The sequence below is a fragment of the Heteronotia binoei genome, chromosome 11 (genome assembly GCF_032191835.1).
Source record: "Heteronotia binoei isolate CCM8104 ecotype False Entrance Well chromosome 11, APGP_CSIRO_Hbin_v1, whole genome shotgun sequence".
NCBI classification, from domain to species: domain Eukaryota; kingdom Metazoa; phylum Chordata; class Lepidosauria; order Squamata; family Gekkonidae; genus Heteronotia; species Heteronotia binoei.
In genome coordinates, this window is record NC_083233.1 from 73,385,506 (window position 1) to 73,457,594 (window position 72,089).

Here is a 72,089-nt window from a genome sequence, read left to right on the forward strand (position 1 = left end):
ACAAAAATATTATAATGGATTTCATAAGAACATAAGAGAAGCCATGTTAGATCAGGCCAATGGCCCATCCAGTCCAACACTCTGTGTCACACAGTGGCAAATTTATATATATACACACACACACACTGTGGCTAATAGAAGGGAGAAAAGTACTTCTTTCTCTACTTTCTCCATCCCATGCATTATCTTGTAAACCTCTATCATGTCACCCCGCAGTCGACGTTTCTCCAAGCTAAAGAGTCCCAAGCGTTTCAACCTTTCTTCATAGGGAAAGTGTTCCAACCCTTTAATCATTCTAGTTGCCCTTCTCTGGACTTTCTCCAATGCTATAATATCCTTTTTGAGGTGCGGTGACCAGAACTACACAGTACTCCAAATGAGACTGCACCATCGATTTATACAGGGGCATTATGATACTGGCTGATTTGTTTTCAATTCCCTTCCTAATAATTCCCAGCATGGCGTTAGCCTTTTTTATTGCAAACACACACTGTCTTGACATTTTCATTGAGTTATCTACCACGACCCCAAGATCTCTCTCTTGGTCAGTTTCTGTCAGTTCACACCCCATCAAGTTGTATTTGTAGCTGGGATTCTTGGCCCCAATGTGCATTACTTTGCACTTGGCCACATTGAACCGCATCTGCCACGTTGACGCCCACTCACCCAGCCTCAACAGATCCCTTTGGAGTTCCTCACAATCCTCTCTGGTTCTCACCATCCTGAACAATTTAGTGTCATCCGCAAACTTGGCCACTTCACTGCTCACTCCCAACTCTAAATCATTTATGAACAAGTTAAAGAGCATGGGACCTAGTACCGAGCCCTGCGGCACCCCACTGCTTACCGTCCTCCACTGCGAAGACTGCCCATTTATACTCACTCTCTGCTTCCTATTACTCAGCCAGTTTTTGATCCACAAGAGGACCTGTCCTTTTACTCCATGACTCTCAAGCTTTCTAAGGAGCCTTTGATGAGGAACTTTATCAAAAGCTTTCTGGAAGTCAAGGTAAACAACATCTATCGGGTCTCCTTTGTCCACATGTTTGTTCACCCCCTCAAAGAAATGTAACAGGTTAGTGAGGCAAGATCTTCCCTTACAGAACCCATGCTGAGTCTTCCTCAATAACCCGTGTTCATCAATGTGCCTACTCATTCTGTCCTTGATAATGCTTTCTACCAACTTTCCCGGTATTGAAGTCAGACTGACTGGCCTGTAATTTCCCGGATCTCCTCTGGAACCCTTTTTAAAGATGGGTGTGACATTTGCTACCTTCCAGTCCTCAGGAACGGAGGCAGATTTCAATGAAAGATTACAGATTTTTGTTAGAAGATCCACAAGTTCAACTTTGAGTTCTTTCAGAACTCTCGGATGTATGCCATCCGGACCCCGTGACTTATTAGTTTTTAATTTGTCTATCAGTTGTAGGATCTCCTTTTTTGTCACCTCAATCTGACTCAGGTCTTTCAACACCCCTTCCAAAATTAGTGGTTCTGGGGCGGGCAAAAAGTTCTCATCTTCCACAGTGAAGATGGAGGCAAAAAATTCATTCAGCTTCTCAGCCATTTCCCTATCCTCCTTCAGTAATCCTTTTACCCCATGGTCATCCAAGGGCCCCACTGCCTCCCTGGCTGGTTTCCTACTTCTAATATATTTGAAGAAATTTTTATTTTTTTTCAGTTAGGTTTCTTCTAACAAATCCAGGACCAGGAGAGAGAAGGAAGAGGGGCTTGGCTCAGTAGCTCTGTTGTGCGATTTAGAGAGCCTGGAAAAACAAGCTTGCTGTCCCCTCTTCCTCTCCAAGGGAGGAGCCTCGGCCAATGGAGAAAATAGAGGCTTTGCTCTGTAGCTCCTGTGCGATTGAGCAAGCCTTGCAAAGCAAGCTGTGATGCAGAAGGAAGCAAGAGATAAGGAGAAGGAAGCAGATGACAGTTTCGGGGGCCTAATAGGAGCTCTCCAGGGGCCTGATTCGGCCCTCAGGCCGCATGTTTGACCCCCCTGCTCCAGAGTGTCAATGTTAAGGCAGCTGCAGAAATAACCAATGTAGAAATATCCAATGATGGTAGATTGCAATTATAGTCAGTTTGGGACCAAATATCTTCAGCTTTTGACATTCAGTTCAGCAAAACAACAACAAAAACAAAAGATGGCAAAATAACCCCTTGATATATGTATTGCTTCAGTATTAGTAATGTCACTAAAATTCATAAGGACTTGTTTCAGAATCCTCATTTAAGGTAAAGGTAAAGGTAGTCCCCTGTGCAAGCACCAGTCGATTCTGACTCTGGGGTGACGTTGCTTTCACAACGTTTACACGGCAAACGTTTTACAGGGTGGTTTGCCATTGCCTTCCCCAGTCATCTACGCTTTCCCCCCAGCAAGCTGGGTCTCATTTTACCGACCTCGGAAGGATGGAAGGCTGAGTCAACCTGGAGCCGGCTACCTGAACCAACTTCCACTGGGATCGAACTCAGGTCGTGAGCAGAGGGCTCCAACTGCAGTGCTGCAGCTTTACCACTCTGCACCACAGGGCTCTCATTTACCTAGCTCTTAATGCACAAATGTCCTCTGAACCAAACTTCATTGCAAATGAGTCCCATGGCAGGTTGCCATGTTCATAAAATCCTCTGGATGTGAACGCAACGTACTGTCAATTAAAATCTATATTTTGCTCAAGCTCTGGTCATAAAATACAGCTCAGGCAGTGTTCTGAATACCCCCCACCAACCTCATAGGCAATTTTAAGGTTCCTGGAAACTGGAGAAAGCTTTAAGGAAGCCTTTGAGTGTGAAGAAAAAGAAGCTTTTCAATCATTGTTTTACCCAAAGAGTTGTTGTTCAGTCGTACAGTCGAGTCCGACTCTTTGTGACCAAAGTCACGCCAGGCCTTCCTGTCTTCCACCATCCTCTGAAGTCTGCTCAAATTCATGTTCGTTACATCAGTGACACTGTCCGGCCATGTCATCTTTTGCTGTCCCCTTCTTCTTTTGCCTTCTGTCTTTCCCAGCATCAGGATATTCTCCAATGAGTGCTCCCTTCTCATTTGGTAGCCAAAGGATATGAGCTTCAGGTTCAGCATTTTCAGCTTCAGCACCCAAAGAGATAGTCTCCTATTTAATTGGGAGAAATTAATTTTAAAGAAGACAAAGTGAGAGGGGATAACAGGGATTCTCCACCCACATATGCGGGCAGGGCTTTTTTTGTAGCGGGAACTCCTTTGCATATTAAGCCGTGCACCCCTGATGTAGCCAATCCTCCAAGAGCTTACAGGGCTCTTCTTACAGGGCCTACTGTAAGCTCCAGGAGGATTGGCTACATCAAAGGTGTGCGGCCTAATATGCAAAGGTGTTCCTCTACAAAAAAAAAAAAAAACCTCTATGCAGGGATCTTTCCCTTACAGAGTTCAGATGTTCAACTGGAAAGGGTTTTGTTGAAATAGGAATAAGAGGGCAAAACACACACACACACAAACACACAGAAAACAGACAAGCTAACTAAGAGGCAATGAGGGAGGCGATGAGAGAAAGCATTTTCAGGGAAGCAATAGTGACCAGTCTCGAAGAGCAAGGTCCACAGAAGACAGCAGCGAAATGACCAGAGTTTCATGGAAAAGAGAAGAAGTCCCACACAGAACTAGGGGTGTGAGCAGTGGCAGCCTGAGGGCGCATAACACTCTAGGCAGGCTTCCTGTTCACGGCCCCCCACCGCCACTGCCCCCCACCAACCCTTGCAGTGCTGCAACACGGTGCCGTGCTCTGTCGCTCCCTGTGCAATGAGGCTCGGCTCCCCACACCCCCTGCTGCGGCCTCCCTGCCGTCACCCGCCTTCCCTCCCTCCCTGGCACTGCAATGCAGCTGTGCTCCATTGCCCCCTCATCAGAGCATGCCGAGTCATGCCAAGGCTGGGCCCAACTGGCTTCAATGCAGCCAGAGCTCCATCCCGCTTTGAAGCCCGTGCAGGAGAAGGCTTCGCTCCCCCTCCTTCCTGGAACCGGAAGTGAAGGAAAGCGAAGCTTTCTCCCACACAGGCAATGTATCAGACAGCACGCCAGCCACATCGAAGCCGATAGGGCCCAGCCTCAGCATGGCTTGGCACGCTCTGATGGGGGGGGGGCGATGGAGCACGGCTGCATTGCAGCGCCAGGGAGGGAGGAAAGGTGGGCAGCAGCGGGGGGCCACGGGGGGGGGGGAGAGGCAGGCAGGCAAACTAGGCGGTTGTTGTGGGCACTGGGAGGAGGGAAGCCCAGTTTGGCGCCCCCTCCTCCCGGCGCCCTAGGCAACCGCCTAGTTTGCCTAGTGGGCGAGCCGGCCCTGGGTGTGAGGTATGACATCTAGAACACAGACACTGATCTGGAGGTTCAACAAGAAGGCATAGAGGCTGAGGCTGTCCCCTAATGTTGCCTCCTGGCGCTGGGATTTCTGAGGCTAATTGCCTCTGGATGTGGATGTTCCCGTTAGTCAGTAAGGCTAGTAGCCACTGATTAGAACTGTCCTCTGTAAATCTGTCAAATCCCCTTTTAAAGCCGTCTATGCCTGCGGCCAGCACTACGGCCTCCAGAAGCCAATCTCACCTTTTAATCCCTCTCTGTGTAAAGAAGTGTTTCCTTTGAGTTACCCGAATGGCCTGTCTCCATTTAGATGGGGGGGGGGATTAGTGGGGAGACAGAGCTGGCAAAATGATGGAACAGGTGGGTTCTACACCTGTTCACACCCGGGTCAGTCTCAAAGAGAAAAACTCTTGAAATGATTGGGACCAAGTGAGAAGGAATATATATATTTTTTGAAAACTAGTTAAATGCAGAGCTTTTTTTTTTTTGTAGCAGGAACTCCTTTGCGTATTAGGCCACACACACACACACACACACACACACCCGATGCAGCCAATCCGTCAAGAGCTTACAGGAGGCCCTATACTAAAAGCCCTGTAAGCTCTTGGAGGATTGGCTACATCAAGGGGGTATGACCTAATATGCAAAGGAGTTCAGGCTACAAAAAAAAGCCCTGGTTAAATGTAAAAACCTACACACCAAACAATTAAAGAACACACACAAACCGGGCTACAGATGATGCACCTGAAAAGCATCATCCCTGCTGGGGCCTCCAGAAAAATAAGGTGAGTCAGTGTCCTGTTGGATTAGATCAGTGGTCTATCTAGTCCAGATCCTGCCTCACACAGTGGCCAAACAATTACTTTGGAGGGCCAGCAACAGGGCAGAGAGGCTGAGGCCTTCCCCTGATAAGAATGTAAGAGCCATGCTGGTCCAGATAAGTGGTCCACACCATCCCCAGACCATCTAGTCCACACCATCCCCAGAAAGGGGCAAGCAATGACCCTCAGTTTGCAAGACCTGAGGAAGGCTCTTCATGATAGGATGTATTGGAGATCATTAATTCATAGCGTTAACATAACTTGCAGCTGCTGGAATGGCCTTGGGTCAACCGGAGCTCTCGCAGGAGTCGTCCTTGAAAAGATAGCTTCTGGGAGAGCTCTCTCAGCCCCACCCACCTCACAGGGTGTCTGTTTTGGAGGAAGAAGATAAAGGAGATAGGAAGTCACTCCGAGATTCTAATTCAGAGAGAAGGGTGGGGTATAAATCTATGGTCTTCTTCTTCTTCACCGTCCATATATTCTACGTTTCTTGATAGAGGGTTGATTTTAATGGAGATAAATATTAAATCATTTTAATTTTTAAAGATTATTTATTGTATCTTTGTATTGTTATTGTTGGGTATATTTTATATGCTGTTAGCCACCCCGAGTCCTATTTGGGGGAGAGGGAACGGGATATATATTTGATAAATAAATAAATACAAATACACAGCATTCTCAGATCCTTTTCTGAAACTTTAGCCACTACACATATACAAGTAGGATTGCCAAATCCAATTCAAGAAATATCTGGGGACTTTGGGGGTGGAGTCAGGGGACTTTGGGTGTGGAGTCAGGAGACATTGGGGGTGGAGCCAGAAGCAAAGGTGCGATAAACATAAATGAACTCCAAATGGAGTTCTGACCATCACATTGAAAGGGACCGCACACGTTTTAAATGCCCCCCTTCTATAGGAAATAATGAAGGATAGGGGGAACCTTCTTTTGGGGCTCATAGAATTGAACCCCTTGGTCCAATCATTATGAAACTTGGAGGGTGTTTTAAGGGGTGGCACCGGATGTTATGCTGAAAATTTGGTGCCTCTACCTCAAAAAAACAGCCCCCCAGAGCCCCAGATATCCATGGATCGATTCTCCATTATTTACTATGATAATAAGTCTCCATAGGGAATAACAGAGTTCCCAGCAGACATTTCCCTCCCCTCCCGCCCGCTGTCCCCCCTGAAGGAGTTCTGGCAATCACATTTAAAGGGACTGTGCTCCTTTTTAATGCCTTCCTTCCATAGGAAATAATGGCGGATAGGAGCACCTTCTCTGGGGGCTCATAGAATTAGACTCCCTGGCCCAATCTTTTTGAAACTTGGGGGGGGGTGGTATTTTGAGGTGAGGAACTGGATGCTATGCTGAAAATTTGGTGCCTCTGTCTCAAAAAGCAGCCCCTCTGGAGCCCCAGGTACCCATGGATCAATTCTCCATTATACCCTATGGGAATCGGTCTCCATAGGGAATAATGGCATGCCAAGCAGCAATCCCCACCCCCCTTTCTGATGTTGGGGCAGGGCCTCTAAACTGGGGGATCCCCTGCCCCCACCTGGGGATTGGCAACCCTGTATACAAGTCATGCCCTGGGTCTTAGTATTGTCTGTACTGACAAACAGCATGCCATGTAATCAAGGAACTCTCCTATTGGCTGCTCCTTTCCTCTGGAGATAGCGGGGACTGAATTTGTCTCTTTCTACAGCCAAAGCAGATGGGCCATCCATGGCTCACGGTCCCTGCCCTTCCTTGTTCTCAGAGTCTGCGACTCTGTATATGCTGCCATTTAATCCTGTAAGATGTGGAAACTTGCTTTAGTACATGACATCATCTGGTCAAAGGATCAGGACATTAAAAAAAAAAAAAGGTCCAAGTCAACCGTGCAAAGGTAAAACATATATTTTACTACTCAGTTAAAATTCCCTAAATTCCCTGCACGTCTCTCCAACAGGCTTCGTCAGAGGAATCTGAAATAGATCATCTGCAATTACATTACTGAGTTGTCGTAAATAACGGCTTCGTTAAAATTATATAAATAAATAAGGCACTGTATTAAAAGTCAAAATCCAGGTTGGGCGATAAAATATCGACCATGTACAAAACCGCTAGAGCTTATTCTGTCCTTGAGGTTGCATGAAGGGAAAAGAAACGCCCCATGAGTCAGAGAGATAAAATTGCATTGCACAACTTGAATTTTGACTTTTAAGAGAGTGTCTTATTTATTCAGATGCTGAAGCTGAAGCTCAAATACTTTGGCCACCAAATGAGAAGGGAGCACTCACTAGAGAAGATCTTGATGCTGAGAAAGGCAAAAGAAGAAGGGGATGGCAAAGGATGAGATGGCTGGACAGCATTACTGATATAACTAACATGAATTTGAGCAGACTTTGGAGGATGGTGGAAGACAGGAGAGCCTGGCATGACTTGGTCCATGGGGTCGCAAAGAGTCGGACTCAACTGTGCGACTGAAAAGCTACAACTTATTCATATAATTTTCACTAAACCATCTCTGTTTGGTCTCTCTCCATTTGGAACTGTTTCTTCTAACCCATTGTTTCCAGCAGATTCAAGTTCCTGAAGGATTCACCATTTCCAATTCGGCTGTCAGATTTACTATTGCTCTTCCCAAAGAGTGCAATCGCTCTGCTCTGTAATCTCGGCAATTACAGCACGGGTCTCTCATTCCGGCAATTACAAACAGAGAAGCCACAAGTATCCTTCAAGGTGGAATCTCTTGACAAACATTCAAGAGCTTCTCTGCTACCTTTGCACACTGGCGGCCTCGTCGAGGGGACCTCCTCTGTTGTATATCAAATGGGCAAATGGTCGACAAACGATTCATTCTGGAAGTGTGCCGAGGTCAACCGAGATAGCAAAGGGATGCGTTTCACCATAAGGGGTTTAATTCTGTTCATTATGCAGCACAATTTGCTGATACCTCTCTTCCGTAATTATACAACTCTCCCCAACAGTTGAACGAGCATCGTTGAAACTGTCTCTGGAACTGCTCTAAACCCTTAGCTATAATTATCTTGTTATTCAAAGTACTTGTTTTCCCATTATCATAAGAGCGGTGTCTGAACCACTAGGAAATGTTCATTGAGCAGTTCTGCCACCCCACACTTTATTTTTAAACGCCTTCCCTCAGCGGTTCACACGTGCAGGTTCAGCCAGCTCTTGCTGACTGAGAATGACTATTCCAGCACCGTGGCAGGCAGACACCCCCCCTGCCCGAGACCCAGCCAACACATTTTTGCAAGCATCATTGTCAAACGCTCGAAAACACTCAGAAGGCATTTGTCAGCATTTAAAGGGAATGCCGTATAGTCAAAGCAATTGTATCCCCAGTAGTAATGTATGGCTGTGAGAGCTGGACCATAAGGAAGGCTGAGTGCTTTCAAGCTGTGGTGCTGGAGAAGAATTTTGAGAGTCCCTTGGACTGCAAGAAGATCAAACCCAAAGGGTGATTAACATGTGGAATTCACTGCCACAGGAGGTGGTGGCAGCTACAAGCGTCGCCAGCTTCAAGAGGGGATTGGATAAAAATATGGAGCAGAGGTCCATCAGTGGCTATTAGCCACAGCAAATTATTGGAACTGTCTGGGGCAGTGATGCTCTGTATTCTTGGGGGGTGGGGCAAAGTGGGAGGGCTTCTAGCCACACTTGTGAACCTCCTGATGGCACTTGGGCTTTTTTTGGCCACTGTGTGACACAGAGTTTTGGACCAGATGGGCCATTGGCCTGATCCAACATGGCTTCTCTTATGTTCTTATGTTAAATCAGTCAGTCCTAAGGGAAATCAACCCTGACTGTTCCCTGGAAGGTCAGATGCTGAAGCTGAAGCTCAAATACTTTGGCCACTTTGGCCACCACTTTGGCCATGAGAAGGGAGCACTCACTGGTGAAGATTCTGATGCTTGGGAAAGACAGAAGGCAAAAGAAGAAGGGGATGGCAAAACATGAGATGGCTGGACAGCATTACTGATGTCACTAACATGAATTTGAGCAGATTTCAGAGGATGGTAGAAGACAGGAGGGCCTGGTGTGACTTGGTCCACGGGGTCGCAAAGAGTTGGACTCGACTGTGCAACTGAACAACAAAAAGGGAATGCGTGTACCTATATCCACACACACAGGTGCCTTCTTTGTGCCATTTTCCTACTGGACAAGACTCAAACAGGTGGTTTGCCGTTGCCTTTGTGTAGTAACCCTAGACTTCCCCAGTGTCACTGACCTTTCTCTGCCTGAGATTCTGGAGAGCTGCTTCTAGTAAAAGAGGACAAAACCCAGTTCTCCCAAATAAGAGCCTGCGCACTTAGCCACTACACCAAACTGGCTCTCTAGGTCTAAGGTGAAATTATCACTGAGGCAAAAGCTCCCAAAGGGCTTAAAGAGATGAGGGCTTCTACATTACCAAAAGTCAGGAAATGGGCTAACAGTTTTGAGAACTAATAAGAGAAGGCTGGAGAGCCAAGGGCAGTTCAAGTTTGGCAACATAGCAGATTTGATCCTGATAGGGGGCCATACCTATGCCCTTTGCCCCAAAGAGTACTCTGTCTATTGCTGACCAGGCAGCTCTACAGCGGGAGGGCAAACTAGCAATAGAGAGAAGCTCTGAAGTTCACATATTGATTTGAACTAGGGTTGAAAGCTCAGGGTTAGAAAATACCTGGAGATTTGGGAAGTGAGCCTGAGGAGAGCACGGTTTGAGGAGAGGAGGGACATCACCGTGGCCTAATGTCATAGGGTGCTATCACACTGGGAAATTGACACGATATTATCATGTTGTCAACAAAAACCCGCTTGAATTTGGTTCATTTCAGAGAGTTAAAGAGAGAGATCTTGGGGTCGTGGTAGATAACTCACTGAAAATGTCAAGACAGTGTGGTGATTGCAATAAAAAAGGCCAACGCCACGCTGGGAATTATTAGGAAGGGAACTGAAAACAAATCAGCCAGTATCATAATGCCCCTGTATAAATCGATGGTGCGGTCTCATTTGGAATACTGTGTGCAATTCTGGTCACCGCACCTCAAAAAAAATATTATAGCATTGGAAAAAGTCCAGAAAAGGGCAACTAGAATGATTAAAGGTTTGGAACCCTTTCCCTATGAAGAAAGGTTAAAACGCTTGGGGCTCTTTAGCTTGGAGAAACGTCGACTGCAAGGTGACAGGATAGAGGTTTACAAGATTATGCACGGGATGGAGAAAGTTGAGAAAGAAGTCCTTTTCTCCCTTTCTCACAAGAACTCGTGGGCATTCAATGAAACTGCTAAGCAGTCAGGTTAAAACGGATAAAAGGAAGTACTTCTTCACCCAAAGGGTGAGTAACACATGGAATTCACTGCCACAGGAGGTGGTGGCGGCTACAAGCATAGCCAGCTTCAAGAGGGGTTTGGATAAACATATGGAGCAGAGGTCCATCAGTGGCTATTAGCCATAGTATACACACACACACACACACACACACACATATATATTGGCCACTGTGTGACACAGAGTGTTGGACAGGATGGGCCATTGGCCTGATCCAACATGGCTTCTCTTATGTTCTTATGATCAGACAGTGGCCGTTGAAGTGGCAGGATCCCAGTAGCGGTCGGTGGTTGCCCTTCAGACTCCTAGTGCACCTCAACCACGGACCTGTTGCCGAAAGGGCTGTTCGTTTGTTTTTAAAGTCCCCCAGTGCAGGGGTGGGATTCTCACAGGAGTTGCTTTGCATATTAGGCCACACACCCCCTGTTGTAGCCAATCCTCCAAGAGCTTACAAAAAAGAGCCTTGTAAGCTCTTGGAGGATTGGCTACATCAGGGGTGTGTGGCCTAATATGCAAAGGAGCTTCTGCTAGAGTTCCACCCCCACCCCAGTGTATGCGCCGCTCAAGTTCACAAGTGCTCCTTGGAGCGGGGTAGGGGGGAAACCCCCCCCTCCCAATGCGCCAGAAATGGTTTGGCATGATCACACTGCTCTTCTGTTTATGAGTCGCACCCAGGCATTCAGACAGACAGCGAATATGCAGCAGAAATGCGATTCAGGGGCAAACTACTGGGAAGATCCAGGTGGTGTTTTAATCCAGATAGGAGGCGTCTGGAGAGGGGTGAGAACGGGTGCGGCTTAGAGGGCAGATGTGCTTGTGTGATCAAGCGCATTTAAACTGAATGGAAGGCATGGCTAGGTCAGGCCAAATCTCTTGTGTGAAAGCACATATAGGCTGATAACAGACAGGCATTTGGAGGTGGTTGGGAGGAATCCCGAATCGGTTCCCCACAAGCCGTCCCCACAAGCCGTCCCCCCGCAAGCCGTCCCCATGATGATGATGATGATCCCGTCCATGGGACGACATGGGCATGTTCAGATGGCCATTGCACACCATCCCCATACATTTTCAGTAGTCACGTGCATGCATGTGCATAAGTGTGCATGTGTTCGCATGTGTACAGATGAGCTCATGCACACTGAACAGTTTTAATTTTAAAAACTGGATGTCACTTGGGGCGGCTTGGCAGTTTCACCCTGCCAAGGCACCTCACTTGCTTCCAGATGCCAAGGAGGCAACTGGCGTGCGGCTCAAAAATTTGCTACCACTTTGGAAGTGGTAGCTTTTTCAGTCGCACTGTGGAGGCTGGAGGATGGGGTGAGGACGGGATGAGGACGGGAGGCAGATGTTTGTGTGTGGAAGTATTTTTGGGGTCAATTTCAGGGGTGTCTCTGAGTTGGGCCAAACTGCCAGTCTGTAATCACCCACAGAGTCCACCTTCCAAAGTGGCTCTTTTCTCCAGATGAACCACTGTCTGTCTCCTAGAGCTCAGTTGTAATCTCTGGAGATTTCCAGCTGCCACCTGGAGGGTGGCAACCCTCTAAATTGGCCAGTTCCTCAGCAACGCCGTTTTCACTCCATCCTTGATTCCTCTTTTTCTTTTCTTTTTTTGGAGAGTGGAAATAAATGGCCTCCTCTGCCGAGCATTTCCTTTACAAGAGGGCTCTCCGCTTTACCTCCATCGGCCAGTCATTTACATAAGCAGAGCTTTTAGCCTGTCATTGCTCTTCTTTGGACCACTCATCCATGGTGAAGATTGTTCCCTGATGGAAGAGGACATCAATGCGAAGCCAACCATCAGCGCTGTGTTAAGTTCCTGAATTCTGCACTCTCTAACCTGTTATGTCTCCCCCCCCACCCCGTTTTTTTCCTCCTGGACTCAACTGCGCACTGCTGGATCTATTTTTCCCCTGCTAGTGCTGAAGCATAATCTGTTTACAGCTGGTGCCCTTTGCGCAAATCAGGAGACCAATTATAGATGTCTGGAATCTTGATTTGGTCCAAAACTCATTAGTTCTGGGGTGGCGTCCCCTCCCCTTATCCTTTGTAGAAATTAAGTCGTTCTAGAGAGGGAACTATTTACCAGAAGTCTCGCAAATACACAAAATGGGAATGGAAATTTCCCCCTGTCCCGGGCCTTTGTTCTTCTGTCATTTTACCCTGGCCGGTGTTGTCCCAGTCCTCAAATTTTGGTTCAAAGAGGGTTTGTTTGTTTTTGCCATCAAGTTGCAGTCAGTTTAGAGTGACCCAGGGCCTAGAGGGGTTTTCAAGGCAAGGGACCTTCAGAGGGGGAAGAAGATAAAGGAGACTGTAAACCACTCTGAGACTCTGATTTAGAGAGAAGGGCAGGGTATAAATCTATGGTCTTCTTCTCCTCTTCCTCCCCCCTCCCCCTCCCCCTCCTTCTTCTCCTCCTTTTCCTCATAAGAACATAAGAGAAGCCATGTTGGATCAGGCCAATGTCCCATCCAGTCCAAAACTCTGTGTCACACAGTGGCCAAAAAAGAAAGGAGGGTCACAAGTGGGGCTAGAAGCCCTTCCACTATGCCCCCCCCAAGCACCAAGAATACAGAGCATCACTGCCCCAAACAGTTTCCAATAATATGCTGTGACTAATAGCCACTGATGGACCTCTGCTCCATATATTTATCCAAACCCCTCTTGAAGCTGGCTATGCTTGTAGCCGCCCCCACCTCTTGGGCAGTGAATTGCACATGTTAATCACCCTTTGAGTGAAGAAGTGCTTCCTTTTATCCGTTCTAACCCTACTGCTCAGCAATTTCATCGAATGCCCACGAGTTCTCGTATTGCGAGAAAGGGAGAAAAGGACTTCTTTCTCTACTTTCTCCATCCCATCCATAATCTTGCAAACCTCTATCATGTCACCCCCCAGTCGACGTTTCTCCAAGCAAAAAAGCCCCAAGCGTTTTAACCTTTCTTCATAGGGTCTTATGAAGACCTGTTTGTGCCTTTCCTAACTTGTGGTATATATTTTATCTGAGATTTTAGGATTGTAGTTTTAAATAGCCCCCAAGCTTCCCCAAGGGTTTTGACTGCATTTACCTTTCCTCCTCCTTCTCCTCCTCCTCCATTGCCAGCCTCTGCACAGCAATCCTCAACTTCCTTGGTGGTCTCCCATCCAAGTGGTGACCATAGTTGACCCTACATAGCTTCCATGATCTGCCAAGATCATGCTAGCCAGGGCAAAAGTGCCATGAAGTCGTGGCTGACTTGTAGCAGCCTTGAAGGATTTCCAAGACAGGAGGCATTCAGCAATGGTTTGCCCTTGCCTGCCTCTGCATAGCAACCTTGGACTTCAGTGGTGATCTCCATTCCCAGTGCTCTTCAGGGCTGACCCTGGTTCGTTTCTGAGATCTGACACCATTGGGCCAGCCTGGGCTCTTCCGGCCAGGGCTCAACTAGAATAGCATCTAAATTTAATGTCAGAACTAGAGTATGTGCAGTGAGGCACAGGTCCTGTTTCGTTCCATTTGTTTGCATCGTTCCTCCTCTGACTTCTGTGCTATCAATGAGCCGTTGTGCAAACACTGCGAGAAAGGACTCTGGATGTGCAGCCATGCCATCTCATGCTCTGTAAGTCAAAGGCGGCCGTGGCTCAGGACCTACCCTGGACATGTGGCCTAAGAAGGAGAAGACCGTAGATTTATTCCCCCACTCTTCTCTCTGAGTCAGAGTCTCAGAGCGGCTTGCAAACGCCTTTATCTTCTTCCCCCACAACAGAGGAGGGTGGGGCTGAGAGAGCTTTTACAGCAGCTGCCCTTTCAAGGAGAGCTCTTGCAAGAGCTATGGCTAACCCAAAGCCATTCCAGCAGTTGCAAGTGGAGAAGTGGGGAATCAAACCCGGCTCTCCCAGATAAGAGAGCTCTGGCTGACCCAAGGCCATTCCAGCAGTTGCAAGTGGAGGAGTGGGGAATCAAACCCGGTTCTCCCAGATAAGAGAGCTATGGCTGACCCAAGGCCATTCCAGCAGTTGCAAGTGGAGGAGTGGGGAATCAAACCCGGTTCTCCCAGATAAGAGCGCTCTGGCTGACCCAAGGCCATTCCAGCAGCTGCAAAGTGGAGGAGGGGGGAATCGAAGCAGGTTCTCCCAGACAAGAGAGCTATGGCTGACCCAAGGCCATGCCAGCAGGTGCAAGTGGAGGAGTGGGGAATCAAACCCGGCTCTCCCAGATAAGAGTCCGCACACTTAACCACTACACCAAACTGGCTGCTACACTTACACCTACTGGGTACTCAAGCTGTATTCACTCCAAATGCTTACTTGAGCATTGGCCAAGGGATCATAATAGCAAGTCCGCTGGGGGGGTGTGGGGGGGTTGTCCTTGGAGCGTGGTGCTGGCAATGCTCAGTGCCCTGTCTGGAAGATGATGGAACAATAGCATTGCCATCCTCCAGGTGGGGCCTGGAGATCTCCTGCTTTTAGAACTAATCTCCAGCTGACAGAGATCAACTCCCTTAGAGAAAATTGTTGCTTCGAAGAATGGACTCTGTGTTATTGCACCATGCCAAGGCCCAAGGCTTTTTCTGGGTAGAAAAAGCCCAGCAGGAACTCATTTGCATATTAGGCCACACTGTAACGCTCTCTACATGGGGCTACCCTTGACGCTAACCCGGAGACTACAGCTAATGCAGAACGCTGCGGCGCGGCTTTTAATGAGACTCCCTCGATGGGAGCACATTCAGCCGGTGCTGAAAGAGCTGCACTGGCTTCCTGTTGTGTTCCGAGTTCGTTTCAAGGTGTTGGTGATGACCTTTAAAGCCCTTTATGGTCAGGGACCTGTCTATCTGCGGGACTGCCTTTCTCCGCATATTCCCCAGAGAGCACTGCGTTCAGGGACGAAAAATCTATTGTCCATCCCTGGACCAAAAGAAGCCAGGTTGCGTACAACACGAGCCAGGGCCTTCTCGGTGGCAGCGCCAGAACTCTGGAACGCTCTCCCGGAGGCCATAAGGGCCCTGCTGGATTTGTCTACATTCCGCAGGGCCTGTAAGACCGAATTGTTCTGACAGGCCTTCGACATTTAGCCAAGAGAGAGCTGCCACTGGACATTATACAGAGCTCCATGCAGAGTACCAATGGTCACCATCGAATTTTCAGAACCGCTATACTGTACTGTATTAATACAGCACCATGAAATGTTTTAAATAATTTAAATATGTAATTATGTTTTATATGTTTTATTGGTTTTTAATGGAATTAATGTGATGTTGTGAGCCGCCCTGAGTCCGCTTGCGGAGAGGGCGGGATATAAGCTTAACGTAATAAATAAATAAATAACACCCTTGATCTCACCATTGTTTCACACAGGGATTTTCTTTGTAGAAAAAGCTCAGTAGGAACTCATTCGCATATTAGGCCACACCCTTGATATCACCATTGTTTCACATGGGGTTTTTTGTTTAAAAAGCCCCACAGGAACTCATTTGCATATTAGACCACACCCCTGATATCACCATTGTTTTACATAGGGTTTTTTTGTAAAAAAGCCCAGCAGGAACTCATTTGCATATTAGACCACACTCCTGATATCACCATTGTTTCACATAGGTTTTTTTGTTAAAAAAAAGCCCAGCAGGAACTCATTTGTATATTAGGCCACACCTCTGATCTCACCATTATTTCACACAGGGATTTTGTTTTGTAGAAAAAGCCCAGTAGGAACTAATTTGCATATTAGGCCACACCCCTGCCACCAAGCCAGCCGGAACTGCGTTCCTGTGCATTCATGCTAAAAAAAGGCCGGGTTGAGGCCCCTCCCCTCCCTAAACCCCGCCCTCTCCTGGATCCACTCTCAAAGTCTCCAGGTATTTCCCAACACAGACCTGGCAACTCAGTGGCCTCCCTGCCACAAGCTCTTTTGCCCTTGTGATGGATGGCTGAGTTTCAAGGATGGAAGGGTCGTCTACTTCAGCTTGGGAAATTCCTGGTGTTTCAGGAGCAGAGCCTGAAGTGGGTGTGAAATTCAGTGTGGAAATTATGCCATAGATGCCAGCCTTCAAAGCTGCCATTTCTTCCAGGGGAACTGATCTCAGTTGTCATTCCAGGAGACCTCCAGGCCTCACTTGGAAGTTGGCTGGTAGTCCTCAAGGACTGCCAATGAGGCCTAGATCAGACATGGTTGAGCATCACTGGAGTTCCGGGTGGTGCATCATTATTCCCTGATCGCCGGCAACTAAATGCGTAGGCCGACTGCACCAAAAAGCACTCGGAGGTTTTGTGAGAGTTCTGTCTCTGCCCTTATATACAAAACAGCCCATTCATGCCCATGGGTCATTGCTTGAGGTTGCGGCCACAAAAATGCATCTGCGAGCCAGGCTTAAAACACCATCTGGATGCTGTTTAATTGGTCACGGTGGAATTTGGCCTGTGCATCAAAGTCTCGTTTGTTGAGGCTACAGTATCCAAATAGAAACATTGTTTGTTTCCCCAAGCCCAAGAGATGGGCCATAACTCAGTGGTGGAGCATTTTCTTAGTATGTTGAAGGTCTTCCGTTCCATCACCACCATCGCCCACCACATCTCCACTTTGAGGATCTCAGGGAGGAAGCCTGGGGAATCGTCTCCGCGAAACTTCAGAGAGCATTTGCTAATCAATGTAGGCAATGTCGGGCTACAGGGACCAATGGATCAGTTCGAAATAAGACAAGTTCATAAGGTCTAGAGTGCTTTGAAATGCAGACAATCAATTCCTTCCCGCTGAGTTACTATGATTGGGTGTCAGACGGTTACTATGGTAGAGAACTACAAAACTGCAATACTTCAGATCACCTTCAAGAACAAATACATCTGTCTCGTGCCCTTTCAACAGTATCTTGTTGAACTGAGAGCAGTTATGCAACCCGCCGATTAGGGGATCGGCTGTAAATGTGCCCAGAGCTCTGTTTTCTATTGACAAGCAAAGCTGTCATTTCTAAGTAAGTGAGTCAATTTCCTGGGATTATCGGAAGGATTTAGAAAAACTGATTTCATGGAGGAGGTCTCGAGGTTGCCGAGGCCACTGTGATGCTATTGCAGCAAAAGGTTCTTCGCTACACGTGGAAAGCTCAAAAAGAGAGATTTATGCTACTGACCAAGAGCATCCCAGATTGATTGATGCAAAGCCTGAGATAGGAATGGCAACTGAGATGCAGCCATATCAGAAACTCATGTGCCTCAGCCAGATGATCAGCTGACCAACCGGGAACCTTGAATAACTTGGCCGGCTGATACAAAGAAGTACTGTGCAAGTAGGCTTTGGTTATAGTTGGAGTAGAGTGGGACTTCTACCTACCTACCTACCTATCTATCGAACTATCATCTATCCATTCATCCATCCATCATCTGTCGACCAACTATCCATTCATTCATTCATTCATTCATCTATCTATCTATCTATCTATCTATCTATCTATCTATCTATCTATCTATCTATCTATCCATTCATTCATCTATCCATCCATCCATCATCTATCTATCATCTATCCCAGGGGTGGCCAATGGTAGGTCTCCAGATGTTTTTTGCCTACAATTCCCATCACCCCCAGCCATTGGCCATGCTGGCTGGGGCTGATGGGAGTTGTAGGCAAAAAACATCTGGAGAGCTACCATTGGCCAGCCCTGATCTTTCCTTCCTTCCTTCCTTCCTTCCTTCCTTCCTTCCTTCCTTCCTTCCTTCCTTCCTTCCTTCCTTCCTTCCTTCCTTCCTTCCTTCCTTCCATCCATCCATCCATCTATCCATCCATCCATCCATCCATCCATCCATCCATCCATCCATCTATCTATCTATCTATCTATCTATCTATCTATCTATCTATCTATCTATCTATCTATCTATCTATCTATCTATCTATCTATCTATCTATCTAGTAGTGGTTAGACAGTCAGACTAGGATCTGAGAGACGCAGAGTAGAATCTCCATAGACACTGAAGTTTGCTTGGGCCTCAAGCAGGGCCTCAGAGTGACTTATCTTCTTCTCCTCTCTTCAATTTTATCCTATGAGATAAGATGCAGGGGGAAATGTCAGAGATACAACAGTGCAATATACAAGCAGCCATGAGAGAGGAGAAAAGAAGCATGCAGAAAAGGGGGGGAAAGAAGCAACAGGGACACATAAGTGATGAAAATAAGAGCGCAGAAGAGCCCTCTGAGAGAACATATGAAACACAGTTGTAGTGTGTGGGACATTGCTACTAGTGCTTAAATAAAGGGGAAGTGATTTCCACACAGTTAAAGAATAGTGATATTTGGGGATCTTTGGCATCCTTGTAGCTTGGCTCACATGTTTGAGCCAGCTGCTCTCAGAATGCCATGGTTCTCTTTTATTCTTGGTCCAGCTAGCTTTGTACCACCTAAGCTTCTAGCTACAGGCCATTCTTATATATATATATAAAGCAGCTTACAATCTTCTTTATCTTCTTCCCCCACAACAGACACCCTGTGAAGCGGGTGGGGCTAAGAGAGCTCTCCCAGCAGCTGCCCTTTCAAGGACAACTCCTACGAGAGCTCTGGCTGACCCAAGGCCATCTCAGCAGGTGCAAGTGGAGGAGTGGGGAATCAAACCCAGTTCTCCCAGTTAAGAGTCCACGCACTTAACCACTACACCAAACTGGCTGCTTGGAAGGGAGACCCCCACAGAAGACTCTGCAGAGGAAGGCAGCGGCAAACCACCTTCATGTAATCACATGGAGTCAATATTGACAGAGGAAATTGTTGAGGGTCCCAAAACAAGGGGTTCAAATGGAGACAATGGACTTCAGCAGAAAATGATTTTCTAAAATAGTTCCAACTACAGAGGAATTCTTAATGCTGGAGAAATGGACCAAAAACAACTCCATTTTCTGAGTTGTTTTTTGGTTCCTTTCTCCATCAACATGTAATTTGAACATATGAAGCTGCCTTCTACTGAATCAGACTCTCTTTGGTCCATCAGTCAGTATTGTCTACTCAGACTGGCAGTGGCTCTCCAGAGTCTCAAGCTGAGGTTTTTTCACACCTACTTGCCTGGACCCTTTTTAGTTGGAGATGCCAGGGATTGAAACCGAGACCTTCTGCTTACCCAGCAGATGCTCCACCACTGAGCCACCGTCCCTCCCCTTAGGCCTATGAACATATATGAACCTATGAAGCTGCCTTCTACTGAATCAGACCCTCGGTCCATCAAAGTCAGTCTTGTCTACTCAGACTGGCAAGTGGGTCTCCAGGGTCTCAAGCTGAGGTTTTTCACGCCTACTTGACTGGACCCTTTTTAGTTGGAGATGCCAGGGATTGAACCTGGGACCTTCTGCTTACCAAGCAGATGCTCTACCACTGAGCCAGCATCACTCCCCTTTAGTAGTTCTCCAGGGTCTCAAGCTGAGGTTTTTCACGCCTACTTGCCTGGACCCTTTTTAGTTGGAGATGCTGGGGATTGAACCTGGGACCTTCTCGCTTAACAAGCAGATGCTATAACACTGAGCCACCGCCCCCTCCCCAACTTGAAAGCACTTTACACACATGCACATCTGAAGAAGGGAGCAGTGTTTTGCAGAAGCTCCTCCCTTGCCACAAATCCTGTTAGTCTTTCAGGTGCTACCGGGTTTTTGCTGTTTTCTGCTGCACTTTTGATCTGTGCCCATCAGCACCATCTCTGGCCAGAAGTGGGAATGCAGACCAGACCAGCTCAATCAACCATTCAACAACAATAGGCCAAAACGCATCAGGTGACAGCAGCTAACCTGTATAAAAACTTCCAGGGCAGCTTTGCATCCTGGTTTGAACAACTGAAGGCTTTGCCGTTGTATGGGCCGCCTCTCCTCTTCTACTCATTGCTTCATTTCTCCCTCTCTTTGCTCTACCTCCGAGTTAACGGAAGCATTATTAGGCAGGGAGGCAATGGCTGACCATTTTCTTCATTTAATTGACTTATTTAAAAGGCTATGACTCTGTCTCTCATCCTTGAGATGGCAAGGACCCAAAGTTTGACATGACATGTCAAACTCTCTGGTAGTAGGTCTAGTAGGGTTGTCCAGGCCGACTCAAGAAATATCTGAGGATTTTGGAGGTGGAGCCAGGAGCAAGGGTGTGACAAGCACGATGGAACTCCAAAAGGAGTTCTGGCAATCACATTTAAAGGGACTGCGCCCCTTTTAAATGCCTTCCTTCCATAGCAAATAATGGAGGACAGGAGCACCTTCTCTGGGGGCTCATAGAATTGGACTCCCTGGTCCAGTCTTCTTGAAACTTTGCGGGGGGGGGAGTATTTTGAGGTGAGGAACTTGGTGCTATGCTGAAAATTTGGTGCCTCTATCTCAAAAAGCAGCCCCTCTGGAGCCCCAGGTACCCATGGATCAATTCTCTATTATATCCTATGGGAATTGGTCTCCATAGGGAATAATGGCGTGCCCAGCAGCAATTCCCCCTCCCCCCCCCCCCCGCTTTCTGATGACTTTGAAGTTGGGGCAGGGCCTCTAAACCGGGGAATTTCCTGCCCCTACCTGGGGATTGGCAACCCTAAGATCCAGGAATGAGTTCTCCCTGAGACCATGAAGATATCCTTCTAAGTTAGGTTAGTATGGCTGCAGTCCTTTCCTGGGAGTAATCCTCATGCAATCTACTTCTGAGTTGACCTGATTCGGGTTGCTCCCTAAACTACTTAAATCATTGGGTTGACCAGGCAGTTCTGGTATCCCATTTAGTCAATGTTTCATTCTACTGAAGCAGCAGTTAGACATTCGGACTTGGGAAGGAGCCCAGCTTCAAGTCCACATTGAGCCATGAGACTCACAGGGTGATCTTGGTTTGGCCCCTGTATATCAGCCTAGCCTGCCTTGCAGGGTTCTTGTGAGAATAAAATGTATGGGAAGGGAAGGAAATGCAATTGTAAGCTACTTGTGGATGCCTTAAGGTAGATAAAAGAAGGGTATACTCTTCTTCTTCTTCTTCTTCTTCTTCTTCTTCTTCTTCTTCTTCTTCTTCTTCTTCTTCTTCTTCTTCTTCTTCTTCTTCTTCTTCTTCTTCTTCTTTCTTCTTCCACACATCCTACTGTGCTTGATAGAGGATAGATTTTAATGAGAATAAATTTTAAATCATTTGATATTTTAACAATTACTTGTTGTATTTTTGTACTGTTATTATTGGGTGTATTTTATGTGCTATTAGCCACCCTGAGTCCTATTTGAGAGAGAAGTACACAGCATTCTCCGACCCAGAGAGAACTTCCAATTTCTTGGGTTACATCTCTGAGGATGCCAGTCACAGTTGCTGGCGAAACGTCAGGTCTCACAATGCCAAGTCCATGGGCACACAGCCCGGAAAATCTAAAACAGCCAAATTCTCATATCCTTTTCCGAAACTTTAACCACTACACCTATACATGTCATGCCCTGACTCTTAGTATTGTCTCTACTGACCAACAGCATGCCCTGTAAGGAAGGAACTCTCCTATTGGCTGCTCCTTTCATTTGGAGATAGTGGGGACTGAATTTGTCTTCTTCTACAGGCAAAGCAGATAGGCCATCCATGACTCACAGTCCCTGCCCTTCTTTGTTCTCAGGGTCTGTGGCTCTGTATCTGAAGAAGAAGAAAAATTGCAGATTTATACCCTGCCCTTCTCTCTGAATCAGAGACTCAGAGCAGTTTACAGTCCCCCATATCTTCTCCCCCCACAACAGACACCTTGGGAGGTGAGTGGGGCTGAGAGGGCTCTCACAGCAGCTGCCCTTTCCAGGACAACCTCTGCCAGAGCTCCGGCTAACCCAAGGCCATTCCAGCAGCTGCAAGTGGAGGAGGGGGGAATCAAACCCAGTTCTCCCAGATAAGAGTCCACACACTTAACTACACCAAACTGGCTCTCTGCTGCCGTTTGTTTGTTTGTTTGTTTGTTTATTTATTCTATAACTTATATCCCGCCCTTCCCACAAAGTGGCTCAGGGCGGCTCACAGCAAACGACAAAACAATAAACAAGGTACAAAGTTAATACATTTAAAAGTCAAAACATTTAAAAAACCTAAAAACCTTAAAATCTTAACATTAAAACTATACAGTATATTTCACTAAAATCTGATAAGCTACATTTATCTAGTCGGCGTAGGCTAACTGGAAGAGGGTTGTCTTACAGGCCCTGCGGAACTGAACAAGGTCCCGCAGGGCCCTCACCTCTTCCGGCAGCTGGTTCCACCATGTGGGGGCCATTGTAGAAAAGGCCCTGTCTCTGGTTGTCTTGAGACGGACTTCCTTGGGCCCGGGGATGGTGAGAAGGTTTTGAGTCCCAGACCTCAGTACTCTCTGGGGAACATGTGGGGAGAGATGGTCCTTCAGGTAGGCAGGTCCCAGGCCATATAGGACTTTAAAGGTAATGACCAGCACCTTGTACCGGACTTGATATGTTATTGGAAGCCAGTGCAGAGCCCGAAGACCCGGCCGAATGTGCCCCCACCTTGGGAGGCCCAATAACAGCCGGGCCGCGGCATTCTGCACCAGCTGCAATTTCCGGGTCCGGCACAGGGGCAGCCCCATGTAGAGGGCATTGCAGTAATCCAACCTCGAGGTGACCGTAGCATGGATCACTGTTGCTAGGTCGTCGCGGTCCAGGAAGGGGGCCAACTGCCTTGCCCGTCTAAGATGAAAGAATGCGGACTTGGCAGTGGTTGCTATTTGAGCCTCCATCTTTAGGGACGGCTCCAACAGCACCCCCAGGCTCTTGACCCTGTCCGCCGCCGTCAGCGGCGCACCGTCAAAAGTCGGCAGGGGGATTTCCCCCCCCGGTCCACAATGGCCCAAACAGAGGACCTCTGTCTTCGCAGGATTCAGTCTCAGTCCACTCAGTCTGAGCCACTCAGCCACGGCCTGCAATGCCCGATCTAGATTTTCTGGGGCGCAGACCGGTCGGCCGTCCATGAGTAGATAGAGCTGGGTGTCATCAGCATACTGGTGACACCCCAGCCCATACCTTCGGGCAATCTGGGCAAGAGGTCGCATATAGATGTTAAATAACATCGGGGAGAGAACCGCTCCCTGGGGCACTCCACAATTAAGTGTGTGCCTCCGGGATAGCTCCCCCCCAATCGCGACCCTTTGTCCCCGACCTTCAAGGAAAGAGGAAAGCCACTGCAAGGCCAGCCCCTGAATCCCCGCGTCGGCGAGGCGGCAAGTCAGTAACCGATGGACGACTGTATCGAACGCCGCCGATAGGTCCAACAGCATCAGCACTGCCGAGCCACCCCGATCCAGATGCCGTTGAAGGTCATCTACCAGGGCAACCAACACCGTCTCCGTCCCGTGACCTGGGCGGAAGCCGGACTGGAGTGGGTCTTTCTTCTTTAATCCTGAAAGATGTGGAAATGTATGTGCTTGAGTCCATGATATCATCGGGTCAAAGGATCAAAGCCATAAAAAAAAATCCAGTTGCCAATTCCCAGTTGATGGCAGGGGATCCCTTGTTTTGGAGGTCCTTTCCCTGCTTCAGAGTCATCAGAAAGCAGGGGGGGGGATGTCTGTTGGGCACTCCATTATACCCTATGGAGACTGATTCCTATTGGGCAGCGGTGGCCAAACTTGCTTAACATAAGAGCCGCAAAAAAGAAACATCAGATGTTCAAGAGCCGCAGGACATAAACATCGGAAGGAAGGAAGGAAGGAAGGAAGGAAGGAAGGAAGGAAGGAAGGAAGGAAGGAAGGAAGGAAGGAAGGAAGGAAGGAAGGAAGGAAGGAAGGAAATTAGATGTGGAGGTGGAAAGCAAGCAAATTTAACTTTAAATGCATTCTCCAAGCTGCTGGCTGGCTTGGCTTGGAGAAGTGATTTAAAGAAAGAAATGCCATCTCCAAGTTGGCTGATGGAATGGTGGAGGCTTAAAGAGCTACACAATGTGGGTGAAAGAGCCAGTTTGGTCACCCTCACTATAGTATAAAATGGAGAATTGATTCGTGGATATCTGGGGCTCTGGGGGGGGGCTCTTTTTAGAGATAAAGGCACCAATTTTTTGGCATAGCATCTGGCGTCTCTCCCCAAAATACCCTCCAAGTTTCAAAAAGATTGGACCAGGGGGTCCAATTCTGTGAGCCCCAAAGGAACATGCCCTTATCTTTCACTATTCCAAAGAGAGGAAAGGCATTTTAAAGGAGTGTGGTCCCTTTATATGTGATTGTCAGAACTCCCTTCACAGTTCAGTCGTGTGTGTCACATCCTGGCTCCCAGCTTCACCCCCAAAGTCCCCAGATATTTCTTGAGTTGGACCGGGCAACCCTAGCCTAAACAGGAATTGTCTGAAACAAAACTAACACACTTGGTAAAAACATCTTGATCACAGGTATTCTCCCCACAAGTGAAAATGTAACTTTTGTCCCATCTCAACAAATCTTTTAAAAATTTCATTCAACACCATTATTTGGAAATAACATACTATTCATATTTGTCAAAGTAATACTCAAATATTTTAACATTTTTTTCAATTTTAAATCTTGCTTTGTTTGTCAAATTTGTTTGGTCTGGTATTTTAATATTCTTTGCTAAAGTTTTAGTCTTCTGTTTATTGACCTTAAAGCCTGCTATTGCACCACATTCTTTCATAAGAACATAAGAACATAAGAGAAGCCATGTTGGATCAGGCCAACGGCCCATCAAGTCCAACACTCTGTGTCACACAGTGGCAAAAAATGTTATATACACACATACACTGTGGCTAATAGCCACTGGTGGACCTGTGCTCCATACACTGTGGCTAATAGCCACTGATGGACCTGTGCTCCATATTTTTATCTAAACCCCTCTTGAAGGTGGCTATACTTGTGGCCGCCACCACCTCCTGTGGCAGTGAATTCCACATGTTAATCACCCTTTGGGTGAAGAAGTACTTCCTTTTATCCGTCTTAACCTGTCTGCTCAGCAATTTCATCGAATGCCCACGAGTTCTTGTATTGTGAGAAAGGGAGAAAAGTACTTCTTTCTCTACTTTCTCCATTCCATGCATTATCTTGTAAACCTCTATCATGTCACCCCGCAGTCGACGTTTCTCCAAGCTAAAGAGTCCCAAGCGTTTCAACCTTTCTTCATAGGGAAAGTGCTCCAGCCCTTTAATCATTCTAGTTGCCCTTCTCTGCACCTTCTCTAAAGCTATAATATCCTTTCTGAGGTGCGGCGACCAGAACTGCACACAGTACTCCAAATGAGACCGCACCATCGATTTATACAGGGGCATTATGATACTGGCTGATTTGTTTTCAATTCCCTTCCTAATAATTCCCAGCATGGCATTGGCCTTTTTTATTGCAAACGCACACTGTCTTGACACTTTCAGTGAGTTATCTATCATGACCCCAAGATCTCTCTCTTGATCAGTCTCTGCCAGTTCACACCCCATCAACTTGTATTTGTAGCTGGGATTCTTAGCCCCAATGTGCATTACTTTGCACTTGGCCACATTGAACCGCATCTGCCACGTTGACGCCCACTCACCCAGCCTCAACAGATCCCTTTGGAGTTCCTCACAATCCTCTCTGGTTCTCACCACCCTGAACAATTTAGTGTCATCCGCAAACTTGGCCACTTCACTGCTCACTCCGAACTCTAAATCATTTATGAACAAGTTAAAAAGCATGGGACCCAGTACCGAGCCCTGCGGCACTCCACTGCTTACCGTCCTCCACTGCGAAGACTGCCCATTTATACTCACTCTCTGCTTCCTATTACTCAGCCAGTTTTTGATCCACAAGAGGACCTGTCCTTTTACTCCATGATTCTCAAGCTTTCTAAGGAGCCTTTGATGAGGAACTTTATCAAAAGCTTTCTGGAAGTCAAGGTAAACAACATCTATCGGGTCTCCTTTGTCCACATGTTTGTTCACCCCCTCAAAGAAATGCAACAGGTTAGTGAGGCAAGATCTTCCCTTGCAGAACCCATGCTGAGTCTTCCTCAATAACCCGTGTTCATCAATGTGCCTACTCATTCTGTCCTTGATAATGGTTTCTACCAACTTTCCCGGTATTGAAGTCAGACTGACCATTAAAGTTTAAATTCCCTTTAGCTGGTCTTTTTTTTTGTAGCAGGAACTCCTTTGCATATTAGGCTACAACCTCCTGAGATAGCCAGTCCTCTGAGAGCTTACAGTAGAGGTAGAAGAAGCAGAAGAAGATATTGGATTTATATCCCGCCCTCCACTCCGAAGAGTCTCAGAGCGGCTCACAATCTCCTTTACCTTCCCCCCCACAACAGACACCCTGTGAGGTAGATGAAGATATTGGATTTATATCCCGCCCTCCACTCCGAAGAGTCTCAGAGCGGCTCACAATCTCCTTTACCTTCCTCCCCCACAACAGACACCCTGTGAGGTAGATGAAGATATTGGATTTATATCCCGCCCTCCACTCTGAAGAGTCTCAGAGCGGCTCACAATCTCCTTTACCTTCCTCCCCCACAACAGATACCCTGTGAGGTAGATGAAGATATTGGATTTATATCCCGCCCTCCACTCCGAAGAGTCTCAAAGCGGCTCCCAATCTCCTTTACCTTCCTCCCCCACAACAGACACCCTGTGAGGTAGATGAAGATATTGGATTTATATCCCGCCCTCCACTCCGAAGAGTCTCAGAGCGGCTCACAATCTCCTTTCCCTTCCTCCCCCACAACAGACACCCTGTGAGGTGGGTGGGGCTGAGAGGGCTCTCACAGCAGCTGCCCTTTCAAGGACAACCTCTGCCAGAGCTGTGGCTGACCCAAGGCCATTCTAGCAGGTGCAAGTGGAGGAATGGGGAATCAAACCCGGTTCTCCCAGATAAGAGTCCGCACACATCACCACTACACCAAAGTGACTCTCTATAGTAGGCCCTGTAAGAAGAGCCCTATAATATAGTGGGTTCAATGCATGGAAGAGGCAAGGTGGTAGGGATTCTCAGCTCTTTATTAAGTACAGCATAAGGTAGCCTGCATTCCAAGACTAGGAAAAGGGCCAACAGGGCCAACTCTATATGCACATCAGGGTTCACGCTATTGGACCATTCAAACCAGCAGGGGGGCCGTGATTGGAGCAGGGCAGCAGGGATTTGGAACCTGCTGCCCATTGTTCCCCAGTCTCCAGCTCCGTTGTAGGGCTCCAATGAGCCAGGCAGGAACACCCAATTCAGTTCTCACTTGAGTCCACATACACAACAAGCCCTGTAAGCTCTTGGAGGATCGGCTACACCAGGGGTGTGTGGCCTAATATGCAAAGAAGTTTCTGCTAAAAAAAAAAGCCCTGCGAGGATCTTCCAAGACCAGCACCCAATCCTCTGCAAAGGTCCTTAACTTATAAGGCAAAGGTAGTCCCCTGTGCAAGTACCAGTCGTTTCTGACTCTGGGGTGACATTGCTTTCATGTTTTCACGGCAGACTTTTTTCAGGGTGGTTTGCCATTGCCTTCCCCAGTCATCTACACTTCCCATCCCCCCAGCAAGCTGGGTACTCATTTTATGGACCTCGGAAGGATGGAAGGCTGAGTCAACCTGGAGCTGGCTACCTGAACCCAGCTTCCGCTGGGATCGAACTCAGGTCGTGAGCAGAGGTCTCTGACTGCAGTTCTGCAGCTTTACCACTCTGCGCCACAAGGCTCTTCCTTAATTTATAAGTCTCCTTTACAACATATTTTAATCTTTACACTTTTAAAAACCTTTGCATTGTCCATGGATTGTCCATGTGTTTGCTATGACGTGACAAGGGCTAAAATGTCATGTTGAACGCAAGGGGGGGGGGGCGTGTGGCCACATGGCACAGAGCGACAGCAGAGAAGGCAAATTGTGACAACAATTATTTTAGCATGATTGTGTTGTTGCTGTCGCCCGGTTGGCAAACGATAATCCCTTATGCAAAATGCATGGGATTAATAAAAGATGAGCATTTTTAATTCCGCCGTCTTTGCCCTTCAAAATCTGACATATATCTCCTTTTTTTTTTTTTAAGGCCTGCCAATTGTTATGACTGTTGTGTTCGTAAATCCGACTGCCGGGTCACCACTGCGTTTATTCGCTCCCCTCCCCCCCCCCCAATATCATTTTTAAAAGTTTGCCACCCTTTTTGGGGAGAGAGCACCAAAGTGAGACTGTTTCAATTAATTAAAGATGTGTGGTTATTTCTCCAATTTGTCACCGCCTTGTGTTGTTTAACCTCGCTTCCCTCCCCCTGTCTCTCTTGTTTGAAAACCGAGAGCTCTTCCTGCAACCTCACAAAAAGAAGAAGCGGAGAAGAAGATGGAGAGAGTCACCTCGCTGACATTAAAGACAAAATAACTTCTTTGCCTCTCACTTTCAAGGGGACTGATTTGAAAACTCGCTGGAGTCAAGCAAAGGTCTCTGTCTGCTCACAAAAGACTTAAGTTGCAATTTCCTGGCAAGGGAAAAACAAACACCCTGGGAAACAAATAAAATAAGAACACACAAGCTCCAGTTTGGTGGGGTTGGGGGGGGGGAGAACAGCTGAATCTGAAATGCACAACCAGAAGAAGAAAAAGAAGAGTTGGTTTTATGGGAAAGGAAAGGTCCCCTGTGCAAGCACCAGTTGTTTCCGACTATGGGGTGACGTTGCTTTCACAACATTTTCACGGCAGACTTTTTACGGGGTGGTTTGCCATTGCCTTCCCCAGTCATCTACGCTTTCCCCCAAACAAGCTGGGTACTCATTTGACCGACCTCAGAAGGATGGAAGGCTGAGTTAACTTCAAGTCGGCTACCTGAAAACCCAGCTTCCTACCGGGAATCGAACTCAGGTCGTGAGCAGAGCTTAGGACTGCAGTACTGCAGCTTTAACACTCTGCGCCATGGGGCTCTTGGTTTTATATCCCACCCCTTACTACCCAAAGGAGTCTCAGAGCAGCTTACGATCACCTTCCCTTCCTCTCCCCATAACAGACACCTTGTGAGGGAGGCGGGGCTGAGAGAGTTTTGAGAGAGCTGTGACTGACTCATGCTCTCCCAAGCCAGCTGGCTTTATGTGGAGGAGTAGATACCACTCTAATGGCAGAAAGTGAGGAGGACCTAAAGAACCTCTTGTTGAGGGTGAAAGAGCACAGCACAAAAGTAGGCTTGAAACTCAGCATAAAAAAAAAAACTAAGATCATGACATCCGGCCCCATCACACCTTGGCAAACAGAAGGGGAAGACGTGAAAGTAGTGACAGACTTCACATTTCTGGGATCCAAGATCACTGCAGATGGTGACTGTAGCCATGAAATTAAAAGATGTTTGCTCCTTGGGAGGACAGCTATGGAGAACCTGGGCAGTATAATAAAAAGTAGAGACATCAGCCTGCCAACAAAAGTCCGTATAGTTAAAGCGATGGTATTCCCTGTAGTAATGTATGGCTGCAAGAGGTGGATCATAAGGAAGGCTGAGCGCAGAAGAATAGATGCTTTTGAGATGTGGTGCTGGAGAAGACTCTTGAGAGTCCCTTGGACTGCAAGAAGATCCAATCAATCAGTCCTAAGGGAAATCAACCCAGACTGTTCCCTGGAAGGTCAGATGCTGAAGCTGAAGCTCAAATACATTGGCCACCAAATGGGAAGGGAGCACTCCCTGGAGAAGATCCTGATGCGGCGAAAGACAGACGGCAAAAGATGAGATAGCTGGACAACGTTACTGATGTAACAAACATGAATTTGAGCAGACTTCAGAGGATGGTGGAAGTCAAGAGGGTCTGGCATGACTTTGTCCATGGGGTCGCAAAGAGTCGGACTCGACTGTACGACTGAACAACAAAAAGGGAACCAAACCAGGTTCTCCAGCTTAGAGTCTGCCACTCTTTAACCACTGCACCACAGCTAATACGATGAAGATTTCTTCTATTTATTTCTCTGTTTAAAATATCTGCACCATTTTTTTTCCAGCACATGTTCAAATTGTCTCAGAGAGTGGTTAGCTCCAGGTTGGGAAATACCTGGAAAATTTGGGAGGTGAAGCCTGAGAAATGCAGGGTTTGGGGAGGGGAGAAAATTCAGCCAGGTACAATGGCTTAGAGTCCCCCCCTGTAAAGCATCCCATTTTCTCCAGGGGAACTGGTCTCTGTAGTCTGGAGCTCAATTGGATTAGCAGGAGGTCTCCAGGTGTTACCTCAGTAGAAGAAGATGATATTGGATTTATATCCCACCCTCCACTCCGAAGAGTCTCAGAGCGGCTCACAATCTCCTTTCCCTTCCTCCCCCACAACAGACACCCTGTGAGGTGGGTGGGGCTGAGAGGACTCTCACAGCAGCTGCCCTTTCAAGGACAACCTCTGCCAGAGCTATGGCTGACCCAAGGCCATGCTAGCAGATGCAAGTGGAGGAGTGGGGAATCAAACCCGGTTCTCCCAGATAAGAGTCCGCACACTTAACCACTACATCAAACTGGCTCTCAGTAAATTCTAAGAGGTTTTGAATTCAGGATAGGCACAGTACTGGCGTGTTTGAAACCATACACTTGTTTTGAGCTAAAATTGCTGCAAAAAGAAGGGCCTGCTCAACATTTAAATTAATTTTAAAGAAAATAAGAGCAAATGGCCATCTAAAGAACAGCTTGCTGAATATATTCATAGAGGGCTATAGGCTAGCAAACTCCAGAAGGCTTGAGCATCTGGTTAAATGAATCAGTTTGAACTGGCTTTAGCTCCTATGTGAAAAATGTACACACTTAAGTGTTGTCTTGGAGTGATTGAGAGAAAAGATGTGGTAAGAAGAATCATGAACATTGGTCAGTACTAGTGGCTGTTACACCTGGGAAAAACATAGAGTGTTTTTGCACTTACCTTAAGCTGGAGCGACATCCCTCTTCACCGCGCAGCGTCTGCACGGTTTTCGCACTAATTGCTCCACAGCACCTGGAAGAGCTGCAAAGTCCCGCGGCTTTTGCGTCGCAAATGTAAACCACCAAAAACCAGTTTACATTTGCGACGCAAAAGCCGCGGGACTTTGCGGCTCTTCCAGGTGCTGCGTTGCAATTAGTGCGAAAACCGTGCAGACGCTGCACGGTGAAGAGGGACGTCGCTCCGGCTTAAGGTAAGTGCGAAAACGCCCATAGAAAGGCATTACTCCTGAGCAAGTCTACTGATGAAATGGGCCTATATCCGGGTGCTCATAGACTTTTTTTTTTGCAATATGGAAATGTTAATATTGGACCTCTATTACAACATGAAGTATGCAAAATTTACAATATGAAATATATGAATGGATATTTCAATTGGATTTTTATTATAACATGAAGTATGTAAAATTTAAAATGTGGAGCATTAAAATATATGAAGGTTTTTAAATGGTTACTATAAACTTTGTTTATCATCGCAGTAGTTGTTTAACTTTCATTGGAGGTTGGCAATCCTGCAATGGAGGCTGGCAATCCTGCAAAACCCTGCAAAACTGAGCGTTGACGTCAATGTCATACTATTCTGAACCTTTTTTTACTTGGCTACACTAAAGTGTAACCAGATTGTGGAATTGGATTTTTGAAACTAGCTCGGGGTGTATGTGTGTGCACGCGCATGTGTTTGAGAGAGAGAGAGAGAGAGAGCACTAGGGCTGCCAACTTCCATGTGGGACCTGGATAGCTCCCGGAAAATAACTAGGGTCAGGTCCTCCTTGGCAATGGTTGGGGGACTCTTCTCACCAGGGCAGCTCGTCCACTAGGCAAACGAGGCGGTTGCCCAGGGCACCAGGAGCAAGAGGGTGCTGAAATGAGCTCCCCCCTCCCGGTGCCCAAGACAACTGCCTAATTTGCCTCCCACCAGCTCCCTCCTGCCCCTGAAGCTCGCCCTGCCCTGCCGCTGCCAGTTCCCACCCGCTCACCCCCGAAGCTCGCCCTGCCCTGCTGCTGCCAGCTCCCGCCCGCTCGCCCCCGAAGCTCGCCCTACCCTGCTGCTGCCGCCACCAGCTCCCACCTGCCCGCCAAAGCTCGCCCTGCTCCCGTCGGCCCTGCTCCTGAAGCTTACCTTGCTACCGCCACAGCCAGCTCCCTCCCTCCCTCCCATCCCCCCGAAGTTCACCCTGCCACCGTCCACCACTGAAGTTTGCCCTGCCGCTGCCAGCTCCCCATCGCCCTCCCCTCCTGAAGCTCGGCCTTGCCACTGCCCTTTGAGCCAGCAGGGAAGGGGCTACTCATGAGTAGCCCCCCCCCCCCGTGCCTGCCACATACTAGTGAGTAGCGTCACGCCTATTCACGAGTAGGTGGCAGGCATGGGGACTCGGAGTGGGTGGAGCTGTACTGCCTAGGGCACCAGAAGGGCTCGGGCCGGTCCTGCTTCTCATTCATGTGTCGCATGTGTGACGCGATGACATCACTCGGAATTGATGTTCTCACACCAGGCAGGCTGCTGCAGGAACGCTTTATTATAGAGGTGATAGAGCGTCCCTAAGTGATAGCGCGTCCCTCCAGCAATGTGCCTGGCATGATAACATCACTTCCAGGTGACACCATCATGCCCGGCACACTGTGGCGCACCAGTGCTCTTCGAAGGTGGGGCTGCCCCCAGGAACCCGTTGGGTGGCAGCAGGCTGGGGCCCCCATTCGAGCTGTTTCAGCCCCTGAAATCTCCCTTTAGCTTTTGTGACTCCTTCTGGTAAATCAAGGGAGGAGATAATGATTTTTGAGCCATTGCCTTGGTTTTTGCACTGTATGGTTCCTGCATAACATACACCTTTTCCCGCGCTATTTTTGGTCATGAAACCAGTGTTATTAATTATATGTAGATTAAATATATAAACAGTATGCATGATACATTATGTATTTCATTTTATTGATTGATAGACAGGCTTCCTTTATAGCTTACCTTTCTTTCCAATAAGGACCCCAAAGCACCTTTCCTTGTTCTCTCCTCCTCCTCCTCCATTTTACCCTCACATCAACCCTGTGAGGTAGGCAAGGACTTCTTCTTGGTTGCTCTTATGTTCTTATCAGTTTCAAGAGGGGATTGCATAAACATATGGAGCAGAGGTCCATCAGTGGCCATTAGCCACAGGGTATTGATGGAATTCTGTGTCTGGGGCAGTGATGCTCTGTATTCTCGGTGCTTGAGGGGGGTGCAAGAGTGGGAGGGCTTCTAGTGTCCTGGCCCCACTGGTGGACCTCCTGATAGTGCTTGGTTTTTTGGCCACTATGTGACACAGAGTGTTGGAATGGATGGGCCATTGGCCTGATACAACATGGCTTCTCTTATGCTCTTGTGTCCTGGCCTCACTGGTGGACCTCCTGATGGCACCTGGTTTTTTGGCCACTGTGTGACACAGAGTGTTGGACTGGATGGGCCATTGGCCTGATCCAACATGGCTTCTCTTATGTTCTTAAGGTCACGAGTGTATGACTGACTCAGGGTCTAGCCCAGGACACCACGCTGGCAGATAAGAGCTCCCAAGGAACAAAAACGCCAGCGAAAACACAGCCGTCTCTTGCCCGAAAGATAAGCAGCTATCAAAGGGAAACAAAAAGGGAACATATGCTTGTCCTAATCCCTTCGCATTACTTTCTCCAATTTGATTTCTACTAACGATTGGGTCGATATTGTGTCTCTCTCCTCCACCCCCCTTTGGATTCTTTGTATACTGTTTCCTTTGTAAGAAGCTGAAACGCAAATCCTCTGAATGTGATTTTCAAACCATGGCTGCACCCCTGCTAACTTCCTCACGCTGCACAGTTTGAATCTTCTGCGGTCCAATAATAATAAGGAAAGTAATTAATTACCAGTGGAGCTAACAGACAACACGAGTGTTTTAGCAATCAGAGTAAATTATGGTGGTGGCAAATTCTAAGTGTAATGAATTCTGACAGCCATGTGAGTTACATGTAGAAGAGAAAAAGTTACTTTTGAAAGGTTTCCTGCTTACACCTCGGCACCATCTGCTGCCAAGGTGGGCCAAAACTGCACGATATCCATTAAACAAATGCTTCGCTAGCTAGAGACTAAGCTTACCAACTATGGGTTGGGAAATTCCTGGAGATTTGGGGGTGGATCCTGGAGAAGGTGGGTTTTGTGGAAGGGAGGGACTTCAGTAGGGTGTGTTGCCATAGAGCAGAGGTGGCCAAACTGTGGCTCGGGAGCCATGTGTGGCTCTTTCACACATATTGTGTGGCTCTTGAAGCCTCCGCTGCCTTGGAGAAGGCATTTTGTCTCCTTAAATCACTTCTCCAAGCCAAGCCAACCAGCAGCCTGGAGAATGCATTTAAAGTTGTTTTCTTTCCATCTCCCCCTCACCTATTTGCCTTCCTTGTTTTAAGTAAACAAATTGGTTATTTGGCTAGTCTAGAGATCAGCTCTAATTCTGGGAGCGCTCTATCCGCACCAGTGCCGGATTAAACCCTGTGGAGGCCCCAAGGCAGTCAAACCCTCAGGGGCTCCATCGAAAATTATCTCTGGGCTGTCATATTATAGAGGATGGTGTGGAATTGTTTTCTGTGGCCCCAGAAAGTAGGACCGGAACCAATGTGTTGAAATTAAATTAGAAGAGTTTTCGGCTCAACATTAGGAAGAACTTCCTGACTGTTAGAGCAGTTCCTCAGTGGAACAGGCTTCCTCGGGAGGTGGTTGGCTCTCCTTCCTTCGAGGTTTTTAAACAGACGCTAGAGGGCCATCTGACAGCAATGAAGATCCTGTGAATTTAGGGGGAGGTATTTGTGAGTTTCCTGCATTGTGCAGGGGGTTGGACTAGATGACCCTGGAGATCCCTTCCAACTCTATGATTCTATAATTCTAGGGTTGGTCCTGGTCAGTATCTGGATTGGAGACCACCAAGAAACACCAGGGTCACAACAGAGAGGCAGCCAATGGCAAACCATCCTGAATGTCTCTTGCCTTGAAAACTCCATGTAGTCACCATCAATCAGCTGTGACTTGACGGTCAACGTGTGTGTGTAACTGTGAATGATAAAACTTGTGTTCTTACTCTTCTAAAAGTAAATGTGACTTTAAGGAAGAAATGTAGATGGTCTAGTGGTATGGAATCTCCACCCTGAGAAAATGCACAGCTTTGTGTGTCCTTGTAAACAACAAAATGACCCTGACCTTTACTGTTAAAAGGCAACAAATGATGCCTTTTCCCATTCTCCTCTTCATTGCTTTCCCTTTTTGTCATCACGGGATATTTATTCACCCTTTCAGGGATCTAGTGAAGTTTAAGGCCAAATCTCAACACTGAACTTTGTATCCATAATGTTCATTTGTTCAGAACGTCCTCAGTTTGCACCAGACTCTCCAGCTGACTTTCTTTCCATTTTCTATCTCGGTTGGTAACATGGATTTACACATTAATCTGGGTCAAGATTCATCCCTGCTCGATAGAGCAGGCAATATTTTTTCGGTGTCTTTTTTTGTTCAAGAACCCTTCTTCTCAAGCAGAAAAAGGAAGCCCTAGAAACTGCTGTACCGCCTGTAACAAATGGGAGATGAAAGGACATTATTGCAGGGGATGTCAGAGAAAGGGGAAGAGAATAGCTTTGTGCGATCAGGCCAAAAGGTCTACCCTCTCTAACATTTAGAGTGGACGCACACTCCCATGGAGCTTACAAGCAGGGCATAGATGTGACGGCTGCCTGTGGTTGTTTTGTCCTGAATTTTGAAATCGTGTGAATACTTCATGAATATGGTGGCTGCATTTTGGATTGTCATGGCTGTTGATTGATCTTTCCTCTATGAAGTGAACATGATTGAACAAAGGCTAGAGATCAGGGGTCTGTGCTGAAGGGAAAAAAATGTTTCGGTTTTGGATCCGAGCATCAGGGGGATAGTTTTCGCTGCAGTTGCTTCTTTTCAGGTAGGGCATTAACATTTCGGGTTAGAAATCTGTGTAGTGTTTCAGGGTTCCGGATTTTCAGGATGGTTGAACATATGAAACTGTCTTCTACTGAATCAGACCCTCGGTCCATCAAAGTCAGTATTTACTCAGACTGGCAGCAGCTCTCCAGGGTCTCAAGCTGAGGTTTTTCACGCCTACTTGCCTGGACCCTTTTTAGTTGGAGATGCTGGGGATTGAACCTGGGACCTTCTGCTTACCAAGCAGATGCTCTACCACTGAGCCACCGTCCCTCCCTAAAAAGAACCGACCGTTCTTTTCAATGGACAGGCAATTCGAGGGTCTGGGGCACTAGTAATTGAAGGGAACATTTGACCGGTGCCTCATTAGCCTTTGTCTTGGTCTCATTCTCGGCTCTCGAGTTTACACTGGGCAGGGAGCAAGCAGGGGACACACAGCCCCACTCCACAGGTACCAGTTCAGAATCTGGGGAAAAGAGAAGCCTCGCACAGAAGAGAGAAGTGCTAAATGCAGAATCAGTCCTCACCAAGTTCCATGTGAACACAGTCTTCTCTCTTCTCTCAAGACCCCCTAATTTTCAAGCACGTTGGACAATGGGGCTCCATTCTACTGGATCTGGAGTAGACTAATTTCTGCACATGCACACTGCAGATACAGTAAACACCGAGCCACTGCATCCACCAAAAAATTCTCTCTCTGCAGCTTGTCTGCAAAGGTGATTGGCTGGAAACACCCTGTGCTCCTCCCTTGCAAGAATGCACTTGTAAGGAAGGATGCCATTGCCCAGGAAACCAGTGAAATCAAAGAAGAACATGATCAATACCTGCTGCAAGCTTCTTAAACATCCAAACTCAAAAAACATGGGTTTTTTTTTCAAGGATGGTTATTTTGTTTCACTAAAAATAGAAGATTGCAAATATCATTAGAGCCAGTGTGGTGTAGTGATTAAAAGTGGTGGACTCTAATCTGGAGACCCAGGTTTGATTCCCCACTCCCCCTCCACATGAAGCCTGCTGGGTAACCTTGGACCAGTCACCATTCTCTCAGGGCTCTCTCAGCCCCACCTACCTCCCAGGGTGCCTATTGTGGGGAGGGGAAAGACAAAGCAATTATAAATTGCTTGGAAGATTTCTTAAAGTCAGTTTGTATTACTCCAGTTCTTTGGCAGCTACACTGGCTACCAGTTAGTCTCTAGATCCAATTCAAGGTGTTGGTGTTAACCTTCAAAGCTTAATGGCCTGGGACCTTCGTACCTACAGCGGAGGAAAGGGATGCTAGCAGAGGATCTGTCAATCAATCAATTTATTATGGCACCAAGCCAGCAAGTCCATAACTACATAATACATAACCAGTATAGAAGAATTTGTTAAAATATAAAAACCAAGGTCTAGAAGAAATTTAAAAATTTAAAATGATCATTTCTTTTCAGATGCAGTAACAAGAATTTAGCTAAGTGTATAGTAATAGTCTGATTTTCATCTGATAACAGGTAATTTACATAATCAGAATCTGTTAGCCCAGGCTTTACTTTTGCCCGGGGTAAGACATATCTATCTTGAACTGATTTGTACCCTGGGCAACTGAGGAACATCTGTTCAATAGTTTCAACTTCCCCCAAATCACATAGGCAGAGTCTCTGATCATATCTTCCTGTACCTTCCCTTACACAAAAGCCCATGGTGCACAGTGGTAAGCTGCAGTACTGCAGTCCGAGCTCTGCTCATGATCTGAGTTCAATCCCGGTGGAAGCTGGGTTCAGGTAGCCAGCTCATGGTTGACTCAGGCTTCCATCCTTCTGAGGTCGGTAAAATGAGTCCCCAGCTTGCTGGGGGGGAATGTGTAAATGCCTGGGAAAGCAAGGGCAAACCACCCCGTAAATAGAGGTCTACAAGATTATGCATGGGATAGAGAAGGTAGAGAAAGAAGTACTTTTCTCCATTTTTCACAATACAAGAACTCATGGGCACTCAATGAAATTGCTGAGCAGTCGGGTTAGTGTGGACAAAAGAAAGTCATTCTTCACCCAAAGGGTGATTAACACATGGAATTCACTGCCACAGGAGGTGGTGGCAGCTACAAGCATAGCCAGCTTCAACAGGGGATTGGATAAACATATGGAGCAGAGGTCCATCAGTGGCTATTAGCCACAGCGTATTGTTGGAACTCTCTGTCCGGGGCAAGTGATGCTCTGTATTCTTGGTGCTTGGGAGGGACAACAGTGGGAGGACTTCTAGTGTCCTGGCCCCACTGATGGACCTCCTGATGGCACCTGGGTTTTTTGGCCACGGTGTGACACAGAGTGTTGGACTGGATGGGCCATTGGCATGATCCAACGTGGCTCCTCTTACGTTCTTATGTTCTTAGAATACCATAGTATGAAAGTATAATATTTTCTCGATCTGTGTAAAGGTGTCACCAAAATTACAAGCAATGCACCTGCACCTTTTCTGTCCCAGAGCAACTGGACTGCATATATTATGTATAGCAGAAGGTGGGGAAGACACCTCATGGGAGGGAAGGTGTGTGAGGCTGAAGTCCTTACTCTCATTAGAACTTCTAGCATCAGTCACCAGAAACTCTATGAGGTAGTCATGGCGGAATGATTACACTTCTGGTGACATCAGGGGGTGTGGCATAATATGCAAATGAGTTCCTGCTGGGACTTTTCCACACACAAAAAAGGCCCTGATTTACACCAGACTGGATCTTGGAAGAAACTTGGTGGTGTAGGAACTTTGCTGTAGAGCACAGCCCTTGTTTTATCATGTTCATGACATGACAATAACCAAGCTATAAAGGTAAAGGTAGTCCCCCTGTGCAAGCACTGGTCATTTCCGACTCTAGGGTGATGTCGCATCACGATGTTTTTACAGCAGACTTTAACACGGTGGTTTGCCATGGCCTTCCCCAGTCATCTCCACTTTCCCCCCAGCAAGCTGGGTACTCATTTGACCGACCTCGGAAGGATGGAAGGCTGAGTCAACCTTGAGCCAGCTACCTGAACCAAGCTTCCGCCGGGATCAAACTCAGGTCGTGAGCAGAGCTTAAGACTGCAGAACGAGCGATAAAGTTCCACAAATGCCGACTTTTCTCGTTGTTCCATTTAACACTTTCTGCATCCTCATTTAAAGTCCTCTCCTGATTGGTAGTCAGATAAAGTCCTCCTGCACACCACTAATCTCTCTGCGAGGACGACAGAGCGAATACCAAGTTTTTCTATCACCCGATCATCTTTCAACGTTTTGCTCCCTTAATGAATGGAAATTGAATCAATCTCTTCAGGGATTTCTCCCCGAGCCTCAACTTCAAAGCGGAGCATTTAGTTACTGACTCGACGGCAACGTACCAAATGCAGGGTCCTGGCCCAGGAATAGCTGTTAAAGATTTGTAGCTTGTCCCTCCTCTCTGTGAAGGAACTCATTAGCAGGTCCAACTTGTGGCTCGGAGGCGAATGAGGGGAAACGAGCTTTTTCTGGGAAAGTGAAACGTTGGCTTCAGTCATTGGGCCTGACAGCGAGCATCCGGTTCTCCGATGGCTTTTCCTTGTAACCATCAGTCAACTTCAGAGTTTTAATTATGGATGTATTGCAATTCTGGGTGGCTGTTGGCAAGGCTCTTGGAACACTGAAGCTCATCTGTCAAGTCTAGAGGCCAAGAAATCCCATGTATGGATACCATGGGAAATTCCATATTTATTTAATCTATATGGCCTGGAACCTGCCTATCTCTGGGATCGTCTTTCCCCATACGTACCCCAGAGAGCACTACGTTCAGGGTCTCAAAATCTCCTTAAGATCCCTGGACTGAAAGAAGCTCGACTGACCAGCGCTAGAGCCAGAGCGTTCTCGGTAATAGCCCCCGCTCTGCGGAATGCCCTCCCCGAAAACATCAGGGCCCTGCGGGACCTGCCACAGTTCCGCAGGGCCTGTAAGACCGAACTTTTCAAACTCACCTTTAATGGTTAGGGGGAGGTGGCTATTACCTTCAGCCTCGACAATCTCACTGAATTAATATAATGGAAAACAGAAGTTTGCCATCTCGGATTTTTAATATCTATGGGAATGTTTTGATAGATCTAATTTTAAGACGTTTGTAAACTGCTCATGTTTTAAAACTGTTGTTAGCCGCCCTGAGCCTGTCGGAGGAGGGCGGGATATAAATCTGATAAATAAATGAAGATGAAGAAGGTGAAGATATTGGATTTATATCCCGCCCTCCACTCCGAAGAGTCTCAGAGCGGCTCACAATCTCCTTTACCTTCCTCCCCCACAACAGACACCCTGTGAGGTGGGTGGGGCTGGAGAGGGCTCTCACAGCAGCTGCCCTTTCAAGGACAACCCCTGCCAGAGCTATGTATAACCCAAGGCCATGCCAGCAGGTGCAAGTGGAGGAGTGGGGAATCAAACCCGGTTCTCCCAGATAAGAGACCGCACACTTAACCACTACACCAAACTGGCTCTCCATAAATAAATGAAATAAATCTTAGGGCTGTGCTGATTACTTTTTTTTGCATTGATGGTTACTTTAAAGAGGAGCTCATTTCACTTGGCCAGGTCACCAGTCAACCAATCAGTCCTTTTCATTTGCTTAAAGCCAAAGGTCATCAATGTATTCAATATGGCTGCAACAGACAGAGAGCAGCGGAAGTGTGGAGAAAGGAACTGTAGGGATGATGTGCTGGTGGTCATGCAGGGGCCTATGGAGCAGAACACGGCAACCCTACCTCTTTCGTTGGAGGAAGAGCCATTTAATTTGGAGGAAAGTTTCTTAAGCAAGAGGAACGCTACTTAGATGGTGCTTGAATTCACCACGATGTGTCTTCTGCTGAGGCTGGGTCCAAGAAGGAGCTATAGTGTAAGAAAAAGACTGCAGATTTATACCCCGCCCTTCTCTCTGAATCAGAGTCTCAGAGCAGCTTAGCATCACCTTTATCTTCTCCTCCCACAACAGACACCCTGTGAGGTGGGTGGGGTTGAGAGAGCTCTCACAGAAGTTGCCCTTTCAAGGACAACTCTGCAAGAGCTCTGGCTGACCCAAGGCCATTCCAGCAGGTGGAAGTGGAGGAGTGGGGAATCAAACCCGGTTCTTTCAGATAAGAGTCCACACACTTAACCACTACACAAAACTGGCTCTTTAGCAGTAGCATGTGTGGTTTTGCATGCAAAAAAATCCCAGATCTAATTTCAAGATATCTCCAGTTGGAGAAGGAGGACATTGGATTTATTCCCTGCTCTATACTCAGGAGTAGCTTACAATCTCCTTCCCTTCCTCTCCCCACAACAGACACCCCGTGAAGCAGGTGGGGCTGAGAGAGCTCTTGAGAGAACAGCTCTGAGAGACCTGTGACCGACCCAAGGTCACTCCAGCTATTGCCTGTGGAGGAGTGGGGAATAAACCTGGTTCTCCCAGATGAGAGTCCACGCACTTAACCCCTACACCAACCTGGCTGTCTGATTGCTGGCCAATCCGATGCTCAATGGGAAGGATATGAGGTAACTCGACTAAGAAGGATTTGTGTCTGAGGTTTTCGAGAACTGTCGCCTGCCAGAGTCGTTGCCAGCTCTTCTTGATTGTCAACACATTACAGAATTGCCTGCGCTCATCAGCTTTCATGGTACAAAAGCCATAATGCATCTATTTGATCAAGCACCCCTCTGCGTCGGTCAATAAACACCCCCTTAAGTATCCGCTAAGTTGCAGCGCAAGCCAGAATCTGATACGTAGTGCTCAACTTGGCATGACTGGCTCCATCTTGGTTGCAAGGTCACCTGCAGAGAGATGATGACTGGCATGCTGGGCTGGTTGTCGTTGCCAAAGCTTGCACAGATGAGACCAGAAATGGAAGCACGTGCAAAACAGTTGCCTGATAGGAGCCACGTTTTCTTTTTTTTGGCCTTCTCTCGATCCACAAGATTCATCCTTCCTTGGCCTGGCAGGGTCAAGGGGAAAGACAGCAAGCGTTCGCGTGCCAATGCAGGTGGTGGGCCATCTGTACCTGTCTCTCCAAATATTTCCATAGGCATGTTGATGCATCAGAACGCTGCTGAGGCTGTGCAGGTGTTTAACTGCATCAGGAAATGTAGAGTGAGAGAGAGAAAACACCACATGTATCATGTGAACTTAGCTCGGTGTCGAGCATCGGATTGGCCAGCGCAGGAATCCGAAGGGACCTCTAGGGTCATCTAGTCCAGGCCCCTGCGCAATGCAGGAAATTTACAAATACTTCCCCTCACACACCCCCCCAGTGACCCCTGCTTCATGCCCACAAGATGGAAAATGACCCTCCAGGATGCCTGGCCAAACTGGCCTGGAGAAAATTGCCTCCTCAGATGATGAATATGCAACTTCTCTCCGGAGATCCCTCAAAGGAGCCCCCTCCGGGACTCCCTTTCAGCCAAGGTAAGTCTCCTCAAAGTATCTGTGCATATCTTGGACAATTCTCTAGCTGAGAAAAGTAGGCAGTAGGCATTAATTTGCCTTTTACTACCCCGAACAGAAGTGCCAGCCTGCCCCCGTTAAGGAAAGCAGCTCAGCTCGCCATTTTCCGATCCCGGAAGTCCTTGAGAAAATTGCCTCCTTACCAAAAAGTGGTGACTGACAGGCACAAGAACGAAGCACTCATGCAACCCTTCCTGCCATCCCTCCCTTAATCTGTCTAAGTTCACAGAATCAGCATCGCTGTCAGAAGTCCCTCTAGCCTCTGTTTGAAAACCTTCGAGGAAGGAGAGCCCCCCCCACCTCCCCAGGAAACCTGTTCCACTGAGGAACCGCTCTGACGGTCAGGAAGTTCTTCCTAAAGTTTAGCTGAAAGCTCTTTTGATTTCATTCCAACCCGTTCTGGTCTGACCTTCCGGGGCAAGGGAAAACTACTCCACGCCATCCTCTAAATCAGGGGTGGCCAACGGTAGCTCTCCAGATGTTTTTTTTGCCTACAACTCCCATCAGCCCCAGCCATTGGCTATGCTGGCTGGGGCTGATGGGAGTTGTAGGCAAAAAGACATCTGGAGAGCTACCGTTAGCCACCCCTGCTCTAAATGACAGCTCTTCAAGTACATTGAAGTGATGGTTAACAGGACAGCACAAGAAAATCCCTGCTAAAATTCCCGTGGGTCTATGCTACTGTGTATAGTTTGCTTTAAGTTAGAACCTACCGTGTAATCTTCCATCATGATATGGGTCTTGTTAACACTTATGCCTTGCTTCAATTCTGTTTTGTTGTTTGGATTTCTGGTTTAATTCTACAGCTAGGGTTGCCAGGTTGTGACAAGCATGATTGGACTCCAATGGGAGTTCTGGCCATCACATTTAAAGGGACCGCACACCTTTTAAATCCCTCCATTGGGAATCATGAAGGATAGGGGCACCTTCTTTTGGAGCTCATAGCATTGGACCCCTTGGCCCAATCCTTTTGAAACTCGGAGGTAGTTTTGAGGAGGGGCATTGGATGCTATGCTACAAACTTGGTGCCTCTACCTCAAAAACAGCCCGCCCCCCCACAAGCCCCAGTTACTTGCAGATCAATTCTCCATTATACCCTAAGGAAATCGGTCTCCATAGGGAATAATAAAGTGCTCAGCAGACATCCCCCCCCCTGCTTTCTGATGACCCTGAAGTGGGGGCAGGGCCTCCAAACTGGAGGATCCCCTCCACCTACCTGGGGATTGGCAACCCTATCTACAACCGAAATCCTATTTCACACTGTTTACTGAATGTCCCACCCTGTCAATTGTATTGACTCACTCTGTGATCCTTCTTGAGCCCCAGTGAGAAAGGTGGACTATGAATAACATCAATTGGAGTCATGATAACAAAAGAGACCTCCCCCTACACCCAGAAGCACCATTTGAGCACCAGTGCTGGGAGGCAACATCAAGGAACATAAGAGAAGCCATGTTGGATCAGGCCAATGGCCCATCCAGTCCAACACTCTGTGTCACGCAGTGGCCAAAAAACCCAGGTGCCATCAGGATGTCCACCAGTGGGGCCAGGACACTAGAAGCCCTTCCACTGTGCCTCCCCCAAGCACAAGAATACAGAGCATCAGTGCCCCAGACAGAGAGTTCCAACAATAAGCTGTGGCTAATAGCCACTGATGGACCTCTGCTCCATATGCTTATCTAGTCCCCTCTTGAAGCTGTCTATACTTGTAGCCACCACCACCTCTTGTGACAGTGACTTCCACATTTTAATAACCCTTTGGGTGAAAGGCCTCAGCTTCTATGCCCTGTTTGTTGGCCCTCCAGGTTGCATAGTTGGCCATTGTGTGAAAGAGAACATAAGATAAGATGATGATGATATTGGATTTATATCCCACCCTATACTCTAAATCTCAGTGCGGTCACAATCTCCTTTACTTCCCCCCTCCCCCACAACAGACACCCTGTGAGGTAGGTGGAGCTAAGAGAGCTCTTACAGCAGCTACCCTTTCAAGGACAACTCCTACAAAAGCTATGGGTGACTCAAGGCCATTCCAGCAGGTTAAAGTGGAGGAGTGGGGAATCAAACCCAGTTCTCCCAGATAAGAGTCCGTGCACTTAACCACTACACCAAACCAGAAGGTTCACAAGTGGGTCTAGAAGCTTTCCCACTGTTGCTTCTCCCCCAAGCACCAGGAATACAGAGCATCACTGCCCCAGACATAGAGTTTCATCAATATGCTATGGCTAATAGCCACTGATGGACCTCTGCGCCATATGTTTATCCAAGGGTCAAGAGGATTCATGACTAGATGAACCACTGGCCTGATCCATGAGGACTCTTGTTCTGGTCTATGTTCTAAACACCAAAGCTTGGCTGGGAGGTCAAAGTGTTCACCTGGCCCATTGTGGAAATGGGAGGAACCACAACATGGATATTTTGTCCCAGGGAAAAGTTGGAAGCTCTTGAACTGAATGGCCCAGGCTATAAGATCCCAGAAGCTGTGCAGTCAGCCCTGACTAGTATTCAGACGAGAGCACAGCAAGGAAATCCAAGGTTCCTACACAGAGGCAGGCAATTGCAAACCACCTCTGGTCCTCTCTTGCCTTGACCACACTGCAGGGTTGCCATAACCCAGTGGCCTCTTGGTGGCAATGTCCGACCATCATGGGTGAAGGACGCATGCTAGAATAACCTTCCTGAAGCTAAGCAGATGTCAGCCTAGTCAGTATCTGGACGGGAGACCTTCTGGCAACCTGCCATGCTCATGCTTGCCAGATGTTGACAGCTGCAGAAACCTGAGTTAATTGTTGGTGCCCTTTATAGACCCTTTAGGATTTCTTCCCCCTGCTGACTAGACCTGCAAGTTTTTCATTTCACTTCTGCTTCTCCCTTTCGAGCGTCAAACCCACAGTCGTTCTTTCTTTCTGCACTGCTTTCTGTTCCTTTGCACTTAATCTTTTCCTCACAAAATGTGTGCGTGTTTCGATATGATCTGTAATTACCGTATAAGCTTAAATGAGCTGCATTCTACTTATAATTACCCCTATCAATGGCATATCGAAAAATACAACATGCATACATAATTCAGACAAATCTACCAAAAAAGCACAAAGAAGAGAACTGAAACCGCCAGGAAAAGATATAAAAGAAGCAAAGGAAAGAATTGATCATCCATAGACAATGAGGGGTTCCCCCCCCAGTGAAAATCCATATTGTGCTTCTTTTAAAATGAATATACCCTGTCTCCTGGAATGGGTGAGGTTCACACAATATCTTCCAAGGAAAGTGATTCGAGGCTGGGGAAATAATTGTGCTCCCATTTCCTTGAATTCCATTATAAGAACATAAGAGAAGCCATGTTGGATCAGGCCAATAGCCCATCCAGTCCAACACTCTGTGTCACATAAGAACATAAGAGAAGCCATGTTGGATCAGGCCAATGGCCCATCCAGTCCAGCTCTCTGTGTCACATAAGAACATAAGAGAAGCCCTGTTGGATCAGGCCAATGGCCATCCAGTCCAACACTCTGTATCACATGAGAATATAAGAGAAGCCATGTTGGATCAGGCCAATGGCCCATCCAGTCCAGCTCTCTGTGTCACATAAGAACATAAGAGAAGCCCTGTTGGATCAGGCCAATGGCCCATCCAGTCCAACACTCTGTGTCACATAAGAACCTAAGAGAAGCCATGTTGGACCAGGCCAATGGCCCATCCAGTCCAACAATCTGTGTCACATAAGAACCTAAGAGAAGCCATGTTGGACCAGGCCAATGGCCCATCCAGTCCAACACTCTGTGTCACACAGTGGCCAAAAAACCCAGGTGCCATCAGAAGGTTCACCAGTGGGGCCAGGACACTAGAAGCCCTCCCACTGTGTCCCCCAAGCACCCAGAACACAGAGCATCCCTTGTCCCAGACAGAGCGTTCCAACAATACGCTGTGGCTAATAGCCACTGATGGACCTCTGCTCCATATCTTTATCCAATCCCTTCTTGAAGTTGTCTATGCTTGTAGCTGCCGCTACCTCCCGTGGCAGTGAATTCCACGTGTTGATCACCCTTTGAGTGATGAAAGACTTCCTTTTATCCGTTCTAACCCGACTGCTCAGCAATTTCATTGAATGTCCACGAGTTCTCGTATTGTGCGAAAGGGATAAACTGATCTGGTACTGTAAATAGGAAAAAGATGATGTTAATTTACTGGCTCCTGCCATGAAAGCAAGTTTCTCCTCTATTTGCGTGAGCTGTTTCCACTGTGCAAGGTTGTCATCTCTCTGCACTGAACACATTCAAATTTAATTAGTTCTGGCATAAGAAGTAGCAACCTTGAGCAAAAGAAATGCAAAAAAAAAAAAAAGCTTCATTTCTGCCATAAGAAGGGAGGTGGTGGTGGGGAAATCAATGCACTTTTCTGTTCAAGCTTCATTTTCATTTCATTATGGCCCTAAATGGATTTACAGGAGCCTATTTTGGATTAAAAGAAGGAACGAGCCTATTTAAACATTAAAATGCTGCCAAGGTTGGATAATTTACCCAAAGAGGGGAGACATTTTTGTCTTGTCATGATTAGGAGATCCATTTCCCACTTGGTGAGTTCATTATTTTGCTGACGGGAGCAAATGAAGCTTGTTGGAGCTGAACCGAGAATGCGCAACAAAGTTCAAACTCGCTGAGTTTAGTTGTCTAGAAAGAAACTTATTTACTTTTATTGATTTAAAGCAGGGGTGTCAAACTCATCTGCTGTGAAAGATGGACTTGACATTTATGAGACCTTGTTGGGCCAGGCCATGTGTATCATAAAATGTCATACCTGGTAGCGGAGATATAAACTTTATAAAGGACATAGGCAAACACAATTAAAGATTTTTTTAAAAAAAAAACTTAAAATAAAACATGCTCAAAAGATTAGCACTCTTGCAATATTTTCTTTATTTTAACACTCTCTGATAACTGATGCCTCTTGCTCTGAATTATTGCATCAAAATCTGGAGACAATGTCTGTGCTGTAGCAATCTTGAGTATGCTGTTCAGGTGTTATTCAGGGGTGTGTCTGTAAATTGCAAACCTACTTTTCGGTTTAGTGACATTTATTACAGAAATCTCATGGTCAGTGCTTTGAGCCTAAGACCCAGAGGAAAACATGAAATGACTGGGTATTGCAAGCTTTGTACATAAGTTGCTTTATGTGCTGGTCAGCCAATGGAGAAAATAGGGGCTTTGCTCTGTAACTTAATTGAGCAAGCCTGACAAAGCAAGATTCGACGCAGAAGGAAGCAAGTGAGGGAGAAGGAAGCAGACGACAGTGAGTTGCTCACGGGCTTGATAGGAGCCCTCCAGAGGCCTTATCCGGCCCATGGGCTGCATGTTTGACACCCCTGGCTTCTGTGCTTCAAAGGCAAATGATTTTTTCTAGGAGATTTCCAGACCCCACCTGTCTGTTGACAACCCTAGCTCTCATGCTCAGCATACATCAGCATCTCTGGCTGTCGCTGACCAAGCGATGAACACAAGTGAACAATTCTTCTCTGCATGCGGTATAAATTCCAATGTTACATTTTGTCTTTTGCTGTATTCCCATCTCCATGCCAATCTGGCTTTGTTTGCCTGCGATTGAAGGGCATCCCAGACTTCTATATTTTAATTAAGTCTCTCTGGAATGTGTCTGCTTTCACTAGCAAATCTTCGGCAGCAGAACAGAATTCTTTACCTACCAGCCCAGAGTAATAGCACTGGAGACAGTGGTGGGGGTGAGGGTGGGAAAACAAGAATTAAAACCATTTCAAACAAACATGATGGAATGGGTGTGTATTTTGTAGGATTCTAGTCTATTGTCTGCTTATTATGAATGGCACCCCTTCCTTTCTCCCCTCTTCCTACCGCAATTTAGTTTGTGGAGTGTCAAAAGTACAGAAGAACAAAGGAAGAAAGGAAAATACAGAAAAGAGAAGAAAGCTTTCTTTTAATAAATATATCATTACTCGCACACAGGTACTTATAAAACCAGGTTGCCAGCTATAAATATCTCCTGAAGATGCAAAAGAATGTCATTCAGGTTTTGAAACCGGCTTTGTTCCTTTCCCCACCACCACCTTTCACCTAGGAAATAAAATAAGTTTAAGTGAGGATTGTTCCTACAGACAGTGGGTTCCCCCACCCCTCATTTAACTGTCAGCCAGTATTCATGATCCATGCTCTCAGTTGAAAAACCCACCCCCCAACCTCTAACAGACTCTTATCTGGGAGAACCGGGTTTGATTCCCCTCTCCTCTACATGCAACTGCTGGAGTGAACTTGGGTCAGTCATAACTCTCTCAGAGCTGTTCTGTGCAAGAGCAGTTCTGGGAGAGCTCTCTCAGCCGCACCTACCTCACTAGTTGTCTGTTGTGTAGAGAGGAAGGGAAAGGAGATTGTAAGTCGCTCTGAGACTCTGAATGAAGGGTGGGACATAAATCCAATCTCTCTTCATCATCATCTTCTTCTTTCTTCTTCTTCGTATCTAACTCTAATAGTACCTCTTCAACATTTCAAGCAGAAGCACAGCTGCTGGAATGGCCCTGGGTCAGTCATAGCTCCGGCAGAGGTTGTCCTTGAAAGGGCTGCTGCTGTGAGAGCCCTCTCAGCCCCACTCACCTCACAGGGTGTCTTTTGTGGGGGGAGAAGAAGAAGAAGATATTGGATTTATATCCCGCCCTCCACTCTGAAGAGCCTCAGAGCAGCTCAGAATCTCCTTTACCTTCCTCCCTCACAACAGACACCCTGTGAGGTGGGTGGGGCTGAGAGGGCTCTCACAGCAGCTGCCCTTTCAAGGACAACCTCTGCCAGAGCTATGGCTGACCCAAGGCCATGCTAGCAGGTGCAAGTGGAGGAGTGGGAAATCAAACCTGGTTCTCCCAGATAAGAGTCCACACTCTTAACCACTATACCAAACTGTAGGTTACATTATAGGAGATTGTAAGCCGTTCTGAGTCTCTGATTCAGGGAGAAGGGTGGGGTATAAATCTGCAATTCTTCTTCTTCTTATATTACAATGTAGTAATAATGATAATAAGAATACATTGGATTTATATCCTGCCCTCCGCTCCAGATTTCAGAGCGGCTCACAATATCCTTGATCTTCCTCTGCCACAACAGACACCCTGTTAAGTGGATGGGGCTGAGAGAGCTCTTCCCAGTAGCTGCCCTTTAAAGGACAACTCTGCCAGAGCTATGGCTGACCCAAGGCCATTCCAGCAGCTGCAAGTGGAGGAGTGGGGAATCAAACCCAGATAAGAGTCTGCACACTTAACCCAACTGATAGAAATAAAGTGCACATTTGTATCATCCCAAACCATCCCCCCGCCCAGGTCCCTGGAAAAATTGACTTCCACAAAACCGGTCCCCGGTGCCAAAAAGGTTAGGGACCGGTGCTCTACATGAAACCTGCTGGGTGACCTTGGGCCAATCACAGACCTCTCTGAACTCTCTAAGCCTCACCCACCTATTGCGAGGAGAGGAAGGGGAGATGATCGTAAGTCACTTTGAGGCTCCTTAGGGCAGAGAAAGGAGGGTATAAAAACCTACTCATCTTCTTCTTCCCAACCAGACCTCAAGTCTAAATAGCCCATAATGCAAGAGGGAGAATCCTTCTTAATTTGAACCACATAACAACGTAAGATGGTCTGTCTCAGGGGTGTCAAAGTCATTAGTTATGAGGGCCAGATTGACAGAAAGGAGACCTTGTTGGGCTAGGCCATGTCGGGCCAGGCCATATGTGTACCTAGTTAAGATTAGGTGGCAGAGATATAAACTTTATAAAGGACACAGAGGCCCTGTTCAGACGCACAGTATAATCAGATGTCACTGCTGTTTCCTTCCGGATTAAAAGTGGCTGATCAGACAGCAACATCTGCCTCCCGGTATTAACTCGTGGTAGGCCCCCCCCCAAAAAAATTCTTCCTGGAACCGGATTGTTTTGTTACCTGCTCCTTTGTGGTGTTTTTTGAGTTCTCCAGTTTCACCTCGTAGTTTTCTCCGTCTGGATAGTTCTGCTGCGATATTAACCAACTTCCGGATGTCTGAAGGCTGTCCCAGAGCAAAAGGAGCCTCAGACATTATTTATTTATTTATTTAATGAACTTATATCCCGCCCTTCTCACCGAAGTGTCTCAGGGCGGCTCACAACATAATGATTCATACAATTCCATTTAAAACATTTACAGATACTATAAAAGCATAGTTAATAAAACAAGATAAAATAAAGCCAGCGGTCTATAAGAGCATTTTGTTCCATCCAAAGATGTTCCATCCAAGATATCAGTTAGGTGTTATAGGCCTGCCGGAAGAGGGCTGTCTTGCAGGCCCTGCGGAACTGCCCTAGGTCCCGCAGGGCCCGCACCTCCTCCGGCAGCTGGTTCCACCAGTAAGGTGCCGCTGTTGAGAAGGCCCGATCCCTGGTGGATTTTAGGCGGGCCTCCTTTGGCCCAGGGACTACCAGCAGATTTTGTGAACATCCGGTTTACGGTCACCATTTTTTTTACTACTTAGTGATATGCGCATAACCGCGTAACCACATAATGTTTTAACCTATGCTCATGAACATATGTGCATATGCACATAATGTGTGCATGTGCATAATAGTGGAGGGGGAAAAGAACTGCATAGTGCCGTCATATGGACGGCAGAAAACGGTTTCACCGCGGAGTGATTTGAATTGCAGTATGGCAGTCTGATCAATAATATCTGGAACAAAGATATTCGGAACAGAACTGGGTCAGTTTAACACGGACGCAACATGCTGTGTGAACAGGGCCCGATAAACACAATTAAAGATTTTTTTAAAAAACTAAAACATGCTTAAAATGTTAGCACTCGTTGGTCTTAAAGGTGCTCTCTTTGTATATCTTCCATGGGATCCAGGGAACTGGGCAAAGGAAGCTCTGGCTCTTTCCTTCCTTCCCAGGGGAGTGGGCAGGGGTGGGGGGGAGAGAAGAGCCTCAGCCAATGGAGAAAATAGAGGCTTTTCTCTGTAGCTCCTGTGTGATTAAGCAAGCCTGGCAAAGCAAGCTGTGATGCAGAAGGAAGCAAGAGAATGGAAGAAGAAAGCAGATGACAGCCAGTTGCTTGGGGGCCTGATTTGGTCCCCAGGCCGCAGGTTCGACATCCCTGACTTAGACACACTCTCCTTTCTTAAGTGGGATCCCACACAAACTGGGAATTGCAGCTTAGTAAACACTGCCGGATTAAACCCTGTGGAGTTCCCTCGGTAGCCAAAATCACGGGGCCTTCCTTGCAAATTATCTCAGAGTTAGAGTGCCTGCCCTACTGCCCCTGGCCCCACTGCAGCCTGCAGGCACCTTCTCAAAAGCCACTTTGACAAAGCTGCAGGGGAGAGGCAGAGGCCGCGGTCAGACGCACCATCAAATCCATCAGCAAGGCGTTCCTGTTTTGCCGAGTGCCTGTCCCGTCCTCCACCTTGCCGAGTGCCTGTCCCGTTGTTGGCTGATCAGATGGCCCGGCCTTTGCGCATGTGCACAAACAATGCTGCTGATTGGCTCAACCTCAGGGACTATTTTCTAGAAATACGGACTAAACAATGATTGTGTCACAAAATTAAAAAGAAACATTTGCAGTTGCTCGGAATTCATCTGTTGTGGTGCTTAAAGCACCCAGGAGCCCTTCCGCCTTTTGCCTTTTGCTGATCCTTTTGCGGTTATGCGTGTATCTCTAAGATTTAAAAAAAATGGCGCTGATCTGGGATGCAAGTTGGGACAACTCACTAACGCTGGCATGCTCAGACAGGGGAAATCTGGTTTTGGCCTGTCGTCAAGCATTTAGAACTGGATTTTATCCACTATCAAAAAAGTCCGACAGTAAGTCGCAGCATGACGGAATACCCACAACTCACCGACTACTCCCAGATGTTGTCGTATGGACGTGCACTTTCAATCCGAAGAGCATGCGCTGCTGTGTCGGATAAAAATGTACGTCTGACCGTGGCCAGAGAGAGGTAAACTTGGCAACGACACCAGCAGCAACCGCACCAGGCAAATCGGGCAAAGAGCAGCTCAGTTGCTGGCTGTGTGCACAGGCTGAGAGGGCTGCAAGCAGAGGGAAAACCAGGGGGGAACGCTGGCCCAGGGCCCCTAAAGGTTTTGGGGCCCATAAGCCAGTGCCTGCTTGACCTATTTGTTAATCTGCCCCTGTTAGTAAAGGGGCTGACCTTTCTATAGCTGGGATCTCATCATAGGTCTACTAGTCACGGTGACTGAAGGGAACCTCCAGATTCAGAGGCGCTAAGCCTCTGAATCCCAGAGCCAGGAGGCAACCTCAGGGGAAGGCCTTGGCCTTTACCACCTGCTGTAGGCCCTCCAGAGGAACTGGCTGGCTACTATGTGCGACAGGATGCTGGACTAGATGGACCACTGGTCTGATCCAGCTGGGCTCTTCTGATGTCCTCATGAAGTCCTCAGCCCCTGTGTCTTGTTGTTGGCCCTCTAGAGGAACTGGTTGGCCACTGAGTGAGACAGGGTGCTGGACTAGATGGACTACTGGCCTTATCCAGCAGGGCTCTTCTGATGTTCTTATGAAGGCCTTGGCCTCTATGCTCAATTGTTGGCTCTCCAGAGGAACTGGTTGGCCACTGTGTGAGACAGGATGCTGGACTAGATGAAGAAAAAGAAGAAGAATTGCAGATTTATACCCTGCCTTTCTCTCTGGATCAGAGACACAGAGCGGCTTACAATCTCCTATATCTTCTCCCACCACAACAGACACCCTGTGAGGTGGGTGGGGCTGAGAGGGCTCTCACAGCAGCTGCCCTTTCAAGGACAACCTTTGCCAGAGCTATGGCTAACCCAAGGCCATTCCAGCAGGTGCAAGTGGAGGAGTGGGGAATCAAACCCAGTTCTCCCAGATAAGAGTCCACACACTTAACCACTACACCAAATTGGCTCTCACTGTTCTGATCCAGCAGGGTTCTTCTGATTTTCTAATGAAGGCCTCAGCCTCTCAGCCCTGTTCTTGGCCCTCCAGAGGAACTGGCTGTCCACTGTGTGAGACAGGATGCTTGACTAGATGGACCACTGGTCTGATCCAGCAGGGCTCTTTGGATGTTCTTAGGAAGGCCTCAGCCTCTGTGCCCTGTTGTTGACCCTCCAGAGGAGCTGGCTGACCACTGTGTGTGACAGGATGCTTGACTAGATGGACCACAGGTCTGATCCAGCAGGGCTCTTCTGATGTTCTTAGAAAGGCCTCAGCCTCTGTGCCCTGTTGTTGACCCTCCAGAGGAGCTGGCTGACCACTGTGCGAGACAGGATGCTGGACTAGATGGACCACTGGTTTGATTCAGCAGGGCTCTTCAGATGTTCTTAGAAAGGCCTCAGCTTCTGTGCCCTGTCATTGACCTTCCAGAGGGACTGGCTGGCCACTGTGTGACAGGATGCTTGACTAGATGGACCACAGGTCTGATCCAGCAGGGCTCTTCTGATGTTCTTAGGAAGGCCTCAGCCTCTGTGCCCTGTCCTTGACCTTCCAGAGGGACTGGCTGGCCACTGTGCGACAGGATGCTTGACTAGATGGGCCACTGGTCTGATCCAGCAGGGCTCTTCTCGTGTTGTTAACTGGACACAGGAGTGACAGTTTAGCAAAATGAAAAGAATCCTGGATACTAGGACCGGTTGTATATTCCGTTACTTTTCTTATTTACTTTGCAAATTTCTACACTGCTTCTCCGGGGAACCTTCCAGAGGCAGCTCATAAAATCAATCATAATGAAATGTAAGTGTATAATCACTAAAAGTTAAGAAATATTAGGATGAAAAACACACTTGGAGCATAAAACAGCACAAAAGATTAAGCCCGAAGGAAAACTTGTTTCCAAGCTCAAAACAGAAACTAGAAATGGAGTTGAGAGATGAACCGTTTCATCAAAAGTCTTAGGGCTTAAATGAGAGTAGGGGAGGAGCCAGGCATGCTTTAAGAGGGAGGGCATTTCACAGGCAAGGAGCCACCACTGAAAAAGCCATCTTTTGTCACGACCGGCCGCATATCCGCAAATGGGGACGAATGGAGAGGAAGGAAAGTCGGTTTTTATAGCCTGTTATTTTTCTACCTTATGTTGTCTCAAAGTGGCTTACACCCACCTCCCCTTCCTCTCCCCACCTCAGGTGCCTGGTAAAGCAGGTGAGTCTGGGAGAGTTCTGAGAGAACTGGGACTGGCCTAAAGTCATCCAGCAGGCTTCTTGCGGAGGAGGAGTGGGAAACATATGGAGCAGGGGTCTATTCGTGGCTATTAGCCACAGCATATTGGTGGAACGCTCTGTCTGGGGCAGTGATCCTCTGTATTCTTGGTGCTTGGTGGGCACAGTGGGAGGGCTTCTAGTGCCCTGACCCCACTGATGGACCTCCTGATGGCACCTGGGTTTTTTTGGCCACTGTGCGACAAAGTGTAGGACTGGATTGGCCATTGGACTGATTCAACATGGCTTCTCTTATGTTCTTATGAAGTAACCAACCTATTCTTTAGCCTCCCAACAACAATAAATCTTCCTTTGGCTCCTGGAGGGCTTTTAGTGTCCTGGCCCCACTGGTGGACCTCCTGATGGTGCCTTGTTTTTTGGCCACTGTGTGACACAGAGCGTTGGACTGGATGGGCCGATGGTCTGATCCAACATGGCTTCTCTTATGTTCTTATATGACACAGAGTGTTGGACTGGATGGGCCATTGGCCTGATCCAACATGGCTTCTCTTATGTCCTTATGTCTGGAGTAGTGATGCTCTGTATTCTTGGTGCTTGGGTGGGGGGACAGTGAGAGGGCTTCTAGTGTTCTGGCCCCACTGGTGGACCTCCTGATGGCGCCTTGTTTTTTGGCCACTGTGTGACACAGAGCATTGGACTGGATGGGCCGTTGGTCTGATCCAACATGGCTTCTCTTTTGTTCTTAAACCAAACTCCAGATTAGAGTCCACTGCTCTTAATCCCTGCACCATGCTTAGTCCCTGGATCAGGGCTCGTGAGGTGTATTTTTAATTGATGGGCTGAGCACTATGTCTGTACTGATTGTTAATTATTACTAATTATCTGAAGAAGTGTGTGTTTGACACACAAAAATTTATACCTTAAAAAAAACTTTGTTGGTCTTCAAGGTGCTACTGGACACTTACGTTATTCTGTTGCTTCAGACCAGCACAGCTGCCCACCGGGTTCTCATTATCCAGCAGTAGCCAAATCTGCTTAACGTAAGAGCCACAATGAATAAACGTCAGATGTTTGAGCGCCACATGACATGAACATCAGAAGTCTGAGAGTCGCAAGCCAGGAAGGGTGGTTAAAAAAGGTGAAAAGAAAGCAAATATATGGAGAAGGGAGCGGTGGAAACAAAGCAACTTTAAGCGCATTCTCCTAAGCATTGGACAGCTTGGCTTGCAGAACTGCTTTAAAGAGACAAATGCCTTCTCCAAGCCAGCTGACAGGGCGGTGGGAGCTTCGAGAGCCACATAATATGTGTGAAAGAGCCACACATGGCTCCCGAGCCACCGTTTGGCCACCACTGTGATTATCCATCCATTTATCAAGTGATATATAGATACAGATGTAGATATGAGTCCACTTTTCTACATTTCTCTATCTACTTTTTAGCAAATAACATTATTCCTCATTTACATCTCTCTCTATTGCCTTCTCTCTCCCCCCTCCCTCCATTGCAGCAGTAGCGTTTACTGACCCCCCCTGCCCCACCCAGTGCCTGTGTGGGAACTCTTACATGCATCTAGAATCATAGAATCATAGAGTTGGAAGGGACCTCTAGGGTCATCTAGTCCAACCCCCTGCACAATGCAGGAAACTCACAAACACCTCCCCCTAAATTCACAGGATCTTCATCGCTGTCAGATGGCCATCTAGCATCTGTTTAAAAACCTCCAAGGAAGGAGAGCCCACCACCTCCCAAGGAAGCCTGTTCCACTGAGGAATCACTCTAACGGTCAGGAAGTTCTTCCTAATGTTGAGCCAGAAACTCTTTTGATTTAATTTCAACCCGTTGGTTCTGGTCCTACCTTCCGGGGCCACAGAAAACAATTCCACACCATCCTGTAGATGACAGCCCTTCAAGTATTTGAAGATGGTGATCATATCACCTCTCAGCCACCTCCTCTTCAGGCTAAACATACCCAGCTCCTTCAACCTTTCCTCACAGGACTTGGTCTCCAGACCCCTCACCATCTTCGTCGCCCTCATCTGGACCCATTCCAGCTTGTCTATATCCTTTATCTACCCTGGTTCCAGGGTGACCCCACCAAATGGGTCACTGGTTTTGGCCCACTCTCTCACCACCTCTTTGTCTTCCGCAACAATCCCCCGTCTAAGCAAATGAAGTTGTAAAAACCATCAGGTTTTATTAATCCCTCCATAACACTGGCATCCTTATCGCCAAGGCACTGCCGTACTGTTTCTCTTTTTTCCCCACTGCCTGAAATCTGCTAGGCATTGTTCTGCAACACTCAATGGGTCACTAAATAGATGGCCGTCGAGTTTCCATCAATTCAAAATATTTAACGGCAGCTTGGGGAAATTGCCAGTTGAGAAGAATGCGATTAGCAGCCCTTCAAAAGACAGGTATTTTCAGATGGAAAGGTCTTTCCTTGGCCTGGTCTATTATTTTCGATGATTAGGCAGCAACACACACACACACACACAAAATCAGCTCCCTCAGAAGACTTCCTGATCTTTGAGGCTTTTAAAAAGGAACAGTTTTATTTTCCCTGCGCTAATAGCAGATTTGAACGAGTGACTGTTGGGAGCGGGCAAATCAATTCAGCACAATGTGGCCACTCGTTTTCTTTTTTTTTTTTTAACTTTTAAAAAAAGAGATTAACTTTAACAAATGTTAAATATGCTGCTATTATTAAATTGGCAGATGCTTGCGGGGTGGGCAGCCTCCAGAAATGCAATATTCGTGCGGGTGCAGGGCCATGATTATTCAGCACTAAATGTTTGCAGTAAATTAACCCAAACTCTGGGTCAGAAAACATCAAGTTCTGAACCTGAATATATTAGATTTTGCATAGACAGGCATGTGTTGTAGAAGAAGAAGATATTGGATTTATATCCCGCCCTTCACTCCGAAGAGTCTCAGAGTGGCTCACAATCTCCTTTCCCTTCCTCCCCCACAACAGACACCCTGTGAGGTGGGTGGGGCTGGAGAGGGCTCTCACAGCAGCTGCCCTTTCAAGGACAACCTCTGCCAGAGCTATGGCTGACCCAAGGCCATGCTAGCAAGTGCAAGTGGAGGAGTGGGGAATCAAACCCGATTCTCCCAGATAAGAGTCCGCACACTTAACCACTACACCAAACTTGCTCTTGTATAATCGATTCTGCACACCACAGGGAAGGACGACAGCAAATGGATGAGTCAATTTCTTATGTCCTTTTCTGTTCTTCTTTCATTTCCACTTTGTCACGGCTGGGGCCGGGTCAGGCAAAGTCCAGAGGCAGTCCGAGGTCTGTAGCCAGTAAGCAGGAGGGTCCGAGGCGCCAAATCCGAATCACTGTAGAAGTATCGCAGGTCTGAGGTCCAGAAGCCGAGGTCAGGGAGTCCAGAAGTCCAAAGCCAAAGTCAGGGAGTCAGGAACCAAAGTCAAGCCGGAGTGGATGCTAGAATGTCAGGGAGATGACTAGTTGCTTCCACAAAGCTTCCTCCCAAAGCCCACAGCTATATAGCCCTCTGCTGGCTGTTGCCCGTTTGGGCTAATTGCTGGCTCAGGGAGGCAGCCAGGATCCTGTTACCACTCAAGCATCCTTGCTCTTAGAAGGGCCAGAATCCTCTCAGAACTCAGGGCTCAGGGAGCGTCTTGCTTGTGAGCGTGCCGCCCTCCTCCGATCCCTGAGGTCCTGCCGGAGGCGGTCACGCACACGAGCCACCCGAGAGGGCGAGGCAGGGGGGCTGGGATCTTCTCCAGCAGGAGGCAGGGGCACTGGTGCAGGTGGCAGGGGCACAGTTTCCTCATCAGACTCAACTTCCTCTGAAGGGTCCCCAGCACCCATGACACACTTGCTGATTCGGATTCTGACTCACAGATTTCTAAAATTTGTTCTGGGAGTGGAGCATCTACAATTTGTCGCAGTGTACAGTTCCCTGAGTTGATTGGCATTTCTCTCATCTCTATATTTTATTATTTATCCAGTTTGGTGTAGTGGTTAAGTGTGCAGACTCTTATCTGGGAGAACTGGGTTTGATTCCCCACTCTTCCACTTACAGCTGCTGGAATGGCCCTGGGTTAGCCATAGCTTTGGCAGAGGTTGTCCTTGAAAGAGCAGTCACCCTCTCAGCCCCACCCACCTCACAGGGTTGGGGGGAGAAGATATAGAAGATTGTAAGCAGCTCTGAGACTCTGATTCAGAGAGAAGGGCGGGGTATAAATCTGCAGTCTTCTTCTTATGTCTTGACCTTGATGGTGCAGGCTAGCTTGATCTTATCAGATCTTGGAAGCTAAGCAGTGTTGGCTGTGGTTAGTATTTGGATGAGAGAACACCAAGGAAGTCCAGGATTGCTGTGCAGAGGCAAGGTCAAGCCAATAACATGACAACATGGCTCCTGACAGGGGTTGTTTTATAGAAAAATAGGTGGCAGAGCTTATTAGCATAACTCATTAGCATATGCCACACCCCCCCCCGGTCAAAAGCAACCCGATGCAAGAAAGGAGAGCCCTGGGCAAGTGAGGCCTGCTTGGGCTGGCGAGAGATCCAGCCAGCCCAAGCCTCGCTCATCTGGGGCTCTCCTGGGCCGCTCCCCAGTCAAAAGGCCAACAAGCCACCTGCTGACCCAAGTCACATAAGAAGTGGAGAAAGGGTGGTTTGGGCTTCTCCAGGGGTTAATGAGGGCTGCTGGGGGCGTTGCAAAGCGCCTAGTGGCTGGCTGGCTGGCTGCCCACTCACCTAATCCAGGGATTGTTATGCAACTGCACCTTGTATTCAATGGACAAGGTAGGTGGGGTGGAAGATGGGGAACCCTTAGAAAGGTTCAGGAGTTCCTTTCCTATGAGCTCCTGCTGAATCTGAGGCCTGGCTCCTGACTAGGGTTGCCAAGTCCAATTTAAGAAATATCTGGGGACTTTGGGGGTGGAGCCAGGGGACTTTGGGGGTGGAGCCAATATCAAGGCTGTGACAAGCATAATTGAACTCCAAAGGGAGTTCTGGCCATCACATTGAAAGGGACGGCACAGCTTTTCAATGCCTTCCTTCCATAGGAAATAATGAAGGATAGAGGCACATTCTTTTGGGGCTCATAGAATTGGCCCCCCTGGTCCAATCGTTTTGAAACTTGGGGGATATTTTGGGGAGAGGCACTAGATGCTGTACTGAAAATTTGGTGCCTCTACCTCAAAAAACAGCCCCCCCAGAGCCCCAGATACCCGCAGATCTCCAGAGGGAATAAATCTCCATAGGGAATAACAGAGTCCCCAGCAGACATTCACCTCCCCTCCCCCCGCTATCTGACGACCCTGAAGCGGGGGGAGGGCCTCCAAACCGGGGGATCCCCTGCCCCCACCTGGGGATTGGCAACCCTACTCCTGACATAAGAATTAATCATAAACTGACCAATGTTCCCTCTAAGCTGCAGAATCTTGTGAGCAAAAATTCTATTTTGTGAGCTACTGGTATTAGCTCCTGGCATGAAAGTTGTGAGCTACTGAATAAATGAGTTTGCTCCGGGGCCATTTTTCCTGCGCTAAGACGAAAATGTGTGAACCGCAGACTAAAAATTTGTGAGCCAGCTCACGCTATCTCAGCTTAGAGGGAACACTGAAGCTGACATAGATACAGTTATTCTGACGATAACTGGAAAGAATATTCACCTCATTCTCCACATCTTGATCACCAGTTACAATCAAGAAGCCAACTTTTTGACAATAGGTTTAACAGTTCGCAAGCAGTTGACGGCTGCTCAAAAGGCCACTGTGCTTCTTCCCAACACACAGGGCTTTTTTTTTTTTTAAATCAGGTACGACTTTGCTTATTAGGCCACACACCCCTGATGTAGCCAATCCTGCAAGAGCTTACAGGGCTCTTCGTACAGGACCTACCGTTAGCTCCAAGAGGATTGGTTACATCAGGGGTGTGTGGCCTAAAATGCAAAGGAGTTCCTGCTACAAAAAAAGCACCCTGCCAACAAGGCACAGGACACAGAGCCTGCTTTTGGGTACACAGGCTAGGGTGCCCAAAGCCACTCCCATACTCACTGGTGGGAGGGGCAGGAAGACAGTGCCTGTCCCTTTCCCCATCTCCCAAATTTAGAAGTGAGGTTTGGAGGATATGAATTGCAGCCCAGCTGGAAGAAAAAAAGGCTTTGCTAGTCTCAGAAACTATCTGCATCCTCACATGGACCAGTTCTTTCTCATAGATGCCTGAGCTGGCAATACAATGAAATTGCTGTCAATGAAATTGTCGATGAACTTGCTGAGCAGACAGGTTAAAACGGATAAAAGGAAGTACTTCTTCACCCAAAGGGTGATTAACATGTGGAATTCACTGCCACAGGAGGTGGTGGAAGCCACAAGCATGGCCACCTTCAAGAGGGGTTTAGATAAAAATATGGAGCAGAAGTCCATCAGTGGCTATTAGCCACAGTGTGTGTGTGTGTGTGTGTGTATGTATATATATATATATATATATATATATATATATATATATATATATATATATATATATATATATATACTGCCACTGTGTGACACAGAGTGTTGGACTGGATGGGCCATTGACCTGATCTAACATGGCTTCTCTTATGTTCTTATGTACAACCATCCCAGATTATGCACCTTAATACGAGGTTTAAAAATGGCTCCGAACATGGATTTCCCAGTGTACTTTGGCATTCGCTCCATTTAAGTTGCACGGTGATTCAGGAGCATGCTTGGGATCATTGGGTTTGAGCAACGGATATAGGCAGGGGTGGAATTCTAGCAGGAGCTCCTTTGCATATTAGACCACACACCCCTGATGTAGCCAATCCTCTAAGAGCTTACAAAAAAGAGCCTTGTAAGCTCTTGGGGGATTGGCTACATCAGGGGTGTGTGGTCTAATATGCAAAGGAGCTCCTGCTCCAATTCCACCCCTGGATATAGGTATGCAGTTTCAAGACATTTAGGCTGTTTGGGCCAGTGTGGTGTAGAAGTTGTGGTGGACTCAAGTCTGGAGAACCGGGTTTGATTCTTTACTCGCTTTCCACATGAAGCTGCCGGGTGATCTTGGGCCAGTCACAGTTCCCTCCAAACTCTCTCAGTCCCACCTACCTGTTGTGGGGGCAGGAAGGGAAGACAATTGTAAGCTGCTTTGAGACTCCTAAGACTACACAAAAGCAGCAAATAAAGACCTAATCTTTCTCTTCTTCTTTCTCTTCATTTATTCACTGCTGCTCCCTTTAATGGCAGCCATCAAACCCAGAAAATTCAACCGTCAAATGTGTTTTCTGTGAATCATTGCCAAGCCCTTCATAATATCCATGTGATCACCAGCAAAGAAGTAGATGTGAAGCATCTCTAAAAAAAATGGAAATCGGAGGACCCCTGGCTGGAAACTGAAAGCGGTTCAGAGGGAATCTCCATGATAAAGAAGGAATCAATAGAATTTTCCAGCTTGAAGGCAGTCAATGAGTCCGATTTCATCTTCCTTGGTCGCGTCTGCCTGATTGTTATCGTTTTTGAGAGAACACGGTGCTCAGTTCATATCCTCGAGGAGAGCAACATATTTTCCCGATCTGCCTACTTAAACAAAGGTCACCGAGTTACGCTATTTTGTTGGTCCCCCTCGATGAATGGATTAGGGGCTCGGCTTAGATAGCTGTCACTTTGTATATTGATTCCCTTCCGGTTTGTTTGTTCGCCAAATAGGATTGGGGCACACCGAACTGTCAAATTTCAGCTCATCGCAGCTCAGAGATATTCAGAGAGGAATGCTCATAAACTACTGATGGGTCCGGGGGAGGGGGAGAGGTCAGAGTTTCTGATAGCTAAAAACACATTCTCCGACCCCCCCAATTAAAAAAGAAAGCGCATTTTGCTCTTAATCCCCAACCGGTTTTTACTAAAAGGAATACAGGAAGCTGATTGTGTCAGACCTTTGGTCTGTTGAGGTCAGTATCTTGTCTACTCAGATGAGCAACAGTTGTCCAGGGTCTCAGGTCAAAGTCTTTCACATCATCTACTAGGCTGGTCCTTTTAGCTGGAGAGGCTGGGGTTGAACTCGGAACCTTCTGCCGTCCAAATCAGATGAGCCGTGGCCCCTGTCTATCATGAAGCTGCCTGCTACCGAGTCAGAATCCTGGCTTATCAAGGTCAGTCTTGTCTCCTCTGACCAGCAGTAGCCTTTCAGAGCCTTGAGAAGATGGCTTTCACATCACTTACTATCTGATCCTTTTAACTAAAGTCACCGAGGACTGAACCTGAGACATTCTATGTGCAAAGCACCAACCAATTGCTGAGTGGGGTCTTAATATCATACGGGGAGGGCAGTGGCTGCTCCTGCCACTCTTCCGGTGCTATTTGAATCACGGGCAGGGGTGAGGGCAACCTTCAAGCTAGGGTGGAGGTGCCATGCTCTTGGCTGTCCAGGGGAATTGGTTGGCCACTGTGAGAGACAGGATGCTGGACTAGATGGACCACAGGTCTGATCCAGCAGGGCTCTGCTGATGTTCTTATGAAACCCTCAGCCTCTGTGTCCTTTTATTGGCCCTTTAGAGGAACTGACTGGTTACTGAGTGAGACAGGATGCTAGACTAGATGGACTACTGGTCTTATCCAGCAGGGCTCTGCTGATGTTCTTAAGAAACCCTCAGCCTCTGTGCCCTTTTGTTGGCCCTCTAGAGGAACTGACTGGCCACTGAGTGAGACAGGATGCTAGGCTAGATGGACTACTGGTCTGATCCAGCAGGACTCTTCTGATGTTCTTATGAAGGCCTCAGCCTCTGTCCTGTTGTTGGCCCTCTGGAGGAACTGGTTGGCCACTGTGTGGGACAGGATGCTGGGCTAGATGGACCACTGGTCTGATCCAGCAGGGCTCTGCTGATGTTCTTGTGAAATCCTCAGCCTCTGTGTCTTTTTGTTGACCCTCTAGAGGAACTGGTTGTCCACTGTGTGAGACAGGATGCTGGACTAGATGGAGCACTGGTCTGATCCAGCAGGGTTCTTCTGATGTTCTTCTGAAGGCCTCAGCCTCTGTCCTGTTGTTGGCCCTCTGGAGGAACTGGTTGGCCACTGTGTGAGACAGGATGCTGGACTAGATGGACCACTGATCTGCAGGGATCTTCTGATGTTCTTATGAAACCCTCAGCCTCTGTCCTGTTGTTGGCCCTCTGGAGGAACTGGTTGTCCACTGTGTTGAGACAGGATGCTGGACTAGATGGACCACTGGTCTGATCCAACAGGGTTCTTCTGACATTCTTATGAAGGCCTCCACTTCTGTGCCCTGTTGTTGGCTCTCTAGAGGAACTGGTTGGCCACTGAGTGAGACAGGAGGCTGGACTATAAGGACCATTGGTCTGATCCAGCAGGGCTCTTCTCATGTTCTTATGACAGTATAGCAGACATTCACAGAGCTTCTTTTTTATTTTCGCTATTTTGATGCTGATTGGTTTGTTTGATTTATTTAGAAAAATTAGGATGTCTCTCCAGGGGACCTCTCCGTGGCAGCTTAACGAATGAAAATATAATAAGAAACCGCAAACATGAAAAGTTGTTCATCCAAACCCCAGCATGTATAACCCCGCCAGAGCACAAAAGCATAACGCGCCGTGAGCAGCTTAAAATGATTTAACAATTTGGGGGCTCACAGCAGAGTATTAAAATGGTGTTAAAAGATCAGCTCTTTAACTAAAAAGAAAACAGGAAAGAGAAACTTTTTTGGCCTGGTGCCTAAAGGAGCGTAGCCACGGCACCAGGGGAACCTCAAAGGGCGTTCCATAGGCAAGGTGCCACCACTGAAAAAACCCTGTTTCTGGTTGAGCCCTACCTCACCTCTGATAGTAGGGCATATTTGTGTTGCTTTTACAGCATTTTACAGTAACATTAAAGTAGATAATTTATATTGGCCACTTTGTGACACATATATTGGCCAATGTGTGACACAGAGTGTTGAACTGGATGGGCCATTGGCCTGATCCAACATGGCTTCTTTTATGTTCTTAGATACGACACCAACTTACCAGCAGGGCTTTTTTTGAGCGGGAATGCTCAGAAGCACAGTTCCAGCTGGCTTGGCATCAGGGGTGTGAGGCCTAATATGCAAATGAGTTCCTGCTGAGCTTTTTCTACCAAAAAAGCTCTGCTTACCAGTAGCTGTCCACTGCGGTTCGAGAGGAAGGTGAGGCAAAGGAAGAAGAAGACCACAAATTTATACCCCGCCCTTCTCTCTGAATCAGAGACTCAGAGCAGCTTGCAATCTCCTTTATCTCCTTCCCCCACAACAGACACCCTGTGAGGTAGGTGGGGCTGAGAGAGCTCTGAAAGAAGCTGCCCTTGCCTTCATCACGGCTTCATCGGCTTTCTGTCCCTCCCCATGTTTCTACGTTGCAGGTATGGTTGCCAATCCACCAGTTTGGAGGCCCTCAGATTGGATCTGACATAATTGAGACCATGTCAGACTGGGCCGTATGTGTCATTTATAGAAGAAGAAGACATTGGATTTATATTCCGCCCTCCACTCAAGAGTCTCAGAGTGGCTCACAATCTCCTTTACCTTCCTCCCCCACAACAGACACCCTGTGAGGTGGGTGGGGCTGGGAGGACTCTCACAGCAGCTGCCCTTTCAAGGACAATCTCTGCCAGAGCTATGGCTGACCCAAGGCCATGCCAGCAGGTGCAAGTGGAGGAGTGGGGAATCAAACCCTGTTCTCCCAGATAAGAGTCCACACCCTTAACCACTACACCAAACTGGCTCTCTTTTATGTCAGATCCAGGTCTCAATTAGGTCTCATTTATGTCAGATCCAGCCCTCGTTGCAAATGAGTTTGACACCCCCGCTCTACATCTTAGAGGAAATATTGGTCACTGCTTGATGGGTCACTGAAGAAAGTCAATTTAGACTTGTGGGTCACCATTCCAAAAAGGTTGGGAACCAGTGGTATAGATTGTCTTCTGGAAACAAAGAAAAAGTAGACCTTCTCCAAGTATATGTCAAGGAGCCCCATGGTGCAGTGTGGTCTGCTGCAGTACTGCAATCCAAGCTCGGCTCACGACCTGAGTTCGATCCCGGCGGAAGCTGGGTTCAGGTAGCCGACTCGAGGTTGACTCAGCCTTCCGTCCTTCCGAGGTTGGTCAAATGAGTCCCCAGCTTGCTGGGGGTCAAGTGTAGATGACTGGGGAAGGCAATGGCAAACCACCCCCTAAAAAGTCGGCCGTGAAAACATTGTGATGCAACATCACCCCAGAGTCGGAAACGACTGGTGCTTGCACAGGGGACTACTTTACTTTTAAGGATATGTCAACATTTGGAAGTGAGTGCTGAAAAGCTAGGGGGGAAGCACACCATCACACAGCACAATGCTATGATATGTTCACCAGCTACAGCCTAAGGAAAATGAGATCCGACTTGGGTCAGCCCTGGTTAGTGCTTAGATACAAAACCACCATGGATCAGCGGGGTCACTACGCAGGGGCAGGCTTTGGATGTCCTTTGAATGTCCAGGCCTCAGATTCAGCGGAAGCTCCCAGGAGCACAGCTCCAGAACCTTTCTGACAGTTCCCCCTCTTCCTCCCCACCTACCTTGTCCGTTGAATAGTAGGTGAAGCTGCATAACAATCCCTGGATTAGGAGAGCGGGCAGCCAGCCAGCCACCAGGGGCTTTGCCACACCCCCAGCAGCCCTCATTAACCCCTGGAGAAGCCCACGCCACCCTTTCTCCTCTTCTTATGTGAATTCAGGTGGAGGTAGCTTGCTGGCCTTTTGACTGGGGGGGGGGGTGTGTGGCCCAGGAGAGCCGCTGGTGAGCAAGACCTGCTTGGGCTGGCTGGATCTCTAGCCAGCCCGAGCAGGTCTCGCTCACCCGGGGCTCTCCTTTCTTGCATCAGGTTGCTTTTGGCTGGGGGATATACTATTGAGGTATGCTAATGAGCTCTGCCCCCTATTTTTCTACAAAATGACCCCTGTGGATGTCTATTGCCTTGAATACCCTACAAGGTTGCCATAAGTGGATTGTGACTTGACATCGTTGTCCACCACTTCCCCTGCCCTGGATAGCCCAGGTTAGCCCAAGATCTTATCAGATCTCAGAAGCTACAAAGGGTCATCCCGGAGTAATACTCGGATGGGAGACCACCAAGGAAGTCCAGGGTTGCTGTGCAGAGGCAGAAAATGGCAAAGCGCCTCCAAACGTGTCTTGTCTTGAGAACCCCACGGGGGTCGCCGTAAGTCAGCTGCAATTTGATGGCATTTTCCACAACCACCAAACGTAACAGCGGGAGGCGAATCAGGGTGAGGAGAGCAAAGCTGACACAAGCGGGGATCTGGACTTAACCCTGGTCTCGTTTGCGGCACCGCGGGGAGGGGTAAGGCAGCCTTTTGCTGGGTGGAGGGGCAGGGCCAGGCCAAGGGCGGGAAGCAGGGGCTCACCCCAACCAGATGCTGGCCCTATGGGCTGTCTCTGGGGTGGATCAGAGGGCAGGGGTTACCAGCAACTACTTAGGCGTGGCGCTGCCGCCTCCTGCCCTCTTTGGCCATCGGATTGCTTGCCCTAGAATGATTAAAGGGTTAGAACCCTTATGGACTTAACCCTATGAAGAAAGGTTCAAACGCTTGGGGCTCTTTAGCTTGGAGAAACGTCGACTGCGGAGTGACATGATAGAGGTTTACAAGATAATGCATGGGATGGAGAAAGTAGAGAAAGCAGTACTTCTCTCCCTTTCTCACAATACAAGAACTCGTGGGCATTCGATGAAATTGCTGAGCAGTCGGGTTAGAACGGATAAAAGGAAGTCCTTCTTCACCCAAAGGGTGATTAACTTGTGGAATTCACTGCCACAGGAGGTGGTGGCGGCTACAAGCATAGACAGCTTAGGGACCATCTCTCCCCATACATTCCCCAGAGGGTACTTAGATCTGGATCGCAAAACCTATTAGAAATCCCCGGGCGGAGGGAGGTGAGATTGAAGGCTACCAGAGAACGAGCCTTCTCTATTGCGGCCCCCACTGGTGGAACCAACTCTCAGATGATGTTAGAGCCCTGGGGGCCTTGCCCAATTCTGCAAAGCCTGCAAAACAACATTATTTCGAATGGCCTTCAACTAAAGCACAGAGCTGCTCAACATCATGGTATGGAACTTAGCACCAAAACTATTGTTTTATAATAGTTTAGTATTTTAAATCGCAGTTGTTTAATTTTAACTGATATTATTGTAACTGTTTTTTACTGCTTTATGGTTTTACTGTTTAATATATTCAATGTTGTTAGCCGCCCTGAGCCTGCTTCGGCCGGGAGGGCGGGATACTAATACGAAAAATAAATAAATAAAGAGGGGATTGGATAAAAATATGAAACAGAGGTCCATCAGAGGCTATTAGCCACAGTACACTATTGGAACTGTCTGGGGCACTGATGCTCTGTATTCTTGGTGCTTGGGTGAGGAGGGGCAAAGTGGAAGGGCTTCTAGATCCACTTGTGAACCTTCTGATTGCACTGAGGGGGGAGTTGGCCACTGTGTGACACAGAGTGTTGGACTAGATGGGCCATAGGCCTGATCCAACATGGCTTCTCTTACGTTCTTATGTGACACAGAGTGTTGGACTGGATGGGCCATTGGCCTGATCCAACATGGCTTCTCTTACGTTCTTATGTGACACAGAGTGTTGGACTGGATGGGCCATTGGCCTGATCCAACATGGCATCTCTTACGTTCTTATGTGACACAGAGTGTTGGACTGGATGGGCCATTGGCCTGATCCAACATGGCATCTCTTACGTTCTTATGTGACACAGAGTGTTGGACTGGATGGGCCATTGGCCTGATCCAACATGGCTTCTCTTATGTTCTTATGTGACACAGAGTGTTGGACTGGATGAGCCACTGGCCTGATCCAACAGGGCTTTTCTTATGTGACACAGAGTGTTGGACTGGATGGGCCACTGGCCTGATCCAACAGGGCTTCTCTTATGTTCTTATGTGACACAGAGTGTTGGACTGGATGGGCCATTTGGCCTGATCCAACATGGCTTCTCTTATGTTCTTATGTGACACAGAGTGTTGGACTGGATGGGCCACTGGCCTGATCTGACATGGCTTCTCTTATGTTCTTATGTGACACAGACTGTTGGACTGGATGGGCTACTGGCCTGATCCAACATGGCTTCCCATGTTCTTATGTGACACAGAGTGTTGGGCTGGATTGGCCATTGGCCTGATCCAACATGGCTTCTCTTATGTTCTTATGTGACACAGAGTGTTGGACTGGATGGGCCATTGGCCTGATCCAACATGGCTTCTCTTATGTGACACAGACTGTTGGACTAGATGGGCCACTGGCCTGATCCAACATGACTTCTCTTATGTTCTTTTGTGACACAGAGTGTTGGGCTGGATGGGCCACTGGCCTGATCCAACATGGCTCTTCTTATGTTCTTAATGCACAATCCCATTGGTCTCTTATGTTCTTTTGTTCTAGTGGGATCCCAAGGTGACGAGCAGAGCATCAATGGGCAGGCGGGTCAGTCGATGAGTGAGATCCTTACCCCATGCTGTGCCAAGACTTATGACAGTTGCAACCAATAAAGTTGTGGCCAATTTGATTCCATTTTTTTCTGAAAATGGTGTGCTTGTGTGTGGTTTCCGTTGAAACTGTAAATTAAACTAGAATATGTTAGTAGGGAGGACTCTTGCCTGGGGTGCCTGCTTTGGCCCCTCCCCTTGACGCTGGAGCCACAAACATGAAGGCGGACCTGTTGAATTTACACAAGGCAAGAAGCAAAATCAAAACGGATGTTCCAAACGGTGGGGCTTGATAGTTCCACTAGTAAAGACGTCGCTGAATTCTGCGTGAAGGAAATTTGAAGCGACTGGAGGATCCCGCTCAGGCAAAACATCAAAAGGATGCTAAGGGATCTCAAGATCTGCAACAAGATTAGGGAAATTCCCCCTGCAAAGCCATCAGGAAGAAGATGTTTCAGCTGGAATAATTTGACAAGTCAGATCTCATCTTCCTCAGGCTGTAGATGGTGAATGTGCTGTGTGATGGTGAGTTTTTCCTCCGGCTGTTCAACACTTACTTCCAAATGTTGACATGCTCGGGTAAGGTCTGATTTTTCTTTGCTTCCAGAGGACAATCTGTACCAGTGGCTCCTAACCGTTTTGGTATGGTGACCCACAAGTCTAAATTGACTTTGTACGGTGACCCATCGAGACCTGACCCAAGGTTTTTTGGTGCCCTGGGTGAACAATGAACTTGTCCCTGCGTTTATTCCAGCATCCCATTTCCTATAGTGCCCATGCTGATGCATTTGAGAAACCAACAAACATCACACCAAGGGGACATCTGCCCTGACTATGAACATGTGAGCAAGTGAGAGGTCCTGTCCTCCTCTTCTGCTTCCAGAGGACAATCTATGCCAGTGGCTCCTAACCTTTTTGGTATGGTGACCCACAAGTCTAAATTGACTTTGTATGGTGACCCATCGAGACCTGACCCAAGGTTTTTTGGTGCACTGGATGAATGATAAACTTGTCCTTGCATCTATTCCAGCATCCCATTTCCTATAGTGCCCACGCTGATGCATTTGAGAAACCAACAAACATCACACCAAGGGGACATCTGCCCCAACTATAAACATGTGAGCAAGTGAGAGGTCCTCTCCTCCTCCTCTGCCAGCTGGGCCAAAGTCAGGTGTTTGAGACAGTGCACTGAGGGGGGGGGGCATCAGATGGAGGAGATACACCAAGATGGCAGGTGGCAATGGAGAGGTTGGTGGCAAGAGGCTCAGTGCTGTACATCTTCTGCATCATGGAAGAAGAAGAAGAAGAATTGCAGATTTATACCCCGCCCTCTCTCTGAATCAGAGACTCAGAGCGGCTTACAACCTCCTATATCTTCTCCCCCCCCCATAACAGACACCCTATGAGGTGGGTGGGGCTGAGAGGGCTCTCACAGCAACTGCCCTTTCAAGGACAACTTCTGCTAGAGCTCTGGCTGACCCAAGGCCATTCCAGCAGGTGCCTGTGGAGGAGTGGGGAATCAAACCCAGTTCTCCCAGATAAGAGAGCTATGGCTGACCCAAGGCCTTTCCAACAGGTGCAAGTGGAGGAGTAGGGAATCAAACCCGGTTCTCCCAGATATGGCTGACCCAAGGCCATTCCAGCAGGTGCAAGTGGAGGAGTGGAGAATCAAACTCGGTTCTCCCAGATAAGAGAGCTATGGCTGACCCAAGGCCATCTCAGCAGGTGCAACTGGAGGAGTGGGGAATCAAACCCGGTTCTCCCAGATAAGAGAGCTATGGCTGACCCAAGGCCATTCCAGCAGGTGCAAGTGGAGGAGTGAAGAATCAAACCCGGTTCTCCCAGATAAGAGAGCTCTGGCTGACCCAAGGCTATTCCAGCAGGTGCAAGTGGAGGAGTGGGGAATCAAACCCGGTTCTCCCAGATAAGAGAGCTATGGCTGACCCAAGACCATCTCAGCAGGTGCAAGTGGAGGAGTGGGGAATCAAGCCCGGTTCTCCCAGGTAAGAGAACTAGGGCTGACCCAAGGCCATCTCAGCAGGTGCAACTGGAGGAGTGGGGAATCAAGCCCGGTTCTCCCAGATAAGAGAACTATGGCTGACCCAAGACCATCTCAGCAGGTGCAACTGGAGGAGTGGGGAATCAAACCCGGTTCTCCCAGATAAGAGAGCTACGGCTGACCCAAGACCATCTCAGCAGGTGCAAGTGGAGGAGTGGGGAATCAAGCCCGGTTCTCCCAGGTAAGAGAACTAGGGCTGACCCAAGGCCATCTCAGCAGGTGCAACTGGAGGAGTGGGGAATCAAGCCCGGTTCTCCCAGATAAGAGAGCTATGGCTGACCCAAGACCATCTCAGCAGGTGCAAGTGGAGGAGTGGGGAATCAAGCCCGGTTCTCCCAGGTGAGAGAACTAGGGCTGACCCAAGGCCATCTCAGCAGGTGCAACTGGAGGAGTGGGGAATCAAGCCCGGTTCTCCCAGATAAGAGAACTATGGCTGACCCAAGACCATCTCAGTAGGTGCAACTGGAGGAGTGGGAAATCAAACCCGGTTCTCCCAGATAAGAGAGCTACGGCTGACCCAAGGCCTTTCCAGCAGGGGCGAGTGGAGGAGTGGGGAATCAAACCCAGTTCTCCCAGATAAGAGAGCTCTGGCTGACCCAAGGCCATTCCAGCAGGTGCAAGTGGAGGAGTGGGGAATCAAACCCCGTTCTCCCAGATAAGAGTCCGCACGCTTAACCACTACGTCAAACTGGAGAGGGCAGTGAGGCACTGCAGGGGACTGGGCAAGAGGCTGGGCAGGTGAAGGGGCAGCAGCAAGGCAGTGTTCATCCATG